Source organism: Psittacula echo, assembly GCF_963264785.1.
Source record: "Psittacula echo genome assembly, chromosome: 1".
NCBI lineage: Eukaryota > Metazoa > Chordata > Aves > Psittaciformes > Psittacidae > Psittacula > Psittacula echo.
The window spans coordinates 27,338,500-27,410,588 of NC_137735.1; the positions used below are offsets into that span (position 1 = coordinate 27,338,500).

Consider the following 72,089-nt stretch of genomic DNA (forward strand, 5'->3'; position numbering starts at 1 on the left):
AGACCTGCCTCTGTATCAGCAGTTACCCTGTTTTCAGCTTGACCTGGTTCACTGCTGAGCTCTCCTCTGGTTCCAGCCCTCCAGGTTAGGTCAGGTACAGCCAGGTTGGCTATATCCTCACAATGTCCTGAGTGTTGGCCTGTTCGCCACTGTGTTCCACCATAAAGGCATAATTTATTCCTGAACTAACAGGATAAGAAATCTTCCTGGTTTGGTACAGAGGAGTGCTTCACTGGCATTTGCATACTACTGATATAAAATAATTAGGAAAAATTGACTCGCCAAATAAAATTAATTATCACTAGAGATAGTGTGGAAGAGCAATACCAGCTTAGATTAGTATCAATTACAATTCAGTCATTAAAGATTTGTAACAATTTAAACATCCATAATGGTTTGGGGCAGCCTTTACTATAGAATAAATAAAAAAAGCTCTGTTTCAGACAGTTTCAACAACAACTGCAAGCTAATATTTTAGACTTTTTGTTTCAGTGTATTTAATTATTCCACACAGTGCTATTTAGCAGCTTAGTTTAAGATTAAGAAACTACTGGGAGAGATGAAGGGAGCACTGACACTAGCACCTAGCTCAAATCTCTACTTGGTGAAATGTTTGATTTGTGGTGCAGAGGAGTGAGAGAGTAAAAAGAAAGCAGCTGAACATATCATCTCCAATTCTAGTCTTAACATATGTAAATATATTGACTCACACACACGGGAATACTCTCAATTCACAGTGATGTAAGCAAAACCAGAATCAGGCTTGATTAGCCTGACAGGCTTTGATGAATGGAAAGAGATAAATTTGTCCTCAGAAGGAACAAGGTTAAAAGAAAGTCAGAATTTTGTGCACTTGTTTGCATTTGCCTAGAGTGGGGGTACTACTATCCTTAGCTTAAGTGGATTGGGAAGTCTGATTTCATACAAATGACTGTGTAAAATGCAAAGCAGCTGAGACTCAGACTTCTGCTTACTTTCACACTGTTGTTTCTCTATCTGCAGTGGAGCTGCCCTGTTTCAGCATGAGGAAGATCAAGTCTTGCTGTTAGGCTAACAACTCGTTCCTCTTTTTCTCTGTCCTTTGAAAGAACAGTTGCCATTTGAAGAATGTCTTTGCATATTTTTCTGTAGTTAAAAGCTGAAATTAAATAAAATTTATAAATTATTTTTGGAAACAAGCTCTCAACCAAATTATGTTCTTGGTGCTATTAGAAAAGAACTATTCAGGTACAAAAGGATATCATGGCTTACACAGCTGAAGAGCCACTTTAGCATTCAGATACATCTGAGATAAAATGAACAGGACCATGGAAATCCTACAGACTTATTGCTGTGAAGTTGTAGCCCTAAAACACTGTATCAGATGAGTTCTGCTGGCCTAAAACTGGAACACTGAATATAGTTGTTTTTCTAATGACACTCAAACTGCTTAATATCACAGAATAAATATGGCAATTAGTTTATTTCAATAATAGTGCTTTGATCTTCATTATAATTGTTAGCTATTCAGGGAGCAAAATCAATAACAGCCATTTTTCTTTCTTTTAGCTTTCCTTTCATTTTCCTAATTATAATAATTTCAACACTTTCTCCTTTTATTCACCTCATCCCTCTATTTCTTTACATGGAAAATAGCCTGTCTTCTCTAGCTTCCCACCATCTTTTCCTCTTATTCCATTTCCTCCTACCTCTTCCACCCTTTAAAAAGCTTTTTATTTTTATGGGGACATAAATAATAATGATACTTGCCATTTATATTGCAGTTTGCACGTTCAAGGTACTGCCCTGACATTACAAATTGAGTAAGAACTTGCAAGAATCTTCTGATTCAGCACTATTTGTCACAAAGGAGATGGAGAATTAGAGCCTCATTTCTCTCACCTCAGCTGCAGAGCAGTAAAGACCTTCCAGAATGGTCCCACCTTATCCCTGACTGATGAATTGCTGCCGACAATCAGAGCTGTACTTCAGCAGCACTGGAGAGACCTGTTGTCAGTGATAAATAGATGAGTTTGGAGTACTGTACAATCCCCGTTCAACTTTCCTCCTGTAGGAAAGCCATATTCATAAAGAAGAAAGAGGTTAAACAGGCTACCATATTTTGTTTAACAGATGATGTAGAAAAAGCATATAAACTAAGAAAGGACTAGAAAAATTTATAGCAAGGTATTACAAATTTGAGGTGGAGAGAGAAAGATTGTTTCCATTACCTTTCTCAAATTATTCTAGTTACATTAAGGTTATTATTAAATTTTTTTATATCTCTGAACTCCCCAAAATAACACTGGGAGAAGACAATTTCAAAACAGTAGCAGGAATGTCAGAAAAAATGGGCTGGTCCACTATGCCTTTTTATTCACTCTTTTAAAACCCCCTTGATAGGTCCTTACCTCGTGCACACTGCTATGCTTCAGAGGGCCAGAGCCTCCCGAAGATAAACACTGCACGATTTGTGCTTTGTTCATACTAAATCCAACCCCAAAATATGGTGTAGTATTTTCTTTCCACTGGAAGTAATATGTCATTTCACCTGTACTACATCTACATTACATTTAAATTTTACGCAGGTACTTTCAAAGCAAGGAGACTTTTTAATATATAATCTCAGAACAAATGGCAGCAAATGACTTATTTTATGTCAGTACTACATCTTCTGCAACTTCACATGCATTATCACCTAGTCATTAGCCTGTTAGGAAAGAAATCCCTTAAGATTTCTATCACATCCTACCAGCAGCAATGTTGCTCCAAGGGCCAAACAGAAAACCATAGGTCCGGTGAGGTCTGTCTCATTCATGATGGTGCCATCTGCAGGCTTCATTGGATTTAGAACCGTTAATGTTTTTTGCCATATATGCTTAAAATTGATCCCAAGCTCTGCAATCAGAAATTCCAGAGTTGTTAATTGCTCCCAAGAAAACAACACTTTTATAGAAACTCGTTAGGTACCACAAGACCCCAAACAAGCAATCAATTTAATTGTTTTAATGATGATAATATTGTAGGATGACATTGTATGTATTAGGCACAGGATGTTCTTGATATATACGCAGTATATTTGAGAGTCAGTTCTGATTCTGAATTGGAATATTACTTTATTAAATCCAATTTTAGGCAGTGAACTAAAAAAAAAATACCCTCAGCATTTTTGAGTTAATATTTGTTTTCCTTGTATTTTAAAACACATGTATCTAATACCTCACTAACTGAAATGTTGAAAATATGATTAACAGCAACTGCAGAACTCAAGATACTCTAGAACTCTGAGGACAGAGATATATATACTTTAATTCTAGCAAATCTGACAAGAGATGTGTCTTAAGACTGCACTGCCAGAGGCACTTAAAAATGACATTTGTCCCTTCAAGGCAAGTTAATAATACTTTGTAGAGTGCTGTATAAGCTTTTTTTGCATTTTAAAATTACTGAGGACCCTTGAAAAGGAACAAAATTCTTCACCATTAAAGTCAACAGAAATTCTGCTATTAATTTTACTGGGGCAAAGATATCTCTTATAACTTCTGCAGGAGCACTTCAGCTTGCAAGAGAAACATCTTCCCTAAGATGCTCCAGTAAGGGAAAAGTTGGGTTCAAAACTGGGTGCCAGAATTATGGAGATTGACAATGTGTCAGATTGTTTGGAAAGCCAAGTCTTTACCTTATTCCACTGATCCATCATCTGGAGCTGAGCCAAACCATTATATAAATAAAGTTATTTTGCATTAAAATTGGTCAGATTTATGTGGTACACAGATAGGAACATCTCTGAAGCCCAGCAGATAAGAAGCAGTTGCATTTCAAAATCCTTTTCACAGGGTAAGCTGCATGTGGAATTAAATGCTTGGAGGTCTGAGAGGTAGAGATCTAGCAGTTATCTATATCAGACAGTGTGATCTTGCTGATTTTAACACAGTAGTAGTGTCTTTTCAGTAGTAAAACTCCACTTTCTTTCCAGGATGAAAAAGCAAGCTGAATATGCTCTTTCTACATTATGCTGAAATAATCACAAACAGATTCTCCGATTGTTTTTCAATGTAGCACAAGTATCATTATGATGGTTCAATCATCAGAAAGAATGATTCTGTTTGTGTAGTTAAATGATTGACTAATGGAAGATGAAAGCAGCTTTCTCAATTTCTTTTCCTCTGAAACAAGTAATTTAGCAACTTAAAACTATTAAAACTATTAAATTTATTACTAGATATGCAAAAAGGATTATTATCAATATTTATTAATTATAGATGTTCCGATATGTGTGCAGGATAAACACAGTTTGGAAAAAAACCCTGGAAATGTGGATGCAAATCTTACTGTTATGCTGTCATCTAGTGGTAGTAAAGTATATGCTATACATGTCATCAGGCTGCATAAATCCAGTGTGAATTCAGATAAGAAGATGTAAGTTTGGGGGCCAGTGGCTGTTGTCTGAAGCTCACATAGCCAGGCAAGGAAGCTTTGCTGCAGTTTCTTTAGAGGTAAAGAAAACTATAGGCACTCCCAGGAGCCATGCACATTGTCCATAGTTTTATTTTTACCTTCTAGCAAAGGAGGTTCCTCGTCAAATCCGTCAGCGTAACTAAGATGGGAGAGAGTGTTGGGATTGTACATTGGCTGCAAAATCTGAGCTGTGTAATTGTGAGAGGACGGAAGCATTTCTGATGGTGCAAAAGCACCGGCTGGAGGCTGCTCTCCTGTCTGGCTCCTAAGACAAGAAGCAAATCACAGGAAACCAAGTAACTGCAATGAGCAGCTTTACAACAGCTTAGAGCTGCTCACCATGTACCATGGTTTGAATTTGAAGCTATCTTCAAACTGGGGAACCTGGGAACAGTATCCATTGTGTGTAGTGAGTGCTGAGCTGCTGACCATGACTTTGCTTCCCTTCACTGCAACTCCTTTTGAAACCAGGCAGGGCTGCTTGCCAGTTTGCGGCACATTGCAGCCTATTGCACCCATTTCTTTGCTCACCCAGCTCAGACAATGGCACAGTGCAGGCCCCTAGACTGAGGAGAGGGGAAACGGAATTTAGGAGCTGTGAGGGCACGCACAAATCAAGGCACTCCTGACTTTTCCACTAAGCGGCCTGGTGACAATCCTCATATATGTCTATATATATATATATGTCTATATATATATGTCTATATATATATATGTCTATATATATATATGGCTAATGAAAGAGCCATATATATATATAATTTTTTTTTCTGGAATCTGAGAAAATTACAGAATTTCTAGCAATATGTGCCATAAAATCCACATTAATAACATGAAGCTCAGTCACTCCCATTAGGTAAACAACCTGTAACATCTGTACATATAAAAGTAGCACAAAACCTAGCCTCTTACTGTGGTCCTGTCAAAACCTCCTTAAGGGCAAAACTCTCAGAACTTCTTCCCTCAGTGTCTCTCTTCTATGGGCAGAAGTCACCAATAGGTTTAAAAAATGAAATAAGATTCTTCCTGTCTTTCTACTGCTATGGCTTGTATTTCTTCACTAAAACTTCCACTATACTGACTATGCCACCCTTTTCAGCATACTTACATTCTCCTTCCACAGAGGTTTTTGTTAGACCCGTAATTGTTGTCACCTTCTTCCTGGTCATCTATGGTATAATTGGACTGGTAAAAGTCAATCTGAAACTGCTCAAAATTTGACATTCTGGTTGGAAAAGATATTGTAAATATCAATAAAATAGGTTTTGCAACAAGCCAATATCTATGTTTCAACTGTCCTAAATTTAAATGAAAATAGAAGCCTTAAAGCCACAAACTCAAATGAATCTTTCTGTAGAAACTCAAGATGATTTGGAAGTGACAAAAAAAGGACTCTCTACTTTCTTTCTTGTAACAAAAGGAATTATTCTTCTCTTACTCCTAATTATTATATATTAATTTACAAGTGGCATACAAGGCTTTCTCTATTGTTACTGTTACCAAAAAAAAAAAAGTAATTTTGAAAGAATATATATATCAAGTAAACTATTGCTTTAAACAGTCTGTTTTCCTATCTAAAAAAATGTAGCCACATCTGAATTCTTAGAAATTGGTATTTTTTTTTAAGTATTTTGCATTTTGAAAACAAATACTAATTCCAGCAATTTATGTTTTGCAATATTATATACGACTATCATAAAACAATAGAAAAATACAAATATATTCACAGAATTCATGGTTTCTGTTTAAGGACACTGCAGTTAGCATATTAAAAGTAGCAGAGAAACATTCTCACTGGTTAGCTACATACCTTTGAAAAGGACAGCATACTGAATAGTAAAGAAAAAGCAAATAAATAGTAAATAGTAAAGAATAATAAAGAAAATGTTACAGCATGTGTTTTATTCCTGCTGACCCATAGTTCAACTCTGTAGCTATAGACTGATTAGACTAAGAAAGGAACAACTGTTTTTATAACTGTTCGAATTTTGTCCACACTGGGCCCATTTCACATATCCTGCGTGTAGGCGGGACTGGTTGTCTGAATCATATATAAGCAATATAAGAAATGAAGCACATTGGTTCTGTGACACATTATGTACTTTTTGGAATTGTAGGGTGTTTCAGATTGCAAAGATATATTATTAGTTCTTAGATTTGGTCTACATGCTTCTTATGTTATTAGCACAGCTGAGTATAAATCCAGAAAATAGCTTCAAAATTGGCAGGTCTACCTTCTGTGCTTTGAGCAATGCTCCTGTTCATTGCAGGGGAGTTGGGCTAGCCCAAACTATTTTATGATTCTATGAGTAAGAGTACCCACAAGGACTGACCCTGTTTCACTTCAGTATTGCTTTTATGCTGAGCCACAGCTGGAAAAGACATTACACCTGCTCAGAGCAGTGCATGGGTTCAGGGAGTTCCTGGACCACTGACGGGGTGAGGCTAGGGGGTGCTCTGGGGATTGCCTTTTCAAACCGCCTGCCCAGAGCAGGGTCACTGACAACAGACTGCTCTGGGCCGTGTTCCATCAGGTTTTGAAGGCTTTGTCACCATTACTGCCTCCCACCAGGTGGTTATATTCATTGATGAGATCTCCCTGAGCTCTCTTCTCCCAGCTAACATTCTTAAGTGATTTAGGGAATGCTCTGACCAGGACTTGCCTGTAAATGCATAGGTACGTGCATGTGTTCCACCACTTGAATGGCATTTATGTAGTTAAATTCCTGACTGATAACCATAATCATATCCAATTTACTCAGATTTTCATGTAAGATATTAAAGTCTTCTAATGTTTCCCATTTTTTTCACTTTAGCCATCTTTTCCAACTTTCCAAATGCTATTGGCAAAATCTGCTTTTCACCTCACAGTTACTCTCACTGTCATCTCTATATTTATCAAGCACATGCTTCTTATAGGAAAGATCTTTGCAAATCTCTTTTTAAGTTAAAAGTTATAAAGATTAGTATTTCATCAGGAACCTTGAAATGCTGGAAATTAAAGTTTCTAATTATTTTTCCCATAATCAGACTTATCTATGGAGACCTAACTCCTGCATTTACCTAGAGTATTCAAAGTAGAAGTTATTCTTATGTTATTTTCTCAACAACTGGCCAATCATGCAGTATTCCCAAATTTAGAAGAGAAATAATTTTTACATTGTAAATATGAATTAATAGAAATTAATTGTACTAAGCTATTTACTGTAGCTTTATTTGGATTTGCACACCAGTTACACTCTTGTTCAATAAAGATTTTACATGGAATATCCTTTAAAAAACTTTAGTTGGCACCTCTACCCCAACAGTTCAAATCCAGAAAGTCTTTAATGTTCTTTGCTGTCACTATAAGGAGTGAAATAATTACTTAACCAGATATGCTACAAACTGTATAATGGAGTTCAGAAGAGATAAATTTATTTTCCAGAAGAATTTGGAGTTAAGGTTACTTACTTTTTAAGATATTTGATGAAAACTCCAGTCTGTTGAATTTACGTGCTGGAGAACACCTAAAATATCCTCTTGCTTCAGCAGGGATGATCTTGGTGCTATTTATAAGGTTCTAAATTTGATCTTTGAACAGATGCATATGAAGGAAAAAACCCCCACAACCTGTCAGTATCATGGCCAGCATTTGACAAGTGCTAACAATAAGCAGAAAAGGATAGGAATCTTCAATGCAAGCAGAACATAATGCACAAATTTTGGTCCATATATATATTTCACCTCAATAACCTAGATTGTAGTTTAGAGTTTCCTTCTTAGGTAGGTATTTATGAAGATCTTGGTGGACCCTCATGAGCTGAGCTGTTAGATATTGAAAAGTTTTAACAATGTGTAGTAATACTTGTTACATTAGTAGGGTAAATTAATTTACTTGGCTACATTTCTAGCAGATGCTGCTGCACTGTGTGCCACAGGACACATGCAGACTCAGGGCCATTCGCTGGGACTGCAAAGAGAGCTTTTGATCTATCACACGCCTCCTGGGGAAAACATGATGCTCCCTTGGACTGCAACACCTGAAGGAAGTGTCCTGGGTTCAGCAGTAGCAGTCATTTTTATTCCTTCTTAGTAGCTGGTGCAGTGCTGTGGTTTTGGCTTTCGGCCTGGGAATAATACTGATAAAGCCGATGTTTTCAGTTGCTGGTCAGAATGTTTACCCTGACCAAGGACTTTGTGAGTCTCATGCTCTGCCAGGGAGGAGGAGAAGCCGGGAGGAAGCAGGGACAGGACACCTGACCCAAACTAGTCAAAGAGGTATTCCACACCACAGCACGTCATGCCCAGGGATGTAACTGGGAGTTACCCAGAAGGGCACATCCTCTTCTCTGTCCAGCTCATTTCCAGCGGGTGGTATCGTATTCTCTTCCCTTGTTATTTCTCTTATCATTATTATTATTGGTGGCAGCAGCAGTGATTTGTGTTATACCTTAGTTACTGGACTGTTCTTATCTCAACCTGTGGGAGTTACATTCTTTCGATTCTCCTCCCCATCCCTCTGGGGGGCGGGGGAGTAGAAACTGCGTGGCTGACTTGCCGACTGGCTTAAACCATGACAGGAAGGAAACTGAAGGCACTTTAAGGCCAGTTCATCCGTTGGTCCAATGCCATGGCTCCATTCTCTAGGCACATCCTCCTGCACCATTGCTTCTCCAGGAGCTCTTGTCTATTTGCAAAGCAGTCTCCTGCAGTGCAGCACATACCATGACAGTATCAGGGCAAGTCTTCTAAAAGACAGGGAACCCTGCTCTGATTTTTGAGGGCCTTTATTGAATGTGTAGGCATCAGATTAACAGTTAATTTTTTTTCATGCAATGCTCAGCATGGTGTCTTTTTCATTACCTGACCTGTTACGAATAAAACATTAGGAACCTCTGTTCTATAGTCCTGGCTGCTGGAAAACTTGTAGCAAAGTATGGATTTTGAAACAGCATTTAAACTTTAAAGGCAGCATTTCCCTAATATCAGATACTTAACCAGTTCTAACAGGTACTGCCTTTTTCACTTCTTTATTGGAAAGCTTCCAATTGGGCTGGTTATTCTACAGAATGGGACATTAAATGGTATGTATTATCAGGTCATTAATCTATGCCTCAGGTGCATTTTAGATTCTGTGAGGTTGAAGACCAAACTACTTAAATTTCACTTGGAGAATAATCATGCCCTGTTAGCACATGACTTACAATGCTAGGAAAGAATTATAATATAGGTGCATTTTTAAATAAGAAAAAATGAAGTATACCAAGTTTTCACTCAGTATATATGTCCAAAAAAAGAGCTCAGAAGTGAAGGATGGTGACAAGTAGAAAAATATAACATTTGTGTCTGGTAATAGTGGGTAATCTAACTACGGCATTTATTACAGCTATTGTTAAGCCTCCCTCATGCTCTTAAACTTCTCTCCTGCCATTTCTAGAGTAACAGTTTATGCTGCTACACCCACCAAGGTGAACTTTCAGTTTCACTTCTTAGCAAACTGCTAATGTCTATACTGTCTAATCATCTCAGTTCGGATAATATGGTTTGATCTTGTGTATACCAGATCAGTGGGGGTATGTTATAGGATTAATTTCCGTTCTTCAGGAAGGCAATTAAAAAAAAAAAAAAAAAGAGGGATTGAAAAAGCCTAATTGGCTAGGGTTATGTCTGTTTATTTTCATCACAAAATTGACTTGGTTACTTTTGCTACTTTCTGGTAGATAAATTTACATATATGTTTATATATATATTAAACCACACTGCATAGAAATATATATATATGTATGCATACTTGCTCCTAGATAAGAAATGGGAATAAGATCATTCAAGGCACTTCAGAGAAGGAATTTAAATAAATAGAAAAAAAAAATACTATGGCTGGTAGCAGTTCATGGTTGAAGAATATGTTAATAGCTGGTTAACATATTGCAGTTAGCAAACAAAGCCACCAGAAAATAAAAAAAAAAAAAAAAGTTGAAATTGAAACATATATATTTCTCTCCATATATAAAATTAAAATATAATATACTTTATCATACATATTATATATGAATTATATATGTAAACTACATTAATATCCATGTGCATACAGACATATAAATGGGTATCTGAAATACAACAATGGAAAATAATAGTTGGAAACCATGATAAAAAGATAAGATTAAGTAGCTGTGACCAGAACTTTCTATCAGAAAGTGACTGATAGAAACAAGGACTGTCCAAGTGTATTAGAAGCAGATAGAATCATACCAGTATTGCCGTTCTCCTATCAGATGAAAAAGTAAATGGATCAATTTAAAAAAAAAAGAAAAAAAAAAAGTCAGAAACATTTAATTAGAACTGCTCAAATCAATATTTTTAAATTCTGCATCTAAAAGTTTTTGAAGAACTGGTCAAAAAACTTTTGACATTGTTGAGATGCAAAACAGCAGGAAAGTCGGAGAAGACCAAAACTAAGTAAATATGCCATTTTGTAAAAGGCTACGTGAGATGCCCTGAGTAATTATTCACCTGTCACCATGCGATTAATCCTAGCAAATTATGGGCTCAAATAATAAATAACAGAATCAATGAATCCAATCAACATAGGCTTTTGGAAACTAGCTCATTTCAAACTAATTTATTTTCTAACAAGGTTTGTAGTTAGGAAAGGTAACTACTGATGACCTATATTTATACAAGGCATTTTACTTGATTTTCCTTCAATAAATATATGATCATCACTTCTTAACGGGACAACCATTATACTGATTAAATAAGCGCTATCAGATGTGTCTCAAATGTAATTGTAAATGAGGGGAAGATTTCTAATGGTGCCTTACAGGACAGAAGCTTTACAAACCTCATCTAGCAGACCCTTTGAAGCAAATTCTACCGACCAGACTCAGTCATAGGGTTGTTTGACCAGAATCTGTTAGGACAAAACAGACAGCAAATAACAAAAAGATCCTTGAAGCTATTAGTCAATGGTAAAATAAAACTCAGAGCAGAAAAGCTCAAAAATTCTTGCAGTGACAGCATTGGTTGACCCAAAGGGCAGTTTCTCAACAGTGCTAGCAAGTTTCCTGTAATAAGACATCTAATAATCAGATCATATATTATATTTTAGTTTAGGTAGGGAATTTATTCAGTAATGATCCATGACCTTTGTTTATCCAGGACTCAAAACTAGATAGCTGTATTGGGTCTGGTTGAGATGGAGTTCATTTTCCCCGTAGCAGCCCTTCTCATGCTGTGCTTTGTATTGGTAGCTAGAAAGGTGTTGATGACACACCAGGGCTTTGGCTCCTGCTGAGCAGTGCTTGCTCAGCATCAAGGCTGTAGTTCGAACATTCCCATCACCAGTAGGCTACAGGTGGGAAAGGTGTTGGGAGGGAACATCACCAGGAAATCTGACCCAAACTGAGCAAAGGGATATTCCATACTATATGGTGTCTGCTCAGCTAAGAGAAAAGGGGGGTATGGAGCATAATTTTCACCATTTTTGACAAAATGGGGTAATCATGAAAATATTTTTTAAAATTCTGGTACACCTTTTTAAAAAAATTAGCACAAAACTAAACAAGATAAGATAGAAAAGACTATAGAATTCTGGCTGTAGAATCATCTATGTAACACTATATTTATTACTCAAACTGATGACTATGGCAAGTCCATTATAATAATTAGTCAATTATTCTATAGTTCTTTCAAATGTAAAAATTAATCATATGAAGGATTAATTCAGTAAGCCTTAAGCTTAATTACTTACATTTACAGTCCCCATTAGTAATTTCAGGAGTGGGGCATTATTAAAATATGTTACTAAAGAAGAGAGGAAAATTTAATTGCAAAGAAATATACCATTTGCCACTTCTACAAAATATTTCTTTATGAAATTAATTATTTAAACTATATAAAATGTCTACTAAATGAATTTTATGCACACAGGCCTCAGACACATCTACTGTAACACTAATTCTTTCCTATCTGTTAGGACAGATAGGAAAGAATTAGGATAGAAATAGGATAGAAAGATAGGACAGGTCTTCAGAGAGTGGGTAAAAGGTGAAAAAAAAAAGTGAAATCCAAAACTATTGATGTTTTCCTTTCTTATGCAGAACAAGTTTGTTAAACTTGGAAAAAAAAAGTAATAAGTTATGGGTTCTTGCATGAATAGTTGTACATATCAATGCCCACTCGCAGTCAAAACCACAATTTTACTGCTAGAAATTACTAGGAAAAGCAAAGACAGTAAAAGAGAGAACATCATTGTACCATGAAATAAATCTGGGATTCACTGACAACTTGAATACTGTGAGCAGTTCTAGGCCCCCTACCTCAGAAAGTGTTCAGCAGAATGGTTACATGCTGTGAGAAGGGCAGAAGAGGTGTGTATGGAACAGGTTTCACATGAAGAACAACCAGGTCAGAGAGGAGTCTTTTGCTGGAAACCCATTAAATAGTAATGCTTTAAAAACCTGAGTGACATGGACTGGTGGGTAGGTATAAACTCTTGACTCTTTCTTCTGAAAGAAGAACAAAAACTAGTGTTAGTATTAGGTTCAAAGCAAAGAAACAAAACATTCATAGGTGACAGACCTATGGAACTCCTCATCAAAGGAAGTTATGCATGTTGAATAGTTACATGGATCTGAAACAAGTCTATGAAAGATAAATCCACCAAGACTTACTAAATGCATAGGAATAGTATGCAGCTCAAGAAATCCATAAACTAGAATTAGTAGAAAACCAGGAAAATGTTTGGAGGAAGCATTCATTTTCTTCCCCATGCACTCAATCACTGTCATTGCTGAAGAGACTTTGTATCTTGACTTATATATGACCATTCATATTCTTTATATTTGTGAAGGAGGAAAGCACCCAAAAGAATACAGATTCAAAAATAAGAAAAAGGCAGAAACCCACTGCATAAGATCATAACATCCTTAATTCTATGTGGATTTATTGACTTCCAACAGTTACCAAAACTCCAGCTATGTATGGCTTTAACTATACATCTCCTTCCACACAGCTTCTTACTTCTGGTTGGAGTCCCTGTTCTCCTGTCTCTGTTCTGAGTTAGCCACCTTTCAGTTTCTGACACATAACACATATCTTCCCCATTCAGCTTTTTCTGCTGGACACTGGTTTTGTGGGGCTTTTGTTCAATAGACCATGAAGTGTTTTATGCAGTAAGTAGGTATCATTGCTGTTACACAATTAAAAAGAGAGTTTAGGAAATCTAATTCACCTCATTAAGCCAGAATACAGCTGGGAATGAAATTTTAAACTTCTGAGACTTAGGATGGAATTTTTTTCTACTATTGTATTGTAATGTTGGTTCTGTGACAACAGAACCTTATATTAGACTATCAACAAGCTTTAAAATAAACTGTAACATTATTTAAACAAACACAATGAAGACATTCAGCATGAGAAGCCGTGTTGCATATGCACTTTTCACAGGCCTTTTAGAAGAATAACAAAACTGCAACACTACATCCTGTGTAATCACAATGACTCTTCCTAAATTGGACTGCGAACAGGGGAGGTGGAAACATTTGAGCAACAAAGTTTCTTCTGTTTGGAGGGCACAAAGTTCCTAAGGACAAACTATAATTAGTCTTTCAGACTAAGCATACTCAGGCTCTTTCAGCTGCAAAGGTTTCAAAGGAGCAGCTACAGCATGTTGTGTCAATAATCTATGGATCACAACTTGTCTACAGGGAATGTTAGCTCCAGAAGGTGAGTTTTACTTTTTGGAAAAACACATAGATTAATATGGAATCCTTAAAAGGCTTCTCAGGCAAAATTTCACCTTCCTTTCTGCACCCAGAGTAATTATGTACAGAGGAGTATTGCTAGGCTTGCAGATAGATAAAGAGCAGGAAAAGGTGTTGGTGATTTGTAAAACATGCAATAGATCTCTGGATATATATACTGCTTTGCTCATATTATTTTAAATATATAGGTGTTGCATATGACATAACATTAAACTAAGAGAAAAGCATACAGTAAAAGCTTTTGTTGATTGCTGCAATTTTGCTTCCACAGTAGGCAAGGAAAGGGGAAAAGAAATACATTGAAATCTTGGAAACAAACCTAAATCACCAGAGAAAGCCTTTACTAATAATTAATCTGGGCCTCCTAATGAATTTCTATTCAGCTGAGTATATCCTGACCTTGCCAAAAGTCAGACAGATGCCACACAGATCCTGCAAGTTACTAATAGGAAGAAAGGGGATAGCAGCACAGGGTCTATTCCCTTGAGCAGCAGCATCTGCTGTTGCAGACAAGCCCTTCCTGGGCCCAGTTCAATTCGAATAGGAAAAAGATATATGAGACACATTTGTATACAAAAAAATTCCACACAGTGACAGTATGCTGGATGCCAAATGGTGTGACAGGGATCTGTGAATTCAGGATTCATCCCAGCTGAGGTCATTCAGGGTGCAGGCTTGTCGTGACACAGAGTGCACACTCATTCTTAATCCGAGCAAAGGATTACTGCCGCAGCCCATGCTGTAATTAGAGACCTTACATAAAGACCTTGTTGCTTATAAATTTGTAAAATCTTAAGTATTTGAGCTTAGACTGTCCATGCTTTCTATTTTCATGGTGAAAACTGAGTGAAAAAATACTTGCCATTTTCTAAGGACATTTTAAAAATGATGGTTTATGAAGGAAAAAGTGTTTGATCAAGTATAAAAATGAATGAGTAGTATTAATTCAAATCACATCTGTAAACAGAATCTCACTCTCAATGCTTTCAAACTTCCCAGACTTCACAGTTAATATTTCCTTAGCATATATTTTATGTGTTGTTACTCTATATCACAGTAGCCATTATCAGAAATGGATACAGAAACAAGATAAAATTTATCAGCTAAAAGCCAAATGCAGAAGTTCAACAAAAACCCGGGGTAATTTTTTCCTATCAACATCAAGAAGATCCACAGCAGAAAAAAAAAAAAAAAAAAAAAAAAGCCAAATAAAAATCAATACTACAACTATAGGTGTATAAGTATCAGAGCCAAAATTCTAATGGGTGAATTGCTTTTGGAAGTGTTTATTAAAATCATCACTGTCTACTACTAATGTTTTAGCATTAAGTTAAATAAGGAGGAAAAAAGCCCCAAACCTGTTTTGCTAGGATAACGATGAAAAGAAAAAATGTGAAAGTTTTCAACAAGGTTTACTACAGTGCTTGCTGTATATCAGTTTAGTCCTTTAAAAACTCCTTTCTGAAAGACGAAAATGAAAAGCCTGTCATGGACTGTACTGTTGCACAGCTCTTACTTATTGCTACAGATTGAAGTACCCAGAAATATATAATGTAATTTTCAGAGACATTCATTTATCTTGCTGGACAAGTCATACAACATAGATATTTCTAGCTATTGGGAAAGTGATGTACACAAAAAAATTAAGCACAATGGTACAAAAGGCATGTATCCTTCTATTGTCAGTGAAAATAAAAAGCAGGGATAAAACTGTCATTCAAAAGATACCGTGTTTTAAAAATCAAATCTTCAAAGTTGCCCTTTTGAAATACCTTCAATACTTGTGTCCATTATGAACAATCCTTTCTCTTCTGCTCAGAAACATTTTCTTGCAACTTTTTTTAGGCAATAACTATCAGAAAGATTTTAATTGTCCCTTCTCCACAGTTGGATGGACCTAGCTTTCTAACACAGACAATTAATGAGAGAGAAAAGCAATTAAAATTGGGATTAATGACCTTGGCCTGATGTATGTCTGGAGAGAACTGAATAGAATTAGTAAGGAATATGGATTGTGCTCTTCCAGATATGGTCCATATGCCCTGATGAATACTCCTTTCATCCTCAGGACTGACTGTCAATATATTAGGACCTCATGTTTAAACAATAAAGTGCTAAATTGCCTTTTATGTTTCTGGAAAGTAAGACCTTAAGAAGAGATGGTAAGTGAATGGAGCTAAAGAGGATATAATGAACAGCAAGAAAAATGATGAAAAGGGTGGAGGCAGAGATTCTTCACTCTGGAGAGAAGGCAAAGGGAGGCATGATTGAGGGCAAGCGGAATGCACTGGAGGCCTTGGCCAAAATTTCGTGCTCCCAGTAAACAGCACCTCCTGCTACTGCTGCTGAAGGAAACATACTGGTCTGGGCAAACCATTCATCTCACCCAGTGAGGTGTTTCTTATGTTCTTACTGCTTTCAGCTACTCTTGTAAGCCATCCTAAAAGTATACATTTGATCAATAGAAAGATAAAGATGAGTTAGGCTTATCAAGTTATGCAAGGTTTCGTTCTATTAAATGTATGTGGAAATTAAAGTGAGGCCAGTTTTTTGTGGATAATGAAATTAGTCATATTAAGTTGTATATATCCTCTTTGATTTTCTCTATTTTAAGAAAGTGTTGCATTCCCACAAATATTTGTGGTTAATGCAATTGTGACTCCAACTGGTTTTATAACTACCAAATACGAAGGAAGAGTTAACCTCAGGTAGCAGAATTGAATAGATGCAACCACAGAAGATGAAAGACCTTGAGGTGAGGAGAAATCGGGATGTGACAATATGACACATCATGCCACACTTCATGTGGCACACAGAGATTTTGTTCCTACAGCACACAGTCAAGGAATCCTGAAATGGGGATAGATAGCAGGCATGTGTCTTGGAAGTAAGCCTAATGAACCAGCAGCTGCAGCAGACAGCAACTGACTCATTTACAGTGACACCAAAGGAAATACCTATTTCCCTGGTGAGCTTAATAACACCAAATTTGCTCAGACTTCAAATGCAAATTGGGCCAAAATGTCAATGCCTTAGAGAAACCAAACACTCAAAAGGCTGAAATAGCTCAGAAATTGTCTTTTGAATGTGGAGATGGATGAGGAGCACACTTTGGTTTTAAAGGTTCTATGCTATTCAAAATGTCTATAATTAGTAGGTACTCACTCTCACATACTGCTAGTAGCTGAAAGGTATTGCTGCTTCAGGAACTTATGCACTCTTTGCCTGACTAATATTTTAAAATAAATTTATTTATTTATTTCACCGTGACATACATGCAGAATTGTTTTGTTTGTTTAGTTGGTTTTATAAGTAATTTTTCTCTCTTTTTTGCTGCTTTCTATTAATCATCAAATCACTTGTTTTCCAGGCAGCTATTGTAATTGTATAGATGTAAAATAACATACAAAGAAGTGAATTTTGTCTTGAAAGTCAGCTCATACTGAGTTATGTTGGTTGAATGCCCTATGAAAAAGCAGAATCAAAGCCACTGATTTGGAAAAAAGTCAGGTCAAATTGTAAGCAGTCTAAAAAAGCCATATACTGTCTGTAAACAAGAAGATGAGAACTACAGGTACTTGGTAAGAGTTGTTTAGCAGAGTCAAAGATTATTAAGTCTTGACTAATGTTTTCAGGAATGAAATCCGTTTCCTCAGACAAAAAACTTCCAAACATATTGATCCATTAAATGATACACTTATCAGATGAAAAATAATATTTGTTATACAGAACAGTTAATTTCCATCAAAATCCAATCCAGCAATATTTATATATGTATGTCACACAACAACGAGGGTTGAATTCTTTACATTCTAATAACAATACCAGAAAATATTGCAGAATTAAATTTTAAAATAGCTGTATCCAGAAAATTTGCATACAGAACTTTTAAAAGTGCTGCCTGACAAGCTCTGTGCACCATTAACATGGCTTTTCAGCAACTCTGTCAGCTCCAGAACAGTGGTAGACAGCAAACATGTTACAGCTTTTAAAGAGAGCAATTACAGACCTGTCAGCTGGATGTCAATCATATGCAAAATAGTGGAATGGATGCTAGAGGACTATAATTAAGAATTAAAGGAGGAGAACATAATTAATGCCAATCAACCTGGATTTGTGAAAAATATATCCCATCAAAGTAACTTGATTTCTTTGTTAAAATAAAGTTATAAGGCAGGTTGACAGAGGTGATGGATAACACTCTCAATATAAAACACATAGATTTCTATACAGTATGTGAGTTTGATAACATGCAATATTTGACTATGAAATTGCAACAAAACAACATTTACACTGCACATCAAATGGATTTGTATACTTGTTAGGTCTCAAATGTATGGTAAGAGGAAATGCTCATCATCACATACTTCTGTTTCTAGTGGAAGTCTAGCAGAGTTTTTCCTTGCTTGTATGTATTTTAACAATTCTGTTTAACAGTGGGTAAATAAATAAATTCTAATAGTCTTAAAAATAACACAGAGATTGAGAATTATTAAGTTACTGATGCAAAGCAATCATATTGTAAGGTGGGTATAATCAAATCTGGTATTTATGATGTGGCCAAAGGTAGGTACCCATTGAGGAACAAAGAAAGCAGTGTCTGCTTAGAAGTGGCAAGATCAGCTTCAGAATCTTTATAGCAAAACAATTACCCTTCAAAGCATAAATAGGTCAATAATGAGAAAAGGAAGGCTATGCTACTAGCCTTTCCTCATTAAAAAATCATTAGTAGAGAACAATGCAAATATGATAGGAAAATCGATTGCCTGGGGAAAAAAGCGGAAAAAAAAAAAAAAAAAAAAAAAACCAAAAAAACCAAACCACCAGAAATGTAATTCCTTCAATAAAAACCTCAGGGAACCTAGCCTGGCTTACAAAGAAAAGCTTAACAGAGGCCTACTGATCAGGTAAGAACTTATACAGGAGAGAAACTTTCATTATGGTCTTTTCAGTCCTGGCAACAGGCAGCAGGTAATAGAATAATTCAGAATAGAAATAAATCCACCTTTTTAAGGATTTAAAACTAGGCAGCTGTTAGAGTGATTGTCCTATGTGGCAAAAGATTCTGCATCACTGACAGCCTTCTAAATCAAGACTCCTTGCTTCTTATTAATAATGATATTCTAGTGCAAAGAAGAATGAAATCCAGAAAGTCTTAGAAACTTTATTATGTATAGGTGAAACATAAAGTACATCCTCCTTTTTCTTTTTTTTTGACTTTTTATCCAGATGCATTTGACACTTTTCCAGTATTTTGAAATGTCTAGACTGAATGTTAGTTCAAATGACTTTATTAAATGTATGTTATAGCTATTCAACATGCTATAATATATTGTTTACAAAGTATCCTCTAAAATTTAGAACATTCCTGTAAAACTAACTGGGTAATACATGGGTGAAAACACACTTCAAAATGCCACATTGGTAGAAAGAAAATATTACATTAGAAATAAAACTCCTCTAATCAGTATTTTTTATTGTTCAAGCATTTTTCTCAATATGCAGTTTGTTAAGATGATGGAACCTATTAAACACGTTTGAACTGTTTTCAAACACCAATCAAGCTAATAGGAATCCATCTAATATTGATTAAGCCTTCTCAAGAAAATCTTAAGATACGAAATTTTCCATTAGACTGGTAAACTCATGGAAAGCTGCTAATCACAGTCTATATTCCAAGAACTTATTATAGGAGAGAGGAAGGGGAAGAAATATTCTTGATTACTCCTCATTAAAATACATTGGAATTATGAACCTAGTGAAGTAAACAGAATATAATTCTAAAATATTGTCTTTCTACTAAGTAGAACATAGAAGGTGAATGCCTTACATGACAAAGATTTCCAATATAAAGGAAAATAGCAATTATCTGTTATGTATTTTATTATATACTCTTTTTTCCTCTGTAGGCCTAGAAGCATGTAATTTGGCATCACAATAAAAATGGAAACATTCTCGTCTTTTCTTTCTATTAGACAGACTATAATAATCTCAGATTATATTATTTCACAGACTGAATCACTACTTTTTCACTTGGTTGCTGCTGTGGCTTTTGAAGAAAGCAAAGATGCTGATGACCTTTTCTGCTTTATTTTTAAGGCAAGAAATACATGTGTCTTCTACTTTTGTAAGATTGGCTACAATAGAAATTTTTGGTCATCATCATCACAAAGTGCAAAGAATAAAAGCTTAAGCTGCATTTTCAACCATGTCTGGAAAAGAACTTGACATACTATGGAAATGTGAGAAGTCAATGTGAGAAATTCACTGTCAGCCTGAGGAGGCAAAATATGAACTCCAATCACTGCTGTCCCTTTAGAATCATAGAATCAAGTAGGTGGGAAAAGACCTTTAAGATCATCAAGTCCCACCATTACCCCAGGACTGCCAAGACCACCACTAAACCATATCACTGAGGGCCTAATCTACATGTTTTCTGAACACTTCCAGGGATAGTGGAAAGGAAGAAAGGAAGGAAAGAAGGAAGAAAGGACAAAGGATTTACTAGTTTTTGTCCTCCTAAAACCAATAAGGGCCTGTCAAACTCATATAGATAACCTGAGGAAAATTGCATGACTGATCTGCTTAACAAACAGGCAGACCAGGTAAGTTAAATCAGGTGCCCAGGCACCTCACTCTGCCACATAGACATATATTTAGAAGATGAGTGTTAGTGACCTCTTCTGTAACATATTTGGTTTAGGAGTTTCAAGGCTGAAATTCATTGGCCTTGGTTTTGTTTGCTTGTTTGCTTGTCTTTATTTCAGGGTAAATTTTGTCCCTGTAATTCAATGCATTCAACGTAAAGCCTCTGAATTTGGCTTAGGAGAATACCTTATATACAAAGGCAAAATTTCTGCTTATCTTTATAATAAATACCTTTATAAAAATTATCTTTAGAGAATTTACTCTCTTTTCGCATCTGCTGGCAGCAGCACTTCCCAGTGACAGGAAAGGCTTTTGTCACAGCTATTCCATTTGCGCAGTAACTACTGGTGAAGAATAGAAATCTGTGATTTCGTTTACCCATCTTCTGTTACAGAAACAAATGAAATAAGGAAATATTCCCTCCCCTTCCCCCCTCACCCCCACTAATTTTTTTTTTTTTTTTCCCCAGCACCGCATGGAATCTTGTTGTGGTTTTATTTCTACAGTCTCACAGTGCTAGCAAAAATTGCTTCCAAATGAGGTGCTTTGCTGATTGAAGAGCAAGTGATACACTCTCTGCTGTGCTTTGCTTCACTGATTACCGACCTTCTTGGCCTTGTGCTTGCATGGATATATATTACACTAAGAAATCTTAGTTGCATTTTAGCAGCTTAAATTTTACCATGGGGGAAATGCTTCTTTACCATGTATATTATTCAGCGCATTATGGCATGCTATTCCATTCTGTGTGGCTGTCACACAGTTACATAGTTAAGAAGTTCTGCAGACGACTGAGATCACTGACTGTGTAAATGCTTACTTTTGCAATTTTGTCAGTTTATGGGAAAACATACAGCTCCTGCTAAAACTCAGGCTATGACACCATGTCAGTTAGTGAACATACTTGTTTGTGTTGAACACAACTTCCAGGAAATAATACATAACACTGGCTGACTTGCAGTTATGACAGAATTTCATTAATTCTTCAGCTGAAAGAATTATTGATAGGACATTCAATGCTGCATTCATGACTAGCCATAAATATTTGGGAATCACACATGAAATCCATTCTTTTGTTTTCATGTTTTCAGTCACGAATCTGTAAATATTTGATTTTACCATTTTATGTGGTTGGCTTCAATGCTACTCAATATAGCTAATGATAGGTACATTCAATTTATCCTCATTATAACTAATGGCTTTAGAAGTACAGGAAAAGTTATTTGTGTACATACATCTATCATATTTTGACACGTAAATGAATCACTTGAAAAATCATGTTTATGCTACTGATTTGCTGTCCCATAAATACCTTTACATTCTGTTGATCTGGACATCTTTCCATAATTGTTCTGTGTTTTCTATTGCATATGGAGCTTAAAGCACATCGATCAAAAATATTATTTGCTTCATATATTTATCCAAGGTGAAAAATGAAGTTAAAGACAGATGGCTTTGTCTTTTTTACTGTACTCTATCCTGATGGACCACCAATCTGAATTTACAGTTAATGTATTGTGTTCACATGACTGGAAGTCATAATTGAAACACAGTTCCATACCTGCTTTTCTTCATGTCAGAATTCTAAATCATGTGGACCTGCCAATAGCTTGACATTAAGGACTGCTGTCTCTCGGCACGGACCAGCACCCACTCCATAGGTGTTCACTGCATGCCAACAGGACAAGAACGAATTCCAGCATGAAGACACAGCAGATAGGTTCATTCACTAACTTCCTTGAATGCTGGCTGTATTCAGCCAGCTTGGTGTGCAGGCCGCGCAAATACAAGTCTGAGTTCTTTAAAGACTAGATATGGAGGGCAAGCGCAACCTTTAGTCAACCTTTATTTGGTCTGTAACAACTTTAGCTTTCGTCTCTGTTTTTGTGATTATGCCCTTTTGCGCATGTCGTGACACCCAATGCGTTGATAGTGCAAATACGCGATTTGGCTCCCTCTGCTGTTGCTTTCTGGAACTGCTCACAGGTGCTCTCTATAGGCACCCCTCACTGTCGGTGACACCTGCAGATGCTCTGTACAAGCCTGCCACTTCAACCCCTGCTAACACAGCGCCTTCCCACCTTTGTCACGGCCACCGTGCTGGCGCTCACGCCTGGCGCTGCAATGGCGTGGGGCTATGGCCGCTTCCGCAAGGCGGGGGAACACTTCCGGCCCGCTGGGCGGTGCGTTCAGCGGCGCGACAGCTCGAGTCCGCGTCGTGCCGTGGGACTTTGCCTGTTCCCGCGCCGGGGGCGTGAGGAGGAGAGGGGCGGCTGCGGAGCCGGCGGGGCGGAGGCGGGCCGCGATGAGCGCTGGCGCTGCCGCTGCCCAGCATCCCTCCGCGCTGTAAGCGGGTCACCACAGCCCCGAGCGCCATGGCCCTCGCCAGCAGGACGGCCACGTGGTGGGCCCGTCTGCGGAACCCCTGCCCGTGTGCAGCCCGCCTCTGCCTGCCGCCCTGGCTGCCCGAGGGGCCGGCGGCGTGCCAGCGGCTGTACAGCTCCCCCGGCAAGGTGAGTCCGCAGGACTGTGGGGGGACGTTCCGCCAGCCCGAACTTGACTGCAGCGAGTTCCCTAAGGCGGGCGGCGAGCCGTCGTGTAGGAGGGACCTTTCCAGACAGGCGGTCTCGCCCTGGAGATGGGGGCGTTTGCGAGCCTGTGGCCGCAGGAAGACTTGCCGCTCCAAACTGAGGCACCCTGCAAGGGACACGGCAGGTAGTGCTGTTTAGTGCCGTGTATTGATGCTAGCAAAGAACTCCGGGCTTGTTTTCTACTCCTCTGGTCCTTGGGCTATATGCATAGCCTGTGTAAGAGAGATGAGGCCTGTGTAGCTGAAATCAGGAGTTTCTAGGTGAAGTGTAACTGATTGCTTTGGGGGGTCTACTGATTCCTGAAGCAGAAAGCTTTGAAAAGCACAAAAAGTCATTTTTCTTCAAAATGTGATATTGCTTGGAATGAGCAATTTTTTTTTATCATGCTTGTGTAGAATGATGTCCGTAATGGTCCTTTGAATCCGATTTTCTTAATCCTTAAGTTTAACAGTTTCACAAACTTGAAACTGCTTTAAATTTTCCAACTCCCTATGTTCTTAAGAACATAGTGCCTTTCACAACGCTTGTTGTTTCACAGCATACTTGCTGATTATTCAGAGCAGCAAATGTTGTATGTCTGTGTGAGTAAAGTGAAATCCTAGCATTTTAGATACTGATGACGATTTAAGTTTCTGTATCTCTATTCAATCTCTACCTCATAGGGAGAAAAGAGTTAATTCTTTTCTAAAGGCCAGGTCATATTGTATGTAGAGACTGTGACCATGGTTTATGAAAATAAATTTCTGTTTTTCAGGAAAAATTAGATATGTCGACATATCCTGTTGAAAACATTCGAAACTTCAGTATTATAGCTCACATAGATCATGGCAAAAGTACACTAGCAGACAGATTGTTGGAAATTACAGGTAAGTGTTCTCACTTATACTACCTTTTCTTGACATGTAAGATGATGGGTAAGTTTCTGTAGCTTTAATTATTACTAAAATTTCTAATATCTTTGTTCTTCTAGTGCCAGGTAGCTAGTACTTTTGGGCTGTCAGTCGTGTAGTGCTACAGATGTGAATATGAAGGAAGTGTGTAACTCACTCAAGGAAGTATGTATTTTAAAAAGAGACTGAAAGGGAGTGTACTTTCTTGTTCAAGATGCTATTCCTGTTATTCCTGACCAGTGTTCCATTAGACCAGTACATGGCAAGTTTATGATATATACTACCAGTGTTTGGAGTGGACAGAAGGGGGCCTGTCATGCCAGGTACCCTGGATAGAGTAGTTTTCAAGTGTTGTTGAAACAGAGAGGAAATTCAGCTGCTTGTACTTAGTTGAAAGTAATCCTATGTCCTCTTGTGAACGAACTGTAAATAGCTGCCTTTCATGGTGGTGGTGCTCACTGGTGTACTGAAGCTGATACTTTGAAGATGCAGCATTGTGAGCTTTAGAAATGTACACTTCTATGTTGGTTTAGATTTAGTGAGTAGAATAACTGTCAGTAAGTGTAAATTCCGTGGATTCTTAGCAGCCATATATGTATTTGCGTTTTCCTTCACTCTTAAGTATTAGTGAAGATGTGTTACTTTCATCTCCAGAGATACTTACTTTGTTCTCACTGGAATGCTTCTTGGTGTCATGGTTTAAGCCCAGGCTGTAAATTAGAACCACGCAGTTTACTTCCCCCCCCACCTTTCTTCCCTCTGCTCCTGGAGGGACGGGGAGGAGAATCTAAAGAATGCAACTCCCACGGGTTGAGATAAGAACAGTTTAATAACTAAGGTATAACACAAATCACTACTGCTACCACTAATAGTAATAATGATAAAGGAAATAACAAGGGAAGAGAATACAACACCTCACCACCCGCCGACCGATACCAATACCTCGCCCCCCATCCAGCAGAGTTCTAGCCCTTCCGGGAACTCTCAGTTCCACATCCTGGGCATGACGTGCTGTGGTATGGAATACCTCTTTGGCTAGTTTGGGTCAGGTGTCCTGTCCCTGCTTCCTCCTGGCTTCTCCTCCTCCCTGGCAGAGCATGAGACTCACAAAGTCCTTGGTCAGTCTAAACATTCTGACCAGCAACTGAAAACATCGGCTTTATCAGTATTATTCCCAGGCCGAAAGTCAAAACCACAGCGCTGCACCAGCTACTAAGAAGTAGAAGAAATGACTGCTGCTGCTGAACCCAGGACACTTGGACTTCAGTGTTTTTATTTCTCTTGTTGAGGATAAGGAAAACTACCCCTTTTAAAATGAAAGTGAGAAACAGAAGTGCTAAGGGATCTTCATAACTATAAGTGATTCTGAAACTAGGCTTTCCTTGGAAGAGAGAAACAGAGGTTGCCATTGAGGTTTCTCTAAGGTAAGCTAAAGCAATTGCTGTATCTCTGAAGAGGAGAATAATTTCAGAGAGTCTTACTTTTTCTCATTTAAGGGGTGAGCAAAACAAAACAAGACATGGCAGAGAAGCTTTTGATAAAATTTACTATTTATGATTACCTCCTATGTGTCACTATGGGCAATTTTACCTGATGCCTGTGAGAGAATGGAGTTTTGAATTCAGGTCTGTTGAGCTTTATGATAATGCTCTTACACTTGGCAGTGGTTAGAACTGTGGGGCATGCAGCTGCTCTCCAATGATAGGAAGTGAAATTGCTTTAAACATCAAAATTATTTAGCACTAGATGGAATTTCTGTTCCTTCTTAATCTCTAATGTTTTGTATCCTGCTTATTAAGGAAAGTATTTTATATAAAATCATAGAATCATAGAATAGTTAGGGTTGGAAAGGACCTTAAGATCATCTAGTTCCAACCCCCCTGCCATGGGCAGGGACACCTCACACTAAACCATGTCACTCAAGGCTCTGTCCAGCCTGGCCTTGAATACCACCAGGGATGGAGCATTCACAACTTCCTTAGGCAACCCATTCCAGTGCCTCACCACCCTCTCAGTAAAGAACTTCCTCTTTATATCCAATCTAAACTTCCCCTGTTTAAGTTTGAACCCGTTACCCCTTGTCCTGTCACTACAGTCCCTGATGAAGAGTCCATCCCCAGCATCCCTGTAGGCCCCCTTCAGATACTGGAAGGCTGCTATGAGGTCTCCACGCAGCCTTCTCTTCTCCAGGCTGAACAGCCCCAGCTTTCTCAGCCTGTCTTCATACGGGAGGTGCTCCAGTCCCCTGATCATCCTCGTGGCCCTCCTCTGGACTTGTTCCAACAGTTCCATGTCCTTTTTGTGTTGAGGACACCAGAACTGCACACAATATTCCAAGTGAGGTCTCACGAGAGCAGAGTAGAGGGGCAGGATCACCTCCTTCAACCTGCTGGTCATGCTGCTTTTGATGCAGCCCAGGATATGGTTGATTTTCTGGGCTGCGAGCGCACACTGCTGGCTCATGTTCATTTTCTCATCGACCAACACCAAGACCTTCTCCGCAGGGCTGCTCTGAATCTCTTCTCTAATCTATAACTTTATATGTAAAAAAAAAAATATCCATAAATGTTAAAGAGTTGAGGCATAATTTTATTTTTAAATAAAAATCTAAGTTTAGCCTAATCAGATGGACAAGCTTCTTCTGCAGCTGCAAGTCCCATGTTCTTCTGGTTAATAACACTTTCAAGAATTACTTATTTTGAGAGCTTATCTACTAAATGAGGCAAGAAAACTGTTGAGGTGTTGGTTTTTTTTGATTTTAGGAACAATTGCTAAAACTGCCCGTAATAAGCAAGTGCTGGATAAACTGCAAGTTGAACGTGAAAGAGGAATTACAGTTAAAGCACAATCTGCATCTCTCTTTTACAATCATGAAGGAGTAAACTACCTCTTAAATCTTATTGACACGCCAGTAAGTTAAGTATAAACAGTGTTTTAAGTCACACGAAACTAAATGTCTTTCTATTTAAAAAGTAGGAGATTTGTGGCTTCTTGCGTTTATTCAGTTCCTTTTTTTTTTTTTTTTTTTTTTTTTTTTTAGTAAGACCTGTGAACGTATATACAAATGAAAACATCATAATATAGAAATCTTTGCAAAAGACTCTAGAAATACTTGAAATTGTAATCATTTTTTTTTTCTCCACAGGGCCATGTAGATTTCAGCTATGAAGTGTCACGGTCACTGTCTGCCTGCCAAGGTGTCATACTTGTAGTAGATGCAAATGAGGTGGAGTTCTTAATTCTTGTTTTCTACTTAGAATTGCAGTAATTTGTTTAAGTAAGCTATAGAGAAAGTCTTTCTCCACAGAAGTATTTTGTGGCAGGAAAAGTGTTAAGAGCTTTAAAAATCTAGTGACTAATACTTGCGTGTTTATAGACACAGCAGTAAAAGCAGAGGATTAGTGAAGAATCAGATCCTACTTTTTTATGGAGTATGAAATTTGAAAATGGCAGTCTGGAGATAATGATAATGTTATTATTAAAATGCTATTTTAATAACATGTTATTATTTATTAAAGATAACATCCCTTTGTCTTAGTCCATTTGTGAATAGTTGTGAACAAAAAATCTACTGTTTGAGGTACCTCCTATAACCTTGGCTGTTCAGAAATAAGTAACATACACAAAATACGTACTAGGTGCATAATGTATGCATAATACTGTGTTATCTACAAATAATTCCATGTAAGTGGTCACACATACAGCATTATTAGTTTGTCTACTTATATTCAGATTATGTGAAATGATAATTAGGAATGTTGTTTTCTTTCTCAGCAATGTGTGTAATCAATAACCTTGACTTACTTTCCAGCCCCAAAATGGGTAGAAGTAATCTTATATTGTATAGTGTCCCTAAAAAGAACCAAACCCTACTACCAAAACTCAGGAAGATTCCATTTTAAACTTTTATAATGCTTATTTTCTAGGGTATTCAGGCTCAGACAGTGGCAAACTTCTATCTTGCTTTTGAAGCACAGCTTGCAATAATTCCTGTCATAAATAAGGTAATAAATGTTTTAGAGTTTCATATTAAATAGTTGGGTTGTTCAAATGTGTAGAATATTTAAATGTATCTTCAAATAGAACCGCATAATGAAAAATAACTAGAGTGTAGTCAGAAATTTGTGTGTTTACTCTCTTTAATATTTTATAGTAATTGCTGTGAACTAAAGGTTCCTTGACTTGTTATTTGAAATTTACAGTGCTGGATCATATGGAAGATACGTTTGTTGTTTTTCAGATTGACTTGAAGCATGCAGACCCTGAAAGAGTTGAAAATCAAATTGAGAAGTTGTTTGATATCCCTATAGATGAATGTGTGAGGGTAAGATCTCTTAAAGTTTTAGAACATTTATAACATGGTGTTACATTTTACAATATTGTATAATTATATCTACTTGGTAGCTACTGAAAAAGAGGTACATGTAGGAAATCAACAGGGTGCCATCTGTCTGCCTGTTTTTGACATACGTGAATTTCTTTAAAGTTTGTCTCTTTGAAGAGTGGAGAACATACGTCTCTGTTAAAAAAACTAGTGTGTCTTGATGAATTACATCAGATAGATTTTACATTATTTCTCATTGTAAATTAAAAAAATTAAATTAATTAAAACTGGTTTTAATTTGTACCATGGCAATAATTGCTATTCAGGAGAGAAAAAATTTGTTACAGAATAATTTAGAATCAAAGAAACATTTCAGAGTACTAGCATTCTATAATGTGCTTCAGAGTGTTTTTATGGATAGAAGTATTATCTGTGGCCACTAAAACTAAGTAAACATAACACTAATAGATACTGAATAAGTGTAAGATACATCTTATAAAATCGTTGTTGGACTTGTTTTTAGATTTCTGCTAAACAAGGAACAAATGTTGAAAAAGTTCTTCAGAAGATCATTGAGAAGATTCCACCGTAAGTCTTGATTTAATTATGAAACCTTGCGAGGTTAATTAGGAAAGCATGACTTGCATTTATACGGTATTGGCAGTAGTTTTGCACTTAATATTGATCTGATTTAAAGTCAATACTTTATAAAGAGATATGGGAGAAATCTAATGTTGGTTTTTGACAAACCTGATTGCCTTCTATGACAAAGTAACGTGCTCAGTTGATGTGGGACCAAAAGTGGATGTTGCCTGGCTAGGTTGCTCCAAGGCTCTTCATAGGGTTTCAGACACTCTCCTCCTAGAGAAAATGAAACATGGTCTAGACAAGTAGCTTGTGCAGTGGGTGGGGAACTGGCTGACTGGTTGCACCCAGGGGATGGTGTCAAACAGCTCCTTTTCAAATTGGCAACCTGCCCCTAGTGAGGACTGATACTGGGCCCCGACGCTGTTTAGTATCTTCATAAATTATTAGGAAGATGTGATCAAGTGTGCTCTGACCAAGTTTGCTGAAGATAACAAACTGAGTGGGGGAGTGGATGCTTTGGAAGGGAGAGCCACCCTCCAGGAAGATGTGGATAACAAGAACCTCATTAAGCTCAACAAGGACAAGTATAAGGTCTTGCACCTGATAAAACACAATCCAAGAGCGCAGCACAGGCTTACAGTGCAGTACAAGTTACTCCTAGGGAGTTTCCAATTGGACACGAGGAAGATTTTTCACAATGAGAACAATCAGCCAGTGGCATAATCTTCTCAGGAAAGTGGTTGATTCCCCAACACTGGACACTTCTAAGATTCAGCTGGACAGGGGGCTGGGCCATCTTGTCTAGACTGTGTTTTCCCAGAAAGATTGGACCAGATGCCCCTTGAGGACCCTTCCAACCTGGTATTCTTTGATTCTATGAATTTTTTTGGGGATGGGAGTGCTTGCTTATTCATTGTTTTAAAAACACAATATGTAATATCTGGGTTTATATTTTTTTCTTTTTGTGACAGACCCCAGTGTAATACTGCTGATCCTTTGAAAGCCTTAGTATTTGACTCCACTTTTGACCACTACCGTGGTGTCATAGCTAACATTGCACTCTTTGGTGGGGAGATTCAGAAGGGGCATAAAATTGTGTCTGCACACACAAAGAAGAGATACGAAGTTAATGAAGTTGGAATTCTGACTCCAAATGAACAGCCAACACATAAGCTGTAAGTAAAAATTTTTTACTGTGGAACAAATCATAAATCGGTCTAAGATATAAAATTCTGCATTTCTGGTTGATTTTTCTGCTTTGAGTGGCTGGGAGATATCTGGGATTTTAGTTCTTTGGTGGTGGGTTTTGTTTTTTTGTTTTTTTATGTTTACTTGTAATTAATGCATTCTGAGGCAGAAATGTTTGGGACTGTTTTTTGGACGCTTCTAGGGGGAAGAAACCATTCTGTCATCTACAGTACATGGAACACCTGGGCAGCTAGGTTTTTTTAAGATTTTGCATTCGATACTCTTATTCAGCTGTCCCAATTTATTCCTAGGAACTACCTTGTTTGAGAGTGGAAGGGAATGGGGCTCCATCTTAAGTTATTGCTGCAGCATATTTTGAGGGTGAAAAACTTAAAATCCATGAATACAACAGCTTCCAGAAACTGCTTCTCATGGCAGCAGTGAGAATTAAAACAGGTACTTAGAATTAGTGGAGAAGTTTTATCCGTTTGCATCTAAGTATGTGTTAATGACTTTCTTGGGAGTTTCTCAGTGAACCTATGTTACTGTGTCTGGTGGATTGAACCCAGCCAGCAACTAAGCTCCCAGCCAGCCATTTGCTTACTCTCCCAACCCCAGTGGGATGGGGAAGAGAGTTGGAGGAGGAGCAAAAGTGAAGAGAGACTCGTGGGTTGAGATAAAGATGTTTTTATCTTCTTTTTCATTCACTTATTAAACTAAGTGATGCAAAGGCAGTCAGTAAATCACCACCTCCCACAAGCAGGCTAATGCCCTGCTATACTGCAAGTAACAGCTACCTTGGAAAAACTACACTGATGTTACATGGCCTGGAATATCTCTTTGGTCAGTTTGAGTCTGCTGTCCTGGCTGTGTCATATCCCAGTATCTTGCCCACCCCTACCCTACTTGCTGTGAGGGGTGGAGTGAGAAACAGAGAACGCCTTCATGCTGTGCAAACAGTACTCAGCAATAGGTAAAACATTGGTATATTATTAACACCATTTTAGTCACAAATCGAAAACACAGTGTCGTACAGTGCTGCTCTGAAGAAAGTTAACTCCATCCTATCCAAAACCATTCTCTGTTTTTTATCTACCATGGATTCCTCTCCTAATAGCATTATGTGCTGATGGAAGGCGTTTGTGTATTGTTTCTCCCTCATAATATAAGAAACTTGCTGTGGTGTCACCAGAGAACTGTTCTGGCTTCTGTGTCTTAGATCCTTGAGAAGCTTCCTCTAGCTCCAGCTTTTAAACTGGGAGTAACACAGAATTAAAAATACAGAACTACAAATGTGCTGTTTAACTGAAACAGAAATAGAGCTACTTGAGAAAGTTGACAACTCAGAGGAGAAATATCTTAACTCTGGCTTCTGGAGTGTGTATGGGCTTTTAATGGGGGTAATTTATTAAAATTTCTGGCTGGGCTAAGTCAAGTAGGAAATATAGTGGAAATACTAATAATGCCAAGAACCGTATCCATATAACACCAGTTTTATTTAGATATGCTGGACAGGTGGGCTATGTGATTGCTGGAATGAAAGAAGTAACAGAAGCCCAAATAGGAGACACACTGTTTTTGCATAAACAACCAGTGGAGCCTTTGCCTGGCTTTAAGTCAGCGAAACCAATGGTTTTTGCAGGTAAGAAGTAAATTGATCTGAAGTGGAATTACTTTTTTTCCAGTAACAAAAGAGAGCCATTAGAGCTTTTAAAAGAATATATGTAAATATTTAGAGCTGTGAGGAATAAAATTTTAGCTAAGAAATGAAATAGAAATTTAGCTAAAGTTAAGCTAACAGAGGCACATCATAGCTTTGTGTAATTTTCCGTGTGATTTAACATTATCAATAATAGTTGTAGACTGGTTTTATATGAATACAAGTCTACTAATTTTTAGTAGTGATTATTGCTTTTAATGCCAGTAAACTCTTGATAAGCTGGAAAAGAAATGTTGCAACTTAAAAAAAAAAAAAAAGTAGTAAATTTTTGGGAATTCTTCATCTTGATAATCAGGTGTCCATAATAATTGGGATTTTAGTCTTTTAAAATTTAGCAGCTATTTTATTTTTGTTAAACATGATAAACTGCCAAAGCTAATACTGAAAATGATTCTGTAAAATATTTGACTTCTTAAACTTGAGTAGTTCTGAAGAACTGTTGCCACCAGCTTCAGTAACCACTACAAATGCTACGGAGGATGGCTTTAGAAAGAAACAAATTCTACAGAACACTTTTTGGACTTGTGAGGGAATGTGCAAAATTCATCTGAACTGTCTCATGGAGATTAGGTCACCTGTCGGTGAATGTAGAGAAGGGTAATGCTGTAAATAATATTTCGGTGTACATGTGTGTTGCTGCTTGGTGTAGAGTAATCTACACTTTCTGAACACATGGTGATCTGAAAAGTGATACAGTTAGAACCTATTCCAGGCAGTAATTGCACAAACAGCTGGCTTCACTAATTAAAAAAAAACCCCACAACATTTGCAACTTTGAAATAGCACGGTTTTTTTGTTTTTTTTTTTTTTTTTTTACTCTTACCTTTGAAGGAACATCAGTCTGCTTATTGAGTTATGCTTAAACTGTATGTTTACACTGCATCCCTGCAAAACAATGTTATACTCAATCGTGCATTTTACACAACTGTGAAGGATTAGATGAATACAGTGGCCGTACCATTATGGTTTGAACGTTAATTTTGAGGTAATCTGAAACTTTATTGCATTTTAACTAATTAAAAAACCCGTTGTTTTTCACATTTAAAAACAGTTGGAACAGAAAGTGAGCTATTTCTGATTTTATTACTGTGTTCACTTTAAGATGCATATTTAAAAGGTAAGTACACACAAAAATAAAGCTATCACATCACTTCTACCTGATATGTTTTGACAGGAATGTATCCTGTAGATCAAACAGAATATAATAATCTCAAAAGTGCTTTGGAAAAGCTGACATTGAATGACTCCAGTGTAACTATTCATCGTGACAGTAGCCTTGCCTTAGGAGCCGGATGGAGGTTAGGCTTTTATACTGCTTTCATGCTTGGAACTGTTCTTAAATTGAGAATGGACGTTTAAATCAACTGAAGGTAGAACGAAAATAAAGAATAGGAGCTTTAATTCAAATTCATTAGAGGTAAATATCAAAAGCATTTGATTTTCTTGCATTGTTTGTGCAGAGTGTGAAATTTGTTGTGTTTGATAGTTTTTGTTTTCCAAGACTCATACAATTGATGATTTGGAAGTTGTTTGCTGTGCCTCATACTGCCAGGCTAGCAACGTAAACAAGCTGGAGGTTAAAAAAACCCCCACAGACAAAACAAACCACTGTAACATTCCAGAGGATATACAAATACTTTTACCAACAGGATATTTTTTTCCAGGTTGGGTTTCCTTGGTCTTTTACATATGGAAGTCTTTAATCAGCGTTTGGAGCAAGAGTATAACATGTCTGTTATTTTGACTGCACCTACGGTTCCATATAAAGCTATTCTTTCCTCAGCAAAGTTGATAAAGGTATGCTAAACTTATTATAGCTTTGTGTAAAGAGCAGCTTAAAAGCCTCCTGTAATAAACATTTACACCTTCCCGCCCCCCTCCCCCAAATGTAGGCTAGTACTGTATTTTATGGTAAACATTAGAAACACTGTTATTTAACTTAAAAGAGATTTTTTTTAATGGAAATGGATGTTTGGGTTGTTTTTTTTAAGAATGCTAACTTTCCTTCCTCCTTCCACTTCAAGCATTCTCTTTTTATGTCTTACGTCTGCCCTTGAAAATGGGAGTATAGGATGTATTTCTTGCTGTATTCTTTTAAGTGCATACTGACTGGGCTGAGTTTAAAGCAGGTGAAATAATCTTTAAGGCTTTACCCATCAGAAAACAATATTTTTAGGAACAGCTTATAATGCTACTGTAGACTGGCAGGGGCTGGTGAAAACAAGTCAGTCTCTGATTACAGTGAACAGGCATCTGCAGACTTCACTGAACTAGGTACAAATAAAACCACTGTGTTTTAAGAGAGACAGAGAGATAAGGGCTTATGAGCACCAGCTGACAGAGGAGGCTGCAAATAAGACTGGCTCATTATCCAACATGTACTTTTAAACACTACATAAAATCTGTAAATTGGTAACAGGTCATATGTGAAAGATTGCTGTACTTGGAAGTTGTAATGCATAGACCCTTTTTCTCTCAGGTTATTTTGGTTTCTTGCTTAGGCAGTGTAGCAGCTATGAATGAAGCAGTTGACACCTTTGGTGCACAAATGATTCTAGGTTGCTGATGTGGGATTATTTTCAGATGGTACTGGAAGTAGGTGCTTGTCTGTGAAAGCAGTATAATCACTTGCTTTGGTGGGGAGATTGTATGTACACAGTAAGAAACATGACCTTCCTTTTATTCTTACTTTGGAAGGATAACTCCAGCCCATTATCAGGATGATGAACTGGAAATAGGTCATGAAAGCACTCACACAGGAATAAAAAACTTAATTTTTAAGTGCACTTAAGCCTGTAAGGAAGCCTGAACCCAAAGTTCTACTTGGAGAAGAATGTTCCCTTCACCCAACTCCAGAATACTTAGAGCAGGTCTTTTGTTGAACCTGTGCTTTACACCTTACAGAACCAGGATGGAGTAAGAAGGAAGATCCTTTCTTTACAGGCAAGAGAAAGCTGGAAAGATGGTCAGAAAGGCTTTTTTTTATTTCTATGGATAATCCTAGGTTGTAGTCCCAGTGCTAAGCACCTCTTCTATTTAAAATTCATTGAATAAAATTCATTGAATAAAATTCCTAAAAAACCCCACCATTTCCCAAATGAAAAGTCATTCCTATAATGTTCCTGTATTATATTTAATGATATGTTGATCAAGGACTTCTATATGTGGTGTAGAAATCTCTTCTAAAATTGCGCTTGGTATAAGTTTGGGTTACATAATCCACTAGTGTTTCTAAGCTAGTGAAACTTTTTTTTTTAGCATTTTTCCCTATTTGTCTCCTTTGCTATTCAGTTAACTTATTTGTAAAATCACAGTATGTTTGTTTGTTTCCAGGAGCATGGTAAAGCAGAGATTACTATTATCAACCCTGCTCAGTTTCCTGATAAAATTTCAGTATCGGAATATTTGGAGCCAACTGTTCTTGGTACTATTGTAACACCTCAGGAATATATTGGTAAAATAATTGTTTTGTGTCAGGTTGGTATACAGTTTTAGTTTTGTCATTTGCATTTTATGTTTTTCATGTTATACTTAAAGTGAAGACACTAGATGCTGGATAATAGTACAGTAATTACTAAATGCTTTTGAAAGATCTATTAAAAAGAATTCCTGGCAGGAAAGATGAGCCTGCAAGTCCTATTGTGTGTGTGAAATCTAATTTCAATGAGATTTTGTGGACAAATAATTATACATTTAAAAGGCAGCAGTAAACAGAAGCTGTTAATATTTTCAGAAATTCAGCTTTTGGAGAGAATAGACTTGTCATATGTCCAGTTAAGCTTACAACCACTTAATTTATTATGGTGCTGCAATTTGTTCTAGGACTTTAGCAAACTACCATTAAGAAAGTTACTTTTAGGCTTGAAGTACTGGAGTTCTCTTGTGTAACTGAATAGTTGTTTATTTTATTTGCTTTGTATTTATTTGTGCAAATTTTGGTCAAGGGGAACTGAAACGATTTTTATTTGTCTAGGATCGTAGGGCAGTCCAGAAGGATATGTTGTACATTGATGAACACAGGGTTATGCTAAAATACCTCTTTCCACTGAATGAAATTGTGTTGGATTTTTATGATGCTCTTAAGTCTCTGTCTTCTGGTTATGCAAGGTAACTACCTCCCTCTGTTCCCCCCTCTTCTTCACCCCCACCCTGGATCCTGAGGGAGGGAATGAGAAAAGATTTGAGAAGAATATATGGAAAGGCACAAGTGAAGAATATTGTGGTGCTGCACATCTAGTCTTGCTTCACCCTTAATGGATTAGATTCACTGTGAAAATGGGTGGAAGTAAGTCTGAGAAACATTGAAAGTGCATCACTACCCAATAATAATTTTCTTTAGTGATGCATGTAATTTTCAAGCATGCCCTCTAGAGCGGCACTCATTCATCTACATGAGTAAGATCTGGATGGTTCTTGTCTTGAAGTGACAGTGAGCATTTCCTATCAAAGGAATCACTGAAACTGTACTTCTGACTGTATTCATTGTCTCTTGGAAAAGAATACTGATTCTTTAAAGTCAGTAAAACCAACCAACCCACTGCATTTAAAACAACACTTACTTTACTTACATGCTTTTATTATGGGAATAAAGTAAGTCATCTGTATTTTGAGACAGAATGTTCTGTGGTGGGTGGATTCTGGGAATTCAAAGGCTAGAACAATGCTCAGCTGTTTGTGAAGGGCCTTGTGAGTTTAATGGAAGGAAAATGTTGCATGGCATTATGCCTCCATGGCTTTATGCCACAGGAGGCTCTTACAAACGTGGTGTATAGAGATGTGGTTAGTAAGATACATTTTGACAGGAACTGGTATACCTAATTACATGATTCATTTTATAAGAATAAAACTGTATTTTACCGAGACTGAATTTAGTTTGTTTGTGTAAAAATGAGAGGGAAGATGTGTTTTGCCCAAGTTTAGATACCTGTTTGCAGTAGAAGCATAAGCAAAAGTGTAGAGTCAAGGACAGGTAGAAGAAATGGGAGAATGAAGATCTTGAATTTCCCTTCAGGATCTAGCTGTCCAACCAAGTGAAAACCAACCCGTTTATCAGGAAGCTATCTCATGGGTAGAATTGTGCTGTGTTTCCTTTGATTTGGGTGTGACAGTGTTGCATTGTGTTACTTCTTGATTTTTATTTCCTGACTCCCTAATTTTGTGACTGTATTTAATGCTTTCAATAATCATACCTCTGTTATATTTACACAACTATGGTTTATTAAACCTATTAAGATAGACGGACTTTCAAATACTCTCAAAGGATTTTCTTTTTCCCCTCTGTTCTGGTAGTTCAGATCTGACCAAATTAGTGGTACTGGCATTCTCCACATTTATACTTCCATACAAAATGCAGATATATAAAGATACTACATTTTAAGAATTTCTGCAAACTGATACACAGACAGCAAGGCCCATATGTACCAAAGGACAAATATGGTTTGGGAATGAAGAAAAAAACCTTAGTTGTCAGAGAGAATGATAATTGGCGTCATATAAATAGTCTCTGAAATGAGAAGATGAAAAGAAAACAATCCAAGGTGTTTGTGTTTGATTTCTGTGACATGAAGTATATATACTGTTCAAAAGCTGTGTTGAAGAGTTTCCAGCTGAAAGAAAATAAATATTTGAATATATTCTTTAAGTGATTGCATTAAGCATGTAGAATTTTAAATTCATTTACCTTGCTCAGTAGGCTGGAAGAGTGGATGATGTCTTCTGTTGCACTGGAGATGAGATCTATCTGCAGTAAATTGCTAGTCCAGTCTTGCATAAAGGAGACATACTAAGGGACTATTAAAAACTGTGCTTCTATTTTATTAAAAAGTTCAAGTGTTTTATTAAGAAATTTGTCTTTAACTTAAAATTCGTGGAAAAAAGAGTGCAGAATATAATTTTTACAAAATCTTCACTAACTTTTAAACTGTTTTCATTTAGTTTTGATTATGAAGACGCAGGATACCAGGCAGCAGACCTCATCAAAATGGATATTCTTCTAAATGGAAATCCAGTTGAAGAACTGGCAACTATCATACACAGGTAGGTTTACTGGATTCTCCATTCCAAATAAATAAAGACTTCCAATTAATATGCAGTGTTTTCATTGCATGTTAATAGGACTCAATGATCTTAAGGGTATTTTCCAACCTAAATGATTCTAAATGACTAATATATATGTATTATTGTTAGATGACAAATACAAATGAAAACAGGATTATGCCACATTGCCACCTTGGCAATGATCTGAAAAAGAAGGGCATTTTGCAATAGAAAAATAAGGGAATACATACCATAATTAAAAATTCTACTTCTCTTTGTCAATTTGAGTGCTAAATACAATATTTTTGTGGTAATGCAGGTGTTAATGGTTTGTGTAATTTAGGTGTAATCAGGATGTCTATTGTAAATATTTTAAATTTATTTGAAGAACTTCTATTAATACAGTCCTATCACTTGTTTGTATGAAGCGGGTGATATATGGTGACCACTCATCAGATGTAAAATTATGATCTGATCAGCTTTATCTTTTGAGTTAAAAAGAGGAAAACCTCTACTCAAACCCTTTTATCAGTTTGGTCTGTGGGTATATTTTGAGGGTTGTATTGAGGGTTGTTACTTTCTGAAAACACCGGTGACTTTCTTTTTCAGTGATAAGGCATATGCTACTGGTAAGCTCTTGTGCGAACGTTTAAAAGATGCTATACCTAGACAGTTGTTTGAAATAGCTATTCAGGCTGCTATTGGCAAGAGAATCATTGCAAGAGAAACGTAAGTGAAGCCCATCTGTTTCCCTCCTTCCCCGCCTCTTTTTTTCTTATTTTAAGATAACCTAAAATATGGACTTTAAGTGTCTCACCTAAATAGTTTCGTACATTACAGTACTTTACTGTAAACTCCTATTTTTCTTGTATATGCTGCTGGGACCTCTTGGGGGCAGGGGAAAGAAATGCAGTTGAGCTGTGACTATGCCTAAGGATTTTGTATAAATTTAATTGGGGAGAAAAAAAAAAAAAGAATTTAAATTGCCTGTGGTCCGCATTGCAGTTAGTGGATAGAGTACAGCTGGCACCACCCATGTGTCCACTTCCTCTTTGGCAGTGGAAAAAGTTTCTTTCTACTGAAAAAAAAAAAAATCCCAGCTAGTTCTGGAATAGTTTCATCCCTGTGAGAGTCAGCAAAAAAGCCCTGAACTGTACTGTTCCAAAGGAAGTATGTTGCAAGTTGAACACAATGTCACATTTTTGCTGTTGCTGTTTAAACAGGATTTAAATTGTGGTAGAGACCCAAGCAGGGGTGTATGTATCTCTAAATACGTAACACTTACTGTGAATCATAGCAGAAATCCTGGATGAAAAGGCAAGACTGTAATTTTTACGTACATATTACACACCCTAAGGAATATTTCTAGAATTAAGAAATGTGAAGTCAGTCTTCTGCTTAGAACTTCATCTTCTGTACACAAAATATCATAATTCCAATGCATTTTACAAAATATAATAATTCCAATGCATCTTACAAAACTTGCAGAAAAGCAACACTTAGAATTTTGATGACTCAGTGTTTAGCTCCACATACAGATATCCTAATGTGTTAATGTATTTATGTTGTTTAACAGGCTGAAAGCTTACAGAAAAAATGTTGTGGCAAAATGTGTAAGTATTTTTGCATATTTTTTTGTTATGTTTCTAATGTTTATAGACCTAAGAGTCCTGCTAATGTGACAGGCCTTTCTTCTAGAATCCCACCAAAGACACATTCTGCTTGTGCTCCTAAATGTCAACAGGGTATTAAGGGATATAAGAGTAATGGCTTTTTCAAAATTACACACTTAGAGTGAACTCAGCCATGTGTGTTCACTCCTGTCTCCTCACCATTTCCTAACAGTTGTAGATACAGTAAATGTGTGTCTACACACATGTGTAACTTCACACATTTCCTAAGTTGTTTTTCTGCTAGTGATTTAAGAAATTGCAAAAGTACTTCTTTAGAGACTGGATTTTGATAGACTTTTACTTGGCTTTTCAGTAGTGTATCATAAGAAGGTCTTAAATATTGCAATAGCTGACTGTTAACAAGACTTGACAAAGCTGTAGTAAAACTGTGATGCTTCTTACTTGCTTACCTTGTGTTTAGCTAACATGTTAGAAAAAAATAAAGTGTCCCTTTCTCACAACTGTTACAGAATTCTTCTGATAGGCACGTACATGGGATGGTGTTTGTTCAACACTGAATTAATTTATGTCAATTTATCTAGCACCTAAGCACCTAGGGCTAGTCAAGATACCAGTGTATCTGAGCTGGCAAGCTGCTGCTTGGGTTATGTGAATGCACATATTTAGGTAACCGAACTCAACCCTCAGCTGTCGGAATGAATATGCTTACTTGCTCATTTGTTCTTTTTAACTAGTGGCCTGCCAGAACTACTTGGGAGTATAAAATAACCTTTTGTCATAACTAGATTTTCTGGCCATCTTTAAGCCCTTGAGTTTAGCATTTCTGAAGGAGACTGTAGTTGCATTCTATTTAAGCTTACTACAGTATTTTTCCTTTTCATAGTATGGTGGAGACATCACAAGAAGAATGAAGCTTTTAAAGAGGCAGGCAGAAGGGAAGAAGCTGATGAGAAAAATTGGCAATGTGGAAGTACCGAGAGATGCCTTTATACGTGTTTTAAAGAGAGAACCTGACAAGTAGAGATCGGTGACATGCAGCTGATTCTTCTCTCAACTTTTTGTAGACAGTAGCATAATGAGCTAATATATCACTATGAGAAGGAACATATTTGACTTTAAATGGTGTAAATTAAGTATATGGGGGAACAGAAAAGGACTGTATACTTAAAATGTACAGGTATTTGTAGATTATTATAAAATTAAAGTTATTTAATTTGACTTGAATGAAGCAAAGTTTCCATTGTATTGTTTTCATATTTTTAATATGCATTTTTAATATAATTGTTTTATTTTTGCTTTGCAAGTCTGAGAGAACAGGAACAATGTGGCAAAAAGTTTATAAAAATAATTGAAAGGTATGTATAGACAAACACTGCTGCTTTTTTATTATTATCAAAAAAGTTTGAAGTGTTGCCACAAGAATATCAAGCTACTTCCTATTTTACTTTCTAAAGTGGCTATTGTCAAGAAATCATGATGATGCTGGGAAATAACATCAGGAAAAATTAATGATAACTTTTTTTAATGTACCATACTATTTACTTTAAACTTGTTAAAGTGTGTCAGTTTACAGCTTTGCGGCACTAGTCTCTGAAGAAATGTCAAGTTTTAATATATTAAAGTAGAAGATATGTAACTGTTCCACCAGTACAATCAATCACCATGAAAGGCTGTTCTTAAATTTGGACTTGTAAGTACAATTTGATATTGATAAATCATAAGCTAGTTCTTTTATTTCAGCCCAAATACAAGGATGAATTGTGGAAATCCTTGGAGGGATGGAATTGGAATAGGACAATTCAGAAGTTTCTTTTGAATGTATATTACTCCTGAGTCTGCAGAAAGAGGAGGAAAGGAATCCTAATAATGTAGTGGTTTGTTGTTTGCCTGCTGTGTTGAGGTGGTGATTTTTCTTTTTTATTTGAAGCTGTTTCAGCTGTACTAAAAAATATGTCAAAAATCCAAAGATCTGGATGTGAACAAGGTATCCCGATCTCTATTAAAGGTATATAAGCTACTGCTGCTACTACTGATCCTGAAGAAAGATGCGTATGTGGATAAAGGCTCTCTAACATTATTATTCCTCCCAAAAAAATGCTAGCAGGAATGCTAGCTTAAAAAAGATGAAGATAGATAGAAAAGATTTTTAAGTAAGTACAGATACAGTAATATGCAGTAAAAGCAAAGGAACTAAAAGCAGTATTATTCCCCCCTTTCTCTTTAAACAGACTTAAAAGAGAGAAACTACTGACTTTGGCCTGAGGAATAAGGCAGAACTAAAGGTAAACTAGAGAGTATCCAAACAGTAAATCATTCATAAAGTCACTGAGTATGACACACCAGATATGTTACCTAATTAAATGAAAGTGACACGCATGGATAAAGCTGCCTTGAGAATGAGAATGGAAGAACTCAGCCTTTTAGCCTTATTTTAGGCATCTGAAGCAGAAAAAAAATACAGATTTGTAGTCTGGTTTTGAGATTATTTGTACATGATGTCAGGTTTGAGAGCAAGGACTTAAATGAACTGGTAATTTAGTTTTTGACAAAAAATAACGTTATTCTATTTAGTCATGTGGGGCAGATGTGACAGGCTGTTAGAATTTACTCATTTGTCCAAGATCCAGTAACTTAAAGACTTACTTACAAATTTAATGCTTTTACCATTTGGGTTTTAATGATGGACTGCAGGGTAACAGGTAAAACTTAATCTCACTTACAGAATTGACTTATTTTTAGTAGTTGACAAATTTGGAAGGTACTGTCACTGAAGAATTGGTATTCTATAAGAAAGTAACTGGAAGTATCTTAAGGTCTGAAATGATAAAACCAGGGTAGTAGCATAAAAAAACCCCCTAAATACAAACAAACAAACAAACAAAAAAACTAACAAAACCCACAAACACTGAAGCAGTGAGTTTATGGAGCCTACAATAGAATTCTGTTTAACAACAGAAACAAACTGGAGAAATGAAGACTATTCATGGAAAAAGGCAGAAACAGCCTTAATTCCACTCAGATGAGTACAGGTACTACTGTACCAGTATTTAAATGGGCCTGTGCTTCACAGAAGTTACAGTAGTTACAAAAGGAAAAGAGACGCCCATTCAGTGGTCTCCTACGTCTTGAGAGAGCACAAAAGACAAGTTGGAACAGTTGCCTAGGGCGGCAGATGAATGAAAGGTGCTTTGGAATAAAAAACAAAAACCAGGAGTTGCAAGGAAGAAAAGCTTTTACAGGTAGAGGGATATAAAAGCTATGGACTTACACTCATGTTTAACCCTAAATTACATTGTTTCCTCAACAGCATTCCCAATTTTGGCACAAGGTGGATCATGATCACTAAGACAAAAACATACTTGAATTTCTTTAATAGCAACCTAAATTCAAGATTATTTTTAGTCTCACTTCTTGTAACACAAGTGTTAATTATATAAAGTCTTAACTGTGAAAACTACGAATGACAAACCTAACAATGCATTTTGTGGGTTATATGCCACATCTAACAGCATTCTCCTGAAACAGTCTTTCAAAGTCAGTCACTCCTACCCCACAATGTCGCACCATGCTTCAAGAATGCAAGTGCAAAAGTTGAGTCTTAAAACTTAAAGCCTGTTTTAAATCTGTGCTTGTTCAATCTACTGTTAAGAACTGAAACACTAGGCCTGGCTTCCTACACTGGACTCTTCCATCCTTTTGTAATTTTACAGAATCATAAAACAGTCCAGGCTTGAAGGGACCTTAAAAGACCCTTCATAGGAAAGGTGAGTCTGGGTGAGATTCTCCAGCACTCTGTCCAAGCACATCCTGAAAACCCTCCAGCACTCTGCCACATCCCTGAGGATGTAACCTGGGTTGTAAAAGGCCACCATCTAGGTGAAAAGTTAAACTGTTGGAATGATGCTTTGTTTCACCTTTTCCCAGTAAGTACTTTGCACAAGAGCCTGCTTCCTCTATTCCCCTCCAAAGTCTTAATAAACTCTTTAAGGTGGAAGGCAGCACAAAATTCCTAACCTCTCCATGAAACCCTGATGTATTTATTCATGTCTGAATTTATATTCGAAACAAAACAATTTTGAAATTAAAGATTTGTATTTAAGTTTCACTTATATTCAAAGTAGGAAATAACATTCCTTGTAAGACCTTAATGTTTATAATGATACAATGAGAGGTAACTATTGCAAAGTGATTAACAGTTAACTTCAAATGATCAGGTATTGAACTTGCAGACATTATATTCCTGTAAACTGACCTCTTTTCAGGCATTTAATAGTAACATCAATAGTACAATTAAACAGGTACCTCTAGAAAGGAACATTTCTTCATGTATAAAGCTCAATTACCAAAAATATAAAAATGCTAAAGTAATTTGAAATACATGAGAGGAAAAAGTGCTATGGCAGAAGTTTAATATTTTTATCTGTGGAATAAGTTATAATTTTCAAGAATTTAGTGCAGTTTTAGGCACTGGTTTTGTATTTTTATTTGCCTGAATTGTAGAACAGGACTTGAGATGCCCCAAAACTGTTAGATACTTAAGGCAACCAAGTGCAAAAGCTCAGTGTACATTAGATATATGTAAACAGAACATTTCATAGTAGAAATTGTACAACTATTACAAGTCCATAAAGGTCAAAAACATTCTGCCTAAAGACACAAATGAAAAATGTAGTTACACTAATCAAGCCAAAAACTACAAATGCTTGGAAACAAAATACCATCTTCTCTAACACAAGGCAGATGCATTACATTGCTGTGCTAGAATAAGTGCTCTGCTTTTCTCCCCCTACATAACATGCAGTCTTCCCACAGGTTTGTTCTTTTCCATTTAGTTACGTACCAGTCAACAACAGAGCTCCAAATATTAAAGCAAAATGCACAACACAGCAAACAGATGGAATGTAAATGTACAGATATTGGACCTTTTAAAAAATACAGTACCTAGGATTCCCCATTTTAAACAGTTTTCAGCATATTGCATAGCAGTGAACTCATCTGCTACCTAAAACTGCTGCTGTTGACCCACATGGAGTTCCTCTTCAACTCTTCTTTCAGTTTTCTTTCATACTGTACAGTGGGTCCACAAGCTTATTGTGCACATGCATTAAACCTTGGGGGGGAAAGCAACAATGCCAGCTTTACATTAGTTATACTTTTTCAACATATCCTTCTATCCACATTTTTATTTGGAGTTTGCTTTGAAGTACACGTTTTAAATACTTCACTGAACAGAACAATGGCTAAAGTAGTTCAAAAGTTAAAGACATATATATATATATACACAGTATATATATATATTCCTGTATTACTTGAATACTGATGAAAACTTCAGTATAAAGTGAGTGGGTATGAGAGAATTCTCCAAGAAAAGACCCATCAAAAAGTAGATCTGGAACACTTCCAAATAGAATACATGAGATCCACCCATCTTTCCCTCAATTTGGCGTAAGACTGAAATGTACGTTGGACACAGCCTTGGGTGACATGGTTTAGTGGGAGGTGTCCCTGCCCATGGCAGGGCGGTTGGAACTAGATGATCTTAAGGTCCTTTCCAACCCTAACTATTCTATGATTCTATATACTGATACTTCTACAGCTTGAATTGCAGTGTTCTAGCATTGCACCATTACACCATTACTGTCTTTGTAATTAACAGTTTATTTATGGTCCTTGACAAGCAAAACCAAACTGAAAGTATCCAGACTGTTAATGGAGATTCAGAACATCAGTTCAACTACTTTCTATTCTAGCTGGGCTGGGTTTGGTCATATACAAGTCACCCATAGTTGTGATTAGAGGAGGTTTTATTTTCCCTTCTATTCAGGTACTTGCTTTTTGAAAATGGTAACGAGAAAGGCAATAAAAAAAAAAGTGCTTCTTTCTTTACTTTCTTACAATTTAGTAAAAAAGTCACCTACATCTAGGTATGTCTGACATTCGGTCTGTGGTATATTTGTAACCTCATTTCACCTGAACGACTAGTAACAGTAACTGATCACTGTTCATAATCTGCAAAGTGAAAGTCCATTTTAGCACCAAACTAAAGATTAATTTATAAAGTTACAAATGGAAGTAATATGCAACATTAAAAGAGAAATTTTCTTAAAATCTATAAAAGTCTGACAGTAGTGCACATTTTAGTGATTATGGCGATGAGTATTCAAATACCTTTTGCTACATAATGCATCTGGTAGAAAACTTAGCGTCACTCCAGCAATGTCTAAAATTTGAGTAGCTATACAATCTGAGGCCATTACAGTATGTGACCACAGCAAAAGGCATTTTATACAGCATCTACTTCTAATCAGTGTGTGATTACTCAATATAAAATGCAGATGTTTCTAATCCCTTACCCGCTTTCTGACACATTCAGCCACGTTACACAGCCACCTGTAACTGACTCAAGAACCCAGCTCATGTTGTCTCTGGAGGTAATGACTTAGGTTCAGATATTTGTGCAAAACCCCCCAAACCTCAGAAGGCAACATAAAAAAGTTTCTTAGATTTCATGAAGGATAATTACTGGGTTGATGTACATGGAAAGATCAAGTCTAATATTTTCAGTGAGTTTAACAGTGAGTGAGAAAATATTAAGTATATATTCAATACAAAAGACATTTGTACTGAAAGAGTAACAGCTGCACACACTACTTATGCTACAGGCACATTTTGAACTTGAAAGCATCTTACTACCAGTGTTTTTCCTCTTCTAAAAAAGGGAAATGAAAAGGAGATAATCACGCACTTCCTACATGCATGAAAAATGCTTACAAAGTATTTCCTCTGCCATATTTAATGAAGGATATTTAAATCCTGCTAATGAAATTGTTTCAGGAAAAAGTTAGAAACAAAAGGGTTTTTTAAAGGTATGCACTGGTCCGTACCTGATAGATGCCAAAAGAACTATTTCAAAGTCTCACTGTATACTCAAGTATGCTTTGAATAAACAGATTTCTGCATACAGTTTTAAGATGAGCATGTGGAAGCATGGACTATCCATACTTGTGGATATGGACTGACTTTTCTGCAGACTAATTAGTAAATTCAAGACTGATTTTCTGCTTCATCCTGCAAGGAAGTTATCTTTCCCTTTTCCAGTAAGAACATTTAAGTACACTTGATAATTTTAGCCTCTAGCAGGGTTTTCAGAAAGTTAGAAAAAAGTGAAGTAAGAGTTATTCTCGTAACCAGCCAGTGTGGTACCTAATTATCAAAAAAAAAAAAAAAAAAAAAGAAAAAGTGAAGTTTCATACAGTACCTTAAGATTTTTTAAATGGTGTAAAAACGTAGTAAATAGCTACCACAATGAGCAGTATTAAGAACTAAGAAGTCTAACCTGAAGATCAAGATTCAAAAATAATTCTGAATTTGACTAACACTGATTTCCATCTTAAAAGGGAGGAATCTCGCTGATTTGAGGGCAAGTAAATTTAAGCAAGTTTAAAGAATCTTTTTAAGAATTCTATTGCTCTGTATTACAGGGTAATTAAATAGAGTGTGACACATAGCACACATTCATATGCTGTAGCCCTTGATGTTTTTAAAGCAGTGTTCAGTGTCATTCATACCTATTAATTCGACATTAGGTTTATATCTTCCTCAAGCAAAGCTCCTGTTTATATGAAGTACAGGATAGTGTTTAAAAATTATCCAAGCAGTTAAAGAAAACTACAAATACTACCTAGCACTGTGATACAGGTAGAGACCAACACACTCCCCAGTACACAGCAGAGAACAGCATATTGAAAGAATCAAAAATTAACAAGTTGGCCACAGTGATATGAGAATAAAAGTCACATTAATGACAGAATTGCAGTCTACTACATATATGGGCACTGGTGAAGTAATGCTCTAGAAAGTAACTTCCTAAATTACAATCTTGATCTCAGATGCCTCAGCTACTGTAGGTATCCATGCCAGTGAGAAAGATAACAGATTTACTCAATTGCATTTACTGTGCTAATACAGTTAGGAGAAAACTACTTTTCAGCTTCTACAGTTACAACGTAATTCACATCCAGGAAGTCTCAGTGACTATCAAAAATCTCAATTTAGTTTAAGTTTGCCTTAATATGCTTACTGCCAATATGAGAAGCACAGCAGAATGGTGCAATATATTCAGAATATAGATTGTTAACGCTAATTGCACTGTATGAAAAGTGCCCTCAGGTGGCTTCAGAGTAGGTATCACACATTTTAAATTTACTAGACAGCACATTACAGCACATAGCAAAAGCAGCATGAAAACAGATCAGGATTAATAAATGTATCAAGTTTTCTTTGAGTGAAACTTTCCAGTATATTTAAGACAACTATTCTGGAACACGAAACTGCTGCTGATCTACAAACTGCTGGAGATGACTAAGCTATCATTGCAAATAGGAAGCAAAGGAAATGCTTTTGAAGTAGATTTGTAAGTTCTGCCTACTAGCACTTTACCATTCACAAGAAGAAATAAGTTAAAAGTTAGCATTTTTAATATATAACATTAGACATTAGCTACTGTAAAGTGTTGGAAAGCTCACACTTAAAGCAATATAAGTTTTTCTGAAAGATATGTGTAACTTCTGATTTAGTGCTCACCTTTAAAGTACTTTACAGTTTTAACTCTTAGTTCTAAAGTAGCATCTTCATCACATACGAAGATAGTACGAGGGTGTTGCTGGAAAGCAGAAACCGTCCACATATGATTGACTCCTTCTTCAATTGCTTTGTACAAAGCAAATGCCTTATGTGCACCTGTTATAAGAATCATCACCTGCAAAACAAAGGTCTCTTTACTTTCAATCCCAGTATCAATACCAATTAGTCTTTAAAACAAACACATGCAACTAGAACTAAATAAGTTCTTACTTCTCTAGCATCCATCACTGTACCCACACCAACTGTTAGCGCCATAGTTGGTACTTTAGATAAGTCTCCATCAAAGTATTTAGCATTTGCCAAAATGGTGTCCATTGCTAAAGTCTTTAATCTTGTTCTTGAAGACAAACTTGATCCGGGTTCATTGAATGCAATGTGGCCATCTGGACCAATGCCTTTTCAAAGTTAAAAAAAGTAAATCATTCCAGACCTGTGAGTCAACAAATATCCTTAAACACTGTAAATGATTAAAAAAGCTTTAGGACTGAATCTTTCCTTTTGGTTCCCCATTTTTTACAAAAAAGAAAACAAAAAACATTCAAAACTTATCTGAAATTCAATTATTAGAAACTTGGACACCAATCATTCTGTTATGGAATTCCTACTGGTTCTTTGTTAATCACAGAACTTTCTTACATCACAACTGAAAAAACTGGGTTTAGCTAAGTCATGAAAATAGTGATTAAAGAGACAGTATATTCATTTGAAACCTAGCTACAGAGCATTTCCTCATACCTCCAACAAACAGATCAATCCCCCCTGCTTCTTCAATTTTCTTTTCAAATGCATCGCATTCCGCCTGTAAGTCTGGAGCATTCCCATCAAGGATATGAGCATTATTTGGATCTATGTCAATATGTTTAAAGAAGTTATTCCACATGTAGGAATGATAGCTCTCTGGATGGTTTCTGGGAAGCCCTGAAATCATTTAGTGTGAAATTAGCATATTACAATATTTAACCAAACAGCCTTAATTCTAATCTATGTGTAACCAATGTAGGGCATACAAGTCAATCCTAAGCAAGTCAGATGAAACAGTATCTGAAATTATATTGAGAAAAAAAAATAATTCCTAGAGGCATGCACAGGGCAATTGGCTTACATTCCATTCTCATACATCTTATCACAAAGAGTGTAGTCTTCAAAAGAAATACAGCCACAACATTATATGACAACATATTTTCTACAGAAGTATTGTGAAGCAACAATTTTAGTCTAGGATCTACCTGTTTGCTATTTGCGTTTTAGTGGATAAAGGAATAGAGAAAAATGCTAAGCATGATCCCACAGACAGAAGTCTAACAGAGGAGTGCAAACATACTAGACTGACCTTGTGCTTTGACAAAGTATTTAACAGTTTTAATAATGGAAGAAAGTTACCAGTATAGTGTGTTCTGAAATAATTAGCACATCTTACCTACATATTCATCCATGTTGAAAGTCTTTACATATTTGAAAGACAGATCTCCTTTCTTGTGATATTCTATCAGCTTTTTGTAGCATCCCAGAGGAGTACTCCCTGTTAAATAAAACGTTTCTATTGTTCTATGTATCCACACAACATTTTGAGTGTATTTAAATCTCTTTATGGTCAAATTTTGCTAGAAGGCATTTCAACATTATGAGAAATCTGTTATTTCTCATTTAATAATTCTTAGTTTTTCAAACTACAACTTCTTACACAAATCAAATCTGTATTTAAAAAGAAGTATGTTGGAGTATTACCAAAAATATACTTGTGGGGTTTTCTTAATTCTACATCTTTTAGCAATGATACAACTATCATTCTAGGTTTAATCATTTACATAGGCTTTGAATAAAACTTGCCTGTTGGTAGACCAAGCGTGAAATATCTTCCTTGACTTGGCTTGAACTGGATAATACGATTACAGATGTATTTTGCTGCCCATTCACTAGCCTGATCATAATCTTCAAGAATTACTAGCCTCATTATGGCACTGAAGAACTTGTATGATAAAATAAACTTTAACCTGAAGAAAATGTCAAAGTTTTAAAAACAAGCACCATATGAATAGTTGTAAAACTTAGATTACAGAAGAGATACAAAAGGACCTTTTATATTGATGACTTAAAGTGCTAAATAAAGGATCTTTTTCTTGCATAAGCATAAGCACTTTTGCAGTCCTAGACTCTGGACAATCAGGAGACAAGCTACAGAATCCAAGTGACAGATTACAGTCCAAATATTTATTAAAATTCACACACCAATTTAAACTAACTTATAGGAAAAAGCTAAACCAAAATGAGAACAAGCAATTTTAAACATAATTTTTTTAACTAGCTGTTGCTGTAAGGAGAGGACAAACTCTGCTTGAAATAAAAGCAAATAAGTAAGCAAACATTGAAATTAACTCCTGTTTCTTAAGACCAGCTGAATGCTTAAACCTTCAAAAACGAGGCCCAGAATAACCACATGCTTCTATATTGAAAACTCATAATTCAAATAGAACAATAAAAACTCCTTCCATTCCCATTAATGCTCTGTAACAATGCTCCAGTAAGCTTATTAATCTGCAAAAACAAAAAGTGTTAAAGCAATAAAGATATTTGAAATCTTTATAATTCACAGAAAAAAAATATCTATGAGATCATTAAGGTCACATTTTTCTTTTTCAACATAACTTTAAACAGAAGTCAGTCACTTTGATTCTGAGTACAGCCATATAATTGCCAAGATAAATATCTAGAAAACAAGCCTGACTGTTAAAAGTACACAAGCATCTCCTGCATTTACGTGAAACTCATTTTTCCATGAGTTTCTGCTTAACAGAATCAGGTAATTGTCAGAAAGACTAAGACTCTCTTGCCAACTTGCAATGTATTTACTCTTCCCTAGTGTGAGCATGCATGCTTGGTATTAGCCAGAAAACAACACAGCTGTCAGAAGCATAAGGCCAACAAAGTGCCAAATCAGCACTAGCACACGCCAGTCTTAGCTGGCTCAAAATGAAGTTTTAAAAGCAGCATGAATTAAAGTGCAGTAGAGGTTAACAGGGTCACATCTGTTTGTTCCCCCCAAAGAAGGAAGTGACCACTACCCTGTGCTGACTATGCTGCTTCCTCTCCCTGGACAGTGGAGCAATGACAAGTCAAACTCACCTTTGCAGAGGAAATGCTATTCCATAGACACTGAAAAAGTTAAAACATTTCCTTGAGGAGGACAGAAAGACGGAAGAGATAACGCGGCTTTAGAGCTGCCTGGTCAAACTTTAACGATTTTACCCTTAGAACATGGTGATGCTCTAGCAGCACCAGGACAACGGCAGGTTTTCAGCTGAAAGCACTTGCCCAGAAGGATGCTGAGTCTACAGTGGCTGAGAAAGAGACTTACTGTCAGACCCACATCTCCTCCCTCTCAGGCAAGCAGTCTCCCCCCACACACCCCAGCTGGGGCCTGCGGCCGCTGCTCCACCCGCACAGCGAGCAACAGTGCCAGCCTCACCCCGCCGAGGAGCACGACCCTGCCCCGGCGCCGCTCACCTCCAGGAGAGGCGCAGCAGGCAGAGGCAACAGCGTAACGGCGCAGAGCTGTACCAGGAGGGAAAACCGAGACGGCCGCCCCCCCGCCCGCCAGCACCACAACCTACAGCTCCCGCAGCAACCCGGAAGCACCTGGCCAGGACAGGAAATAGCTTCGGTGGGCGGTGCCGCGAGGCGCTTAAAGGCGAGATGCCGGTCGCGTCGGGGCTGTGCATTGGGTTTTTGTGTCTCTGTTGGTAGTCATTGTGGTAGTAGGATGTGAGTGAAAGGGGTGTCTGCCCTCAGAGGGAGAGTAGGAAGCTGCTGATAGCTTGGGCTGGGTAGAGACTGCTGTGAAAATGGTAACCTGCCTCATAGGTTAAGCTAGAGTAGGGCCTCTGTGAGGCACCTGCTTAGGGGAAGTGGGTGGCACAGCAGGGTCTTAATGAAAAAGTTCACCCTTTAAATTAAGTGTTTGCTTAAAGCAGGCAGAAGAGTGTTCATAGTTATTGTAATAACAAAAGGTAAAACATCAATTTTTTGTTTCTGTTTTTTTTTTTTTTTTTTTTAAATAAACAAAAAACCCCACACAACTTGACTTTAAAACCAGTCAAGTAGTTTTATAGATGTAGCTAAGCTAGAATTTAAACAACCATGGTGTGAGAGATCTTGCTGGTTGGTAAAGGGTTAATAAAGGGTGCAAACTCAGGGCTGAGTAGGGAAACTGGTAGGGATAAAACATAACAGAGCCAGCAATATGACTTCTGAGTTATATGTATATGCGCATACTGTAGGCTTCACTGTGGCCTTACCATATTAGAAGACCAGGATAAATCTGTTTACTGGCAGGGGCTTAGCTAGCTGAGGAAAAATGTCATGACTGAAGGCTAAAGGGAGGGGGAATAATAATAAAAGGGGGAGTGAGGGGTATACAAAAAAAGTTATCTGTAAACCTAACACATATTTCTGCTAATTGTTGCAAGGTAGTTTAGAAAGATTGAGTAATGCTTTGCCAAGGGCATGAAAGGTGCATTTGGAAACTGTGAGAAGATACATATTTTACTGGAGTCCCTGGGGATTAGCATGCAACCAGTAAAAATAACCATTGCTTAAAAATCTGCCTTTTATTTGAATTTCACTTAGCAATTTAGTTAGCTCATGTCTGTTCTTCTGATAAAGACTTTATCTCAGAAATTTTAGCAGACCCCAAAGAACACTTTTTTTTCTTGCACAGTTCTTGAGTCATGCTCTGAACCTCTGCTGCTCTTCTTGTTTCAGAGTATGCTTGCAGTGGAGGCTGTGATTTTCAGATCCTATGTAACTATCTAAGTTTTGCCTCTAGATTTCCATTCTGATTTTTTTCTTACCTATATATGTACCGTGTGTAACGCTTTAGTGGTAAACTACTTCTGCATATAGCAAACTAGTTAACACAGTTCTTTGGTATTACATGCACCTAGGTACCTATAGGCCTGCAATCACACCCCTGGGATTGCAGGGATGTGATAACAACCTCTTCCTCTGGTAATCCCTATTCTCTGAAATATAAGATCAAGCTAAGAGATAACTGAATTATTTTCTCATGATCAGGTATCCATGTGTGCTTCTCTCTTTGTCCTCCTAGATTTGTCTATTCGCTTTCTTTGCATCCTTAGTGTTGCGAGATTGTATGTGGCAGTGCTTTACTGATCAATGGGCTGTCCTACTTCCCTAAAATCTTTACTAACCTACCCTGTTGTCAATATGTCAACTGTTTTGGAGGTTGTTTATTCTAGTGTACGCTTTCTACCTGCTACCTTGACAAGGTGAGAGTAGAGCATGCCTGAATGGATGGAAGGGAAGAACAGCTGTTTGTGTTGACCCCTTTTCCCTTGGCAGAACAGCCAAGGACTGTTCGACTCTCAGGCTTCCCATCTTGGATTCCTTTCCTAGCTCTACCCTGTAGGTATGAACCTACTGTATATTCATTATCCTACCATTGTCTGTTGGCTTTGTTCGGCACTCTGCACATGCAGTTGTTACAGTGAACTGAGGGCTTTCACACAAGTTCTGTTGGTTTCTAGAACTTGAAAAATCACTTTCTTCATCACTAATGAAAAACTTAAAATTCAGGTCATTGTCTCTCCCATGTTGCATTTTCTCCAGGAGGTCAGAGAATACATGATGTACTGTTCTGTACTCAGTGGAACTTCTTAAACTTTTTCCTGCTGCCTCTAGATTCTGAATAACATTCTGTCTGTTGCCTTTTAGCAAACTTGGCAGCATTATCAACTGCTTCTGTTAGACAATCAGATGAATTTGCTGTCTTTTGTGGGCATATTCAATTCTGCCTCTCCTTGTTAGTATGCTAATGCCTAGACTATGGTTTCTCCCAAGTCATTCTTCAGATTTTCCTTTCTAATTAGTAACAGATGCAAAATGCTCTGTAGGCACTGAATGTTTCTGCTAGCAATTAGGCAAAGTCTTAATTCTTTATTAAGTTTCATTGAGTAGCATGACTAGAGATTTTAAAATCCTAGCATCTTTCTGTTGCTTCTGGAAACTGTCTGCAGTATTTTTTTCTTAATGGCCCTTTTTGTGAAGTATTAATTAATATACCCTAGTCATGGTGGTCTGATTTTCATATATCTGCTATGATCAGGTGGCTTTCGTGCTGCTTTGTTTAAACCTGTGTTTAAGTGACTAGAAATTTGAACTGAATGTACTTCAATAGTAGCCGAACTGCATCAAGATTTACCTAAGGAGGGCTACCTGAACTTTGGCTGAATCCTGTCTTTTAACAAGGTAGCTATCCCTTCTTCCTTTTTAGTTTGAAGAATAGAAGGATCCTGCCCAGAGTTGGGACCTATGAAGGAAAATTACTCAAATGGACATGGACATGCAGGAATGCCTCTGAGAATAAGCCAGAAATGTTGTAATTAAGATATTTGGCAAGGTATTAAATATAGAGGCTGAGAAACAAGTAATTGATGAAAAGACTTTAAAAAAAAGACTACCTCCTACCACCTTGTGAATCTAATTCTTGTATTGTGGCTGAGATAATTTTCCTCATAGCAGCCCATCTGGTGTCTTGTGAAACAGAGCTTTTCCTAAAGGTAGAAATAAAGGGTACCAAGCACAGGTGCCTTTGCAGGCTTGAGACAAAAGTTGTGCCCCTACTTGAAGTGCTGTGTGATGAAGAAATGCCTTTTTTTTTTTTTTTTTAATGTACAGGGAATCCCTGTTTGTTCCAGTGCTTCATAGAAGTTTTATCACTGAAGAAGACTGATGGTTTTTGAGGTCTTTTTGCACAGTGTGCTGTCATAGTTGTTAAGGGGCAAGAGTGAGTGACAAGGGATTTGAGTGTGGGTATCTGCTCAGTGTGCCAGCTCTGGTCTGCCCAGTTAGGCAGCCTGATTGAAGTGTGGGTGGCCTGATTCACAGCATCTGCAGGACTAGCATGATCTGCTGAGTGATGGGAGGAATAAGACACCTATCCACCCAGGATGGGTGGTGAATTCTAGCTAATCCTAAGCATCTCCTTAAGGAAAACGTGAATAGCCTAAATATGGAGGTTTATACACAATGAACATGGAATGAATATGAACATGGATTCAGATGAATTGCAACCCAAGTGGCAGTGTCTCAAAATTTAGCTAGCAGTGGTCATTTTGGATTCTGACATGAACAGACGTTCCTTTTTAAGTGCACACATGTTGGGAAAATCAATATTCTGATTATCTTTCCACACTGTGTTTGTAGTCCTGTGTCACAATAGACTGTCAGGCAAACAGGCACTTATCCTCCTCCTCTTCCATCATGTTTTCAGAGGATAGGGCGGCCATGGTGAAGTGCAGAGGAACATGAGGGAATGACCTGTATGCCGACTACTTCAGCTAGAATGGCATATTTCCATGTGCTGCACAAAGCCAGTGAGAAAGCAGCAGAGGTTGTAGGTGTTTTTGTAGAGATATTAATGAGATTGGGCACAAAAATATGCGGGAGATTTTTAATACTCCATCCCATTCCAGCTATGCATGTGGGAAATAGGGTCCTTGTTTTTGCAGCCAACAGACTTTTTACTAGGCTATCCACAGGCCATCCTGTGCCATCAGCTTGGCTTCTAGGGCATGTTTCTAGGTATGTGTAATGAGTGTCGAGAAAATCTGAGTCCCTGATGCTCATGAAAATGTTCTACTTTGACAGTGTTTCTTCAAAACTAAACCAGGATTTAAAACTTCATGCTAGGCTTGCAAAGATGATGGGAGATAGCCAGAAAAATTGTTCTCAGTGATTCTTATTGTTACTTGTAAGGAGAATAATATTGCATCCCATTTAATAATTGCTTTTTTTTGTTATGAAATCAACGAGGCCAGTTTTAGAAAAGCTTGGAAACACCAGTCACAAAACAGTTTAAAGAAATGTAGTTTGAGCTTCCTATCTCTCTCTGTATTGACCAAACCTGTTAAATATCAGCCTTGGGGTTTTGGTTTTTTTGTTTCTTTGGGCGTATTTCCTTAAAATGCCATTATTTCAACAGACTAACTTGTATGTGAAATGAACTGCCCTGTTCGGCGACAAGGCCGCGGCTGCGGGTCGCCGGCAGGTGGCAGCAGGGGGCCGTCAACCGGCCACTGAGGGGAGCGGAGCGAAGCGAGGCCGGGCAGAGCTGAGCGGAGGGGGGGAGGAGCTCACCGAACCGGGAGGGTTTGTGCCCTAATCTCTTGAGATTGCTGTCTTCTCTTACGAGGGGTTTCTGCTTCTGCTGTGGTTTTCTGATAGTTTTAGCTTCTGAATTCAGCGTTGCAGATCATTAGTTCATTAAATATTGTTAAATACCTTGTGTTCTTTATAGTCTTACTGCCTGTGTCTTTGCTTCAACAGAAAAGACAATAATCAACTTTATATGCCTCTAAAAAATAAAATTCATATTTAAAAGAAAAAGACTCAAATAGACTCCAGTAAAATGAAATTAATATATTTTCCAGGTAATTTCTTTCAATATATAGAAGCTTCCTTTTGGAAACTGATGGCATCCTTGCCATCAGCTATTCAGTCAGGCTAGTCTGAGGCATGGCTGGAGCAGATCAGAAATGTATTTGCACCTAGTTTGCAGAATATGCAGCAAACTCCTGATAGATGTTTATGTGGATTGACTGAGTATCTATTGGGCTTTCTGAATCCACTTCACACTTAGCTGCAACAACTCAGTGTCAAGCCCAGTTTAGAAAGTGGTTATCCTGCAGTGGAGCTGCTGAAGCTTGGATCCTACCTAGGTCATTGATTCCTGAAAGAGGAGATAATGGTTTTTGCCTGACCTGGGGATGTTGCAAATGAACTGAGAAAACAGAGAAGGCTTAAACAAATTTTTCTCCCAGGAGAGGTTTTTTTTTTAATCTCTACAAAACAGGCGTGGCTGCCTGTCACCAGAGGGTAGGCTGTTCTCTGCTGACTGTACCATCTGTAGTTGTGCACGTACCTGCTGTGTGCAGTTTCTGAGACAAAGCAACCATCTCCAGGTGACCCCTGATTACAAATGCTTTTTCTCTCTTAATGCATAGCTGACTTTCCTCCCCTGTGATTTTTGCTTTTATATGAGGACCCAGGGATCTCCTGTTCGAATGCAGGTGTGTGGCTGGGGTGGTTCCCATGCATCCTACCCCCATCCTGGGACCAGTCAAAACTTCTCTCAGACTGTGGCACTGGAAAGTACTGATTGTTCTTATCAGCTTGTTAGTAAAATCTTGAACCTTGAATGATATAAATTCTTACAAAATTAAATGTTCCCTTTAGAAATGTATTTATGTGTACTAAAGCTACCTTATTCTGTCTGGTTTGAGTGATCCTGTGATGAAACACAGGATGAGAGAGGACATTTGGACATGAGAAAGCCTCCAAAAAGTATCTTTTATTGTACCAAACAGAAATAGTGCATTATTTTATTTGATTTGTCTGCCTTCTATTGCCATGTCTCAAGCTAAAGGGTGATGATCAGCAGGCAGAGGAGTTGAAAGACCCGAGGCCAGAATTGTCCATGACTCTGTAACACTGCATCCTTTATTTCTTTAACAAACTGCTTGTAGAGCCTGGCTTTCCAAATACATATTCTTTTCTGAACATCTAAAAATATGTAGAATGCAGCCCACTTACTTCAAAACCTATAAAATCTATTCATATTCTACAGGTGGGGTAATACTGGAACAAAAGACAGACTATGAAAAAAATTGCATGTCTTAATTCACCTAAAGGTTGCTGCAGTTTGGGAAGGGAAATAAATTTGTGTTTGACATTACCTTTGGCTTTAAATGTTGATTTTAACAGGCACTAAGGGAAGCTTGAGACTGCACCAGGATCTGGCTTGAGCAGGTGAAAAGGATCCACCACTCCAGCATCTCCTGTACCTTCTAGGAGCACTAGGAGGCAAATTACATAGTCACAAAGTAGGAAAAGCAGGAAAGCATGGGCAGATGCTCAGAATGGCTGCTGTTTGCTGAGTTGTTGACACCTGGAGTTGCACCTGCAGCCAATTCAACAAGAAAAGCAGCCTCTTGCCCCTCTGGGCATGGATCTAAGGGTAGCATGGACATGGCCAAGCAACTCACCTGAGCATGGAGCGATGGTGTGCTACTGGTCTTTGGTTAAGGGTTTGCACACAAGACTTTGTATGAGTGTGCTTCTCTGTGAGCAGTGTTCCATCCTTAAAGATCACACTCATTCTTTTTCCACCTTCATCTCACAGTTTTCCTCTGCTGAGACTTTACCATGCTTGAAGTCCTTCTCTGACAGGAAGGATAAGGCCTCTTCTAGTTTTGCTTCAAATTGTGTAGACAGCTGCTCAGACAGTCTTCAGTGAGCAGTATGTCTAGTTCTGGGTAAAACTAGTCCCAGGCATCGGGAGCACTGCAGCAGTGCTTGTTGGCACAGGTTATTTTCATTCTATTAGGCAATGTTTATGACAGTGGCCCATTACAATCAATTTGTATGTTATCAGTAGTATGAATGTTTTGCTTGTTAGTGGAAAACTTGTGCTTCTTGCTGAATTCCTTTCAGAAGTTTCAGGTTGGTTGCTGCCTGTGTTTAGTGGGGCAACAACTAGTACGTGGGGAGCTGTTTTCTTCACTCCCCCTGGCTATTTAGATAACGCAGAAAACAGGCTGCATATAACCTCTGGTAGCTTTCTCTTAAGGGCAAGGGATACTTTGAGAAGGTACAGGACATATTCTGGGAGTTGGTATGGCCTTCCAGGTTTGTAAAGTGTTTGAAGAATTTGTGGATTCCTGGCCTATATGGTGCTGCATACAAAGCTGTGGTAGAACTCTCTGCTACGTTGATCCTGTTTTCACCTAGGGTTTTTACCTTGGAAGGAGAGGAGACTGTGCTTGTGTCAGTAAGATTGTGAGTAGAAAATAAGGCAGGCTCAGGCCAGTTCTTAACATGAGGTAGACTTGCCTGTGCTGATTATTTGGATTAGCATATTCAGGATTTTCAAAATGTTTTCCTCTTTTCATTTATGCAGAAGCAGAGATGTGAATTAAAAAGGGTGCGCATTTGTGAGTGATGACAGCACAGAACTTGCAGAAACATTTCTTGCAACTTGCTTTAAAATTCAATAGATTAAAAAAATATCTGCCAGTATGATTAATCTCTAAATTTTATTAGTCTTATTCTTAGAATGACTGTTCTCCTATAACAGAAATGAGCCTGTGTTTCTAATATTTTGTTGTCACATCTCCACCTTGCTGATTTTCATACCTCTGGTAAGGTTATAAAACCTTACTAGGAAATAGAAAGCATTTTATTACTGCAATGTGGATGTGTTTCCACGAGGCAAATGAGAGTAGGGAGTGCTCTGAATGTGAATGATGGTTGCAAATAGTGATTTTTAGCTGCAGGTCTAATTTGTGGCCAGAGCTGTTGGAAATTACACATGGCACGTTGGGCTGCTTGCACTCTGAAATTCAGTCTCATGCTTGTGTTGTTACAACTGACATCTGTTTCGTTAACCTGCAGCCAATGTTCCCCATGGGTTTCTGTAATTGCTGTTGGCAACTGACACAGCCAGAATATGTCTAGGAGTAGATGCTCCTGCTGATTTCAATTTAGACAAGGCATGAATCCCCAAACAAGAAGCCACAAACGGCTGGAAGGAGTCACCTCTTAACTGATTCACAGATGAATGATAAGAGTGTACTGAGAACAAATCACATGGATTTTTTTTTTTTTTTTTTGCATACAGGTGACCATTTGTTTAATGAAGACCTTGTACACTCTGGGAATATGTTAAATGCTTTGCCTAAGAGTAAGGGACAGTTGCCTCCATACATTCAGCTGCTTCCAATTCAAAAACAAATGGCATCCACAACTGTAAATTCCTTTTCCTGTCATAAAACCTTCTGCTGTGCTATATAGGCCTTTGGTTTGGCCCAATACAGCTGTTCTTTTATTCTTACAAAAAAGAAATTAAAATCTGCAGGCCTGCAAACATCTACAGATAGGGAGTGTTCCTGACACTGCAGAAGCCAGCTGTTGGTCAGTGCTGTGGAAGAACAGTGTAAGCTGGAAATACAAACAAAAGGTGAGAGACCCTAAGAGAAAAGTGAAGATGAGCATGTGGGAGAGAACCACTAGGGAGAGCAGGCGATAAGGAGAAGAATGGTCCTACTGCCTTCAGAACAAAAAACTCATCGTGTATGGATTGAGTGTCAGCTCTGTGCACAATAGCCCAAAAAGAAGTTGGTGTCAGTATTCAAGTTACATGGAGGCCTTTTCCAGGTTTTCAGCCATGCATGTGCATTTAATTTGCAAAGCCTTTTACTTGTATATTCTTATATTACTCTACCTAGTGAACTTCCCCAAGAGGGTTTGCTTGACCTTCTCTTTTTCCAGTTCACTCCTCTTATCCTCATCAAAGCCCAGATGTATTGGTTTCCTTTTTATCATCAATCTCTGATTCAAGTGCCTCCTAGCTCCACTTCTCCCCACATTCATTGGGCAGCAGGTCTGCATGACCATATTGGTTTGTGGGACAATGGATCCATACAGCAAGCTGTATATGTCCCTCACTTCGATGAGGGATAATGGACTGGGCAAGTGGCCGTCCAAATCTGGTAATACTAGAGTTCCAGCTGCTGACACATTGGGATGTATTTAGTCCTTGAGGTTGTTCTGAAAGACATAGCATTTGCTTGAAGTGTGCATCCTTACTGCATGCCTCCCAAGTTAGGAGAGCCAAACTTTTGGCTTGGAAGTTCCTCTGATGATTCTCTGTTGCAGAGCATCACAAAGAAATGTTATGCTGTGCTATTTAAATCTGAAATTTTAGTTTGGACAGTAATTATAAAGTAAAATTCTGATCCAGAGAAAGACTTGTCAAATCTTTGTAATTCACATTTCCTAGCCTACATTTTGAATCTATGCATGTTGTTCATATGGAAAAAAAACAAAAACTGAGAAATTGGAGGAATTGCTGGACTTTGCTTGCTTTTCTTTATTTTTTTTGTCCTTTGGGCCTAATTATTGTTATCTGGGAAAAATCTGCATTTTTATTTATAGTGAATAATTTATAAAAATAGCCTGTGCATCTCATTTTTCTTACTTCCTAATTCTGGCAGTTTGTGACCTGAAAGATGTTCCATGAAAGGCCATTTTGTCTCCTGTGGCTTCTTACAAAGGTCAGCTGCTGTTTCCTGGCAGTTGCATACAAGGAATTTTTTGACAGTTTCTCCCAAAAATCTGCAATTTTCCTTCTCTTCCACTTACATCCTTTCCCTCTTCCTTTCTGTCTAGCTCTTCAGCTAGTAAGGTGGTGTATCGTGCAATATATATAATACCAAAGATGTTTTATTAACCATCTGAGGGTGCATGGTGGGTGTTTGTTACAACTGAGACACCTCTATCATAGATTTAGGAGTTTGAGGGCTTCGGGGAGCACATGGCTTTGCATACATGAGGAAAACATTCTTTGGCATCAGATGTGCAATGTACTACGCTGTCGAGAACTAGGATTAAAGTGTTTGACCTGCCATCTGTCAGACTGTCATTTTCAATAAATGCTATGTCACAGAGATGTTATTATGGCACAGACATTGGCTAAAAGTGGAATGCACATATCATCCTAGGAGGATATATCTGAAGCAAAACCAAAAAGGTTTACAAAAAAAGTTAAAAAAAAACACAACCATGTGATTAAAAAAAAAAAAATCCAGTGTGGGGCTGTTTGTTTTGGTTTTTTTGTTTGTTTGTTTGTTTTTTGTGGGTTTTTGTTGGTTTGTTTGGTTTTGGTTTGTTTGTTTGTTTGGTTGGTTGGTTGGTTGGTTGGTTTGGGTTTTTTCTTTTCACAGTTCTGGAAGAGAAAAATGGCCAGAACCTGAGAACGTTTCTGGAAGCCACATACTGGACAATGGGGAACTAAAATTCTTTTCTTGACCCAGTCACATACCATACACATGATACGTGGCAGTTCACTGGAGACTATCAGAGTACTGATGCAAGCTTGACCTTTTGTCTGTAGTTTACGTGTGCTCCTATGTGTGAAGGCCACAGTCCAGTGAGACCGGTCACATAATTGCCTACCACTGTTCCTGCTGCCTTGCAGGTAGGAGGACAAAAGCATTCCAGATACTTTGTTGTTGAAGGTTCATTTCTTACAGGAGCTCATTCAGACTCCTTGAAAATACAGGCAGGTTTCTGTTGGTGATTTTTTTAGCCATGTGTTGGAAATGCAGCAGAAATTCCAAGATAAGCTCTTGAATTGATAAAGTCAGTTTTATTGCCATGGAAAATGGCAAAATTGCTGCAAAGGAAATTGCAGAGGCTTCTGTGGGCAGTTCTTCTCGAACTGGTAAGTGGTCTGTGCAATGCAGATCAGGTTTTTCACTAAGATTTGACCTTCTGTGCCCAAATTCCCTAGTAAGACATGATCTGGGATGATCTCTCTAATAATATCTGATGCTCCTGTCTACAGCTGGGTAAAATTATAGCACCCTTATCAGAGGTACTAACTTTGTGGTGAGTCTCAAAAGTGTTGAGTTGAGCTTTTTCTGTATGTGTTAATAATGCACTCACAGTAGTCTATCAGCAATGCAAAGTGCGCAGATAGACGTGCGGCCAACAAACTTAGTAGATTTGATTTGGAATGCTGACTTTCTGGCTTGCAAACAACTCCAGCCAGAAAGGAATACCAAGACATGACAAAGCTGTGCTCTGCAGTTCTTGAGAATTGAGGCAAGAATGGCAGAGATTTTCTGGGTTGTTGTGAACCTAGGGGTCTGTGTTCTCCTAAACCACTTTTTCTGCCTACAGTTTTTTATATGAAGTTTTTGTGCAAATTGAGTGTATGAAAACTATGCATCTCTCTTTAGGAGTGCATTTTTAGCCCACTGTTTGCTGCTACCAGTGCTGGCTTACATAACTCACAGTATGATAAGGATCTCTTCACAGACAATAGCAACCCAACCATAAAATCAACATCTTTTGATCATGTTTCAAGGAAACAATGGGTTTTCTTCTTTTGCCATTTTATTGTGCTGTCCTTTCTGTTCTGGTGTCATTGAAGCTATGCAGTCATAAGTACAGTTGCATAATATATGAAATAAACCACTCATATAGTCATCAATAAAATGTTTTGGGGTTTTTTTTGTGGTTTTTTTTTGTTTGTTTTTTTACCATTCTGCTGCTTTCTCTGTCATTTACCTCATGTTCCGTACCAGGAACAAATTTGGATCACTTAGGGCTAAATGAGACATTCTGGAAAATGGGGTGGCTGGTCTTCATGCCAAAAAATATGCAGTGGACTGTGTAGCACACTGCAGGTGCTGCAGGTGAGCAACAAGAGGAAAGGTACTTTCTGGGTACCTCCAGGTATAAAACACGGATCAAGTTTTCCCAGTTGCGTTTTGGATCAAGAGGAAAAAATTCAGTATGCGTTGTTTTATTATAGAATACAGATTAAATAATTCCAGATGTTTAGTTTTACTTCCAGGATATGATCCAGGGCATGGATAGGTCATGTGGAATCACAAATTCATTAAAAAATATTGTACTGAGAGGGACCTTAGGGACCATTTAGTCCATTACTCAGCTTCAGTTGTAGCCATATCTTTCCAGACTGTTTCTTGTCTAGCCTATTTTTTAAAACCTTCTCTGGTGGTTATTTCATAGTCTCCTCCAGTGCTCAATTATCCTTGCTATTGTTAATGTCTGTTCTGATGCCTAACCTAAGTTTCCACTTTGTGTAATTTGATGCAATTATGTTTGCTCCTTACACAAAGGTTGTGGCATCAAGGATTCCTTTGTCTTTGCAAAAACCTTTCTTCTCATTGAAGACCCTGTGATGTTTCCTCTTAGTTCTCCCATCCCTTGACAAAACAGCCTGCAGTCTTTCAGCCATGATAAGATTCTTTTTCTCCTTGCTTCTGTGTAAGTGAAGAAAACCATCTTGCTTTTCCCATTTCTCTGGCTAGCTGCATGTTGAGAATATTTAAGCATGTTTTGCCTTTTCTGTTCAATAACCATTGGGTATGATTTTCTGAGTGGGCTCGAGACCCGTCTAACAAAGACAGGATAGAGGCAGAAACTGCTCCAAAATCACGGTAAAAGAAAGTAGGACATACAAGTTTTGAGTGTAGGTTTTAGTTTAATACCTAAAAAGGAGTTGGGTGTGAAGTGAAAAGAAGTGCATGGGATATCTCAGAGGGAGGTAACTTCTGCCTTAGCACTAAAATTGTTCTCACTTCCAACCCTCTCTCATCTCTTGTGGGTTTTTGTTTGTTTTATTTTTAGAACTATTCTGGTTCTTGCTACATTTCTGCAAGAGAGTTATGGTTAAGGTTGCAGCCACAAAAAGGTACTTGCAAATCTGTCATAAAGAATATGAGAAAAATACTGTGCCTGACATTGTGATGAAAAGCCACAATATTTTTTCTTTCTCTCAAACTGTTGAAGAGTTAATAACGATACATCAGAAAGGCAACACAGCCAGAGCAGGAGGGAAGCAGGGTGTCACTTCCTGACACAGGATTTTTCACAAGTGCCAAATAGGTAGCACAGTTGTTTTTCTAACCATTGTAGCTATAAGAATCAGTGCAAGTGTCTTTAAGTTTGATCCTTCAAAGCATTTCAGTTTCCCCAGTTTTGGTGAAAGCATAGAATAGAAGGAAATGATTCAGGATAGCCACAAAGCTAGGGAAAGTAATGAGTGATGCTCAGATAAGATGAAATCACTCATCTGCACCTTCAGAAAGGGAGCAGAACCCATTTCTAGGTCTTTCCACTTCATAAGCAGTGAAGATGAAGAAGATAATGATTGAGTACTGAAAAGATGGGAAGAATGTTTTATTCGTACAAGGATATATGAAAGAGTACCTTTTCATCAACTGTACTGCTCTGAAGAGGGAGTACTGAGGTTTCTAATTTAAGCCTTTGCTATTTAGTTAAGTTCTTTGCTAACAGAAACAGAATCAAAATGAGTTTGAGATTTATTTAGAAATAAGAAAATTATGTTACTGAATAAGTAACTAGATAACATTAAAGCCTAATTCTGTGATCTGAATTAGCAACCAGAAATCTTTTTTGGGGCACTATTTTTAATTATATTTCTACCAGGCAAAAAACAGTGCCCTGAAAGAAACAAACAAAACAAAGTAAATCCCAAATTCCTGAGGTTTCAGGGGAAGATTCAGCACTGGTTACACTGATGTGTTGAACAGAGATTTCATCAGAAATGGCTTTAGGACTGATCTGCCACTCTGTGGTAGTGATTCAGTGACAGCCTGGTTCTGGCTGGAGGAAGTAAAATCTGAGTGCACCACTGCTGTGCAAAGCGTACACCAGATGACTCCTGGTGTCAACAAAGTTGTGTGTGGGAAGAGTACCACTGCATGATGTATCGCTAATGCAGATACCAAGGTAATCTAGGGTAAACTAGTATAGCTGAGGGACTTAACCTGCCTTGGGTCCTGCTACATGGATATTTCTGGTGCTTAGGGGTTTAGTAATTTACTCTTATCAGCATTTTAAATGCTAATTTTTGTTTTTGAAAGCTTAAATAAGAACCAAATAATGACAGTGTATGCCAGCAGCTTTACTCTTAATCTGTAATGAAATGCAATTGTGACTTTACAATAGGAACTGAGACCATTGCACTAAATCAAATTCTAGTTCAATGCACATCTATCTTACCATTATGCTAATAAAGTTCTTGGAATGGTGCAAGAATGAAAAATATATTATAAAGCACTACATGTACCAAAGTATTAATTATTTAGAAACATGCAGGATGAAGATATCCCATTAGGGAGGGAGCAAAACTGAAGAATGGAATAATCAAAAATGTGGAAGGTGGTCTCAAAAAAGGCATGGAAGAGAACAAAGAAACAAATGAGGCTAGGGATGTAGGAAACAGCTTTGAAAGTCTGGCCCTGCTGCAGCACTTACATACCAGCAGCATTTTAGAAGGATTAAAAGGGTAGCAAGATCTCTGAAAATTTCAGAGAAAGAGAAGGAAGAGATGAAATCAGGAGCTAGTTCCATATTTTTTATTTTTTTTTTTTCTTATAGGCACTACATGCTGCTAAGAAAATGCTGTATAGTTGTTGTTATGCCTTCCCATCCTGCTCCTCAGCTATGCTTATTGCTAAATTGTAATTCCGTTAGCACTGAGAAGCAATGTACACACTCACACCCTTCTCCCCACAGTCATTCAATTTAAATCTTGACTCCAGGCCTTAATAACTAACTTCTAGAGAGAAGATACTGTAGATCCCATTGAATATTACCTAGTTTGAGGCTTCAGTACAAAATGATTTGTACAATTACTGGGGTTCTCCTCTATAGACTTCATGGACTTTCTGACACTTGTATGAAGTCTATTTCTAGGCCTGCATATTTCTAATGCTTCATCCCATTCTGATGGAGAGTACTGCATACAAATATTTTGCATTATGAAAGACCTTTTGAGAGAAGCTTGCTGTGTAATGAAGTCTTTTAGGGTTAATGCTGTGTGAAACTCGTGCTGTTACCATACAGGTTGAATGGCGCAGCACCACACGCAGGACTTGGCCTTCTGAGCTCTTTAAGTAGCCAAATTGTGATCTGGGCTCACATTGAAATAGTAATGTCAGGGATGAGGATGGCTGAGAACTGTTAATCATGGGTTAGACACAATGTTCATGTGCTGTGGATGAAAGAGAGAATTGTGATATATATGATTGGAAAGGATTTACACTGCTAGGTACAGGTGCAAACAGGATAGAAGTAAGGCGAGGGGATGAATGTTTAAGCCAGCTTTAGTTGGCTGCATTAAGGCAGCCGTATCCTTGTCACTTGAGATGTGCAGAGGGGCAATTCTGCACCAATATATGTTGCTAACATTGACCTTTAGCAGGAAATAAATGCATTTTGGTGGTTTTGATAAGATTGTTGAGGTTAATCCCAAGCACAATAGAAAGAAGATATTAACAGACTTTTGGAAAAAGCCATCATTCTGCTACATGAAATACATGTTTAAATCTCAAAATAGCAAGTATTCAAATTGCTTTTTTCCATTTTGTGCAGCTCTCAGCCACAACAGTCTACCAAATTATCTTTCTCTGTAGAGGTGGGTAATATTACAGTTAAAAAGTAATGATTTCTTTAGTAATGTCTTCCTTGCTTTCTTCACCTAATGCCATCTGTAAGCTGTGCTACTAGCTCCCCTTAGAGATCCTATTTGCAAGCCCAACTGCTTTTTAAAATGTAATTTATAGGGATCAGTGAGTGACTGACACACGTCTAGAGACATAATAAAAACCTATGAATATAAATTACAGTTTTATCTATGATTTTTGGCTGAGGCACTGTTTCTTTCTGTATTACAAAAGTGTGAAAGAAACTCTAGATCCATGTTATAACTCTTTTGGTGACCAGCCTAGTTTAAGAAATTCCAAATGCTTTTCCATCATCACTTCTGAGATGTTATCAGTCCCCTCATTTGGGCTGATTCTATAGCTCAGGTGTACCCATATTGCTAAATGATAAATTTAAAAAGATGAGAACCAGAACTCCTTATTTCTGGCTTTCCCAACCTGTTTTATTTGATTTTTTTTTTTTTTTTTTTGCAGATTTCAGTAACAGTACTGTCACAGAATCACTCACATAAAAAATGCTAAATCTGTTACCAAAGTCAGGAATGAGTGATGTGGATGAAAGATCTTACTCTGGGTCTACTGCTGAGGAAATAGTGATATGAAGCTTGAGTTTTGGTGTGGAAATTGTCATTAGAGGCAAGACCTTAGACATATGTTTGTTAGGTCTCTGCTTCAGAAAACAGTTCTGATATGTTGCAGAGGTAGGCCTAATGTCAGTCAGACGACAGACTTTCAATACTTGAAAATAGATAATCCCAAGAGGGTCACTGGGAATATAACTTCTTGTCAAGGAAAGGCAGGTTGATCACACCACACATGAAGTCTCTTAGGAGAAAGAAGAATATGGATTTTTGTGCAGGCAATGGGAGATCTTTTTCAGGAATAACATCAGTTGTGATTCGGCTAAACTTAATAAGTAGGTACCATTGCACTAAAATGACAGTGTAATTGCACTGTGGTTTTAACTTCTTAAATATGTTAAGCATTGAGATAAATCAGGCCTGGAGAGAAATGGTTGGTACAGAAAGCTCTTGCCCCTTTCCCTATTATCTCTGGATCTAAGAATGGTGCCTTTTCTTATCAGCACTTTCGTGCTAACCCAGATGTAGAAATATCAGAATATCCTCTTTCTAAAGGAATTTGACATCCAGCAAATTCACCTTGGATCTTCACACTGTCAAGAGCCTTGAGCTGGCTTTGGTCCTCCACACTTTGAAGACAGAAAGGATTTCATCTTCTCATTGCTTATTCACTTGCTGTTCCCACTTCTCTGCTCTGTGTTCCCTGACTTAATTACATCTCCCTCTTCCCAAGCTTATTCAGGAGATCTACAATCACCTTCCCCACTTGCCAGCATTTTCTCTCCTGTTGGTACACCTGGAAGCCACACTAATGGAATAAGGTCTGTAAAGTGGTGTACATCAGAGTCCTTTTATCTACTGCACTTCCCTCCCTTGTTATTGTAAACTGGCTCCAGTGAGGTGTCAGCAATCCGTATGCCAGTTCTCTCTGAAAACAAGGTCCGACAACTATATCACAGTATCACTTGGGCACCAGGAGTGGGCACAGGTATAGATATGGATTTTTTTATAGTCCTTTCTGCAGGCCATCTCTTGCCCAAGGCAGAATGGTTTTCCCATGGTGGAAAGATAGGTTCTGCTTTTGTCCTGGTGCATTTGGAAGATTTAAAAGCAGCTGTATACCTGCTGCTAGTGCAAACCTGCTGACCTATCAAAGGACTATGAAAGAGACATATGTATGGATAGTTAGTTTTAAGCTAATTTGTAGAAAGATCAACTGGGTGTCATTAATCTGCCTGATGTTATATTTACAGAAGTATCTATGATAAACAATAGGGAAGGACTTTGGAATATGAGGAGGGGAAGTCTGTTCTTAGAGTCTGAATTAAAAGAAAAAGCAGGTGTTAGTGTAGCCATTACCCTCTAGATATATATTGGGTTGTGGTCAGTGTTATCTCCTATTTTTTCAAGGATCCTGAATTACTGAACTCTGCTTTGATCTACAGTTACAGTTTTCCTGGCTTTTAATGTCTATGGTTTAAAGAAAAGCCTGTATTTTAAGACATGGCAGCAAGGTACTTTGAAGCAGACTGTTCTGTGGTAAGCTTGTCATTGCTCTTACACCTTAACAAGTGATTTGAGTTAGTATATCTTTCATAGCAAGCCAAACTAATCCAAAGCACCTGTCCCTTGAAATTTCCTAAGGGAGAGCAGCTGTGTGTGTGTTTATGGACATTGAGATTCTCAGGCAGTTGAGAAGGATTCTAGGAGGAAGATATCCAGCATGTACTGTAAGTAAAAAAAAACGGCTATATTTTTTTTGCATTTTTTTAAATAATAATCATCTTATGGGCATTCACTTCTGAGTGCAGTCAAAGCACGTGAGACAGCAAATGTTCAAGTCTTTGTAAATTAACTAGGTTGGTGGTAAGGAGTCCAAAGGAAAGGTAGATGTGGAGTACTTGGATTTGCTTGTATTATTCTGTGCTGATTTTGGGACTAGAACAGTTTGAAATGAGTCTAGAGAAGTAGTGTATCCCAGCAAATTGTGTCAAGGAGATACACAGACACCCAAAGGCAGAAAGAGTACTCTGACCTCCCAAGTGTCATACAGCTGTCTTTATAGTCCTTCCTGCAGGCCATCTCTTGCCCGAGGCAGAATGGTTTTCCTATGGTGGAAAGATAGGTTCTGCTTTTGTCCTGGTGCATTTGGAAGATTTAAAAGTATCTATATGCCTGCTGCTAGTGCAAGCTGCTGGCCTATGTACTGTTTAACAGTGGATATAGGTCTCTGTTCCCATGCATGTCTTGATGCAATGAAATTTGCCTCACTGAACAAACTGGAAGAAAGAAGGTGTCTTTTCCTTAAGAAAACAAACACACACACACACACACAAAAAATACACTCTTTCTTTGCTTGTTGAGCCTCCTATTTCCCATGGGAACTGCAGCATGCTCTCCTACTTTGCTTAGTCGAGTGGTGCAGTTTCCTTCTCGCCACTTCCAGAATGACAAGTTACTCATTCTTGCTTCTCCTACTGCTCCTATGAGCATGGCACACAAGTCCTTGCAATAGTAATTTTATGAAGTAATTTGAATTTGTCTGTTTCTCACACTTTGTGGGAGGCCTTTGAAGAGAACCACAGATTTGGAAGAAAATCATAGATACTGTAAGATTTTTCAGGGTATAATGACTTTGTAAAATAAAGTGGCAAAACCATTAAATTAAATTAAGCACTTCTAATTAGGAATTGTTCAACGGGGAAGGTGTGCCATGGTTCTATACATGTATAAAGAAAAACCTCTGCCTTAAGAAAGACCAGCAAAATTGTTATTGCCTGGTAATTTACACAATAACATAACTTTATTTTATAAACTGAAAGCTGCAAAAGGGTTTTGGTACCCAGAAGAGATTTTTTTTTTTTTTTAATAAGTTCAAAGTTGCTATCAAGTTTAATGAACTGCAGGAACTGGCTAATCCTAAATTTGCTAGGCCTCTTTGTTTTAGGCCTAAAAATGCACTGGGCTGTGGCTGTCCTGAGTAGCTAAGCCACTAAATCCTGCTGAAGCTCTCATGGGATTCACACACAGGGCTATGTGGTATGAATACCAAATAACATCTTGTGTGGGGATTATGATCAGAATATGACTAATAAAACTGGTGCATACTGCTTTAGTTTTAACAAAAGCTAGAGAGCCAATGGTTGTAGAGATGGCATTATATCTGCCTGCTATAGTGCTTTTTCCAGTACTCCCACTTATTTTGGAAATGGAAAACCTTAATTTACCGCCTCTGCAATAAATGGAGCCCAAATTATATTCCCAAGGTTACTTCTCAGGGCTTCCCTCCCTAGCTATGGCTGCTGAATACATTCAGTATAAATGGAAAGTTAATATCTCCCATATACTACTTAAGTGAAATCCTAAAAATGGTACTCTCCCATACTAGTATTTTGACAGTCACACCTGTATGGCCCTGGTTTCTCTGTCACAAGTGTTATGTGACACCCAAGGCTTTTCTTATTCACACTGTGGAAGGTTGTTTCTTTTTTTTAGTTTTCTAGACTTCTAGAAATAGTGATGCAGCTCAAGAATTCCCTCACTAGGTGAAGTGAGAGGGGGAGATTTCTCTTTTTCCCACACAAGCTTTAATTTGTTTGCATAATTTTCTTCTGATAGCATCAGTATTTAAACAATGTGAGGTATGACAAAAAAAATCTATGGTAATTTTAAACGTTCTGTTAGAAAATAGAAAGCTGCTAACTCCTGGTCAATGCACAACAGAAACATGTAGTTTTCATATCAGCTGAAGCAGGAGATTCCAATTTGTGCTGTATCCATTATAGGTTTGAATCCTGTAACAACACCCTTATGTCCATTGAAAGCAGACACCTCCAAGACAGAGCCAGACACTTGTATCTGAACTCCAGCTGGGAAAATGTGATAGTTCACATCCTTCTGGTTCTTTGCAGTTCAAGACTGAAAAAATGCAGTGTGCAAGTACAGAGGGAGAGTGCAATGTCTTATTTATTAAGCAAGGTA

General features: G+C 37.6%; 3 protein-coding genes across 5 annotated transcripts in view; 1 reads left to right on the top strand and 2 right to left on the bottom strand.

Annotated features, from left to right (window-relative positions):
* The window catches only part of YIPF7 (Yip1 domain family member 7), a gene marked incomplete at both ends in the record, with an annotated part of 11,812 nt that extends 6,151 nt beyond the window's left edge, over nucleotides 1-5,661 (bottom strand). Inside the window, 3 exons of the mRNA XM_080632451.1 lie at nucleotides 2,732-2,877; nucleotides 4,536-4,702; nucleotides 5,546-5,661. Of these exons, the coding sequence (XP_080488577.1) occupies nucleotides 2,732-2,877; nucleotides 4,536-4,702; nucleotides 5,546-5,661 (429 nt within the window). The remainder of the gene's footprint in view (nucleotides 1-2,731; nucleotides 2,878-4,535; nucleotides 4,703-5,545) is intronic.
* A 17,545-nt stretch (nucleotides 5,662-23,206) lies between these two features.
* GUF1 (GTP binding elongation factor GUF1) lies at nucleotides 23,207-41,715 on the top strand (the record flags this gene model as incomplete). The annotated part of the gene is made up of 17 exons (XM_080631132.1): nucleotides 23,207-23,344; nucleotides 24,177-24,288; nucleotides 27,075-27,223; nucleotides 27,458-27,538; nucleotides 28,239-28,316; nucleotides 28,553-28,636; nucleotides 29,160-29,224; nucleotides 30,196-30,399; nucleotides 31,915-32,054; nucleotides 33,307-33,430; nucleotides 33,797-33,929; nucleotides 35,466-35,609; nucleotides 36,106-36,239; nucleotides 38,067-38,168; nucleotides 38,778-38,897; nucleotides 39,745-39,781; nucleotides 40,686-41,715. The coding sequence occupies 17 exons, from the start codon at nucleotides 23,207-23,209 to the stop codon at nucleotides 40,821-40,823; spliced, it is 1,983 nt and encodes a 660-aa protein (XP_080487258.1). The 3' UTR covers nucleotides 40,824-41,715.
* A 672-nt stretch (nucleotides 41,716-42,387) lies between these two features.
* On the bottom strand, nucleotides 42,388-52,737 carry GNPDA2 (glucosamine-6-phosphate deaminase 2). 3 transcript variants are annotated; one of them, XM_080634235.1, is made up of 7 exons: nucleotides 51,947-51,965; nucleotides 51,566-51,595; nucleotides 49,863-49,964; nucleotides 49,181-49,363; nucleotides 48,656-48,840; nucleotides 48,386-48,560; nucleotides 42,388-44,912 (listed from the first exon to the last, which is right to left on the bottom strand). In XM_080634235.1, the coding sequence occupies exons 3-7, from the start codon at nucleotides 49,876-49,878 to the stop codon at nucleotides 44,854-44,856; spliced, it is 618 nt and encodes a 205-aa protein (XP_080490361.1). In that variant the 5' UTR covers nucleotides 49,879-49,964; nucleotides 51,566-51,595; nucleotides 51,947-51,965; the 3' UTR covers nucleotides 42,388-44,853. The 3 variants fall into 3 exon arrangements, with proteins under 3 accessions (XP_080490361.1, XP_080490363.1, XP_080490362.1); XM_080634237.1 differs by lacking the exons at nucleotides 51,566-51,595; nucleotides 51,947-51,965 and adding an exon at nucleotides 50,269-50,432 and having other exon boundaries at nucleotides 49,863-49,960; XM_080634236.1 differs by lacking the exons at nucleotides 49,863-49,964; nucleotides 51,566-51,595 and having other exon boundaries at nucleotides 51,947-52,737.
* Between the last annotated feature and the right edge of the window lie 19,352 nt (nucleotides 52,738-72,089).

Excerpts from the sequence above, each read along its gene's own strand:
- GNPDA2 (XM_080634237.1), bottom strand. The coding sequence starts at position 50,396 with ATGAGGCTAGTAATTCTTGAAGATTATGATCAGGCTAGTGAATGGGCA. Across the intron at positions 49,961-50,268 it reads CTTGGTCTACCAACAGGCAA|TACTCCTCTGGGATGCTACA; the intron begins GTTTTATTCAAA and ends TTTAACAGGGAG. Across the intron at positions 49,364-49,862 it reads CAACATGGATGAATATGTAG|GGCTTCCCAGAAACCATCCA; the intron begins GTAAGATGTGCT and ends AAATGATTTCAG.